The sequence below is a fragment of the Glycine soja genome, chromosome 4, assembly GCF_004193775.1.
Source record: "Glycine soja cultivar W05 chromosome 4, ASM419377v2, whole genome shotgun sequence".
NCBI lineage: Eukaryota > Viridiplantae > Streptophyta > Magnoliopsida > Fabales > Fabaceae > Glycine > Glycine soja.
The window spans coordinates 46,734,112-46,806,200 of record NC_041005.1 but is presented as its reverse complement, the minus strand read 5'-3'; the positions used below and the strand labels follow the sequence as shown (position 1 = coordinate 46,806,200).

At 32.0% G+C, this 72,089-nt stretch overlaps 6 protein-coding genes across 14 annotated transcripts; 3 read left to right on the top strand and 3 right to left on the bottom strand.

Annotated features, from left to right (window-relative positions):
- Positions 1–9,308: 9,308 nt before the first annotated feature.
- Positions 9,309–10,710, top strand: LOC114409975 (protein bicaudal C homolog 1-like). The gene is made up of 2 exons (XM_028373680.1): positions 9,309–10,386; positions 10,529–10,710. The coding sequence occupies exon 1, from the start codon at positions 9,531–9,533 to the stop codon at positions 10,299–10,301; it is 771 nt and encodes a 256-aa protein (XP_028229481.1). The 5' UTR covers positions 9,309–9,530; the 3' UTR covers positions 10,302–10,386; positions 10,529–10,710.
- Positions 10,711–26,599: 15,889 nt separating this feature from the next.
- On the top strand, positions 26,600–28,422 carry LOC114409974 (GDSL esterase/lipase At5g45910-like). Its single transcript, XM_028373679.1, has 5 exons — positions 26,600–26,877; positions 27,009–27,227; positions 27,319–27,464; positions 27,573–27,846; positions 27,951–28,422. Exons 1-5 carry the CDS (start codon positions 26,640–26,642, stop codon positions 28,190–28,192), a joined length of 1,119 nt encoding a protein of 372 aa, XP_028229480.1. The 5' UTR covers positions 26,600–26,639; the 3' UTR covers positions 28,193–28,422.
- Positions 28,423–30,971: 2,549 nt separating this feature from the next.
- Positions 30,972–33,359, top strand: LOC114409973. Its single transcript, XM_028373678.1, has one exon. The coding sequence runs from the start codon at positions 31,235–31,237 to the stop codon at positions 32,984–32,986; it is 1,752 nt and encodes a 583-aa protein (XP_028229479.1). The 5' UTR covers positions 30,972–31,234; the 3' UTR covers positions 32,987–33,359.
- A 12,887-nt stretch (positions 33,360–46,246) lies between these two features.
- On the bottom strand, positions 46,247–52,608 carry LOC114409971. Of its 9 annotated transcripts, none has more exons than XM_028373670.1 (7): positions 50,233–52,597; positions 49,879–50,130; positions 49,039–49,119; positions 47,810–47,999; positions 47,511–47,713; positions 46,601–46,704; positions 46,247–46,521 (listed from the first exon to the last, which is right to left on the bottom strand). In XM_028373670.1, exons 1-6 carry the CDS (start codon positions 51,445–51,447, stop codon positions 46,648–46,650), a joined length of 1,998 nt encoding a protein of 665 aa, XP_028229471.1. In that variant the 5' UTR covers positions 51,448–52,597; the 3' UTR covers positions 46,247–46,521; positions 46,601–46,647. The 9 variants fall into 9 exon arrangements, with proteins under 9 accessions (XP_028229471.1, XP_028229477.1, XP_028229470.1 ...); XM_028373676.1 differs by having other exon boundaries at positions 46,482–46,704; positions 49,879–49,994; positions 50,094–50,130; positions 50,233–52,600; XM_028373669.1 differs by having other exon boundaries at positions 46,482–46,704; positions 50,233–51,683; positions 51,876–52,597.
- A 1,401-nt stretch (positions 52,609–54,009) lies between these two features.
- LOC114409970 (probable serine/threonine-protein kinase At1g54610) lies at positions 54,010–58,705 on the bottom strand. Its single transcript, XM_028373667.1, has 7 exons — positions 57,953–58,705; positions 57,539–57,823; positions 56,402–56,719; positions 55,552–55,779; positions 55,374–55,474; positions 55,153–55,279; positions 54,010–54,623 (listed from the first exon to the last, which is right to left on the bottom strand). The coding sequence occupies exons 1-7, from the start codon at positions 58,247–58,249 to the stop codon at positions 54,300–54,302; spliced, it is 1,680 nt and encodes a 559-aa protein (XP_028229468.1). The 5' UTR covers positions 58,250–58,705; the 3' UTR covers positions 54,010–54,299.
- A 7,556-nt stretch (positions 58,706–66,261) lies between these two features.
- On the bottom strand, positions 66,262–69,668 carry LOC114409969 (ubiquitin-conjugating enzyme E2 27-like). The gene is made up of 6 exons (XM_028373666.1): positions 69,423–69,668; positions 69,109–69,293; positions 68,923–68,971; positions 67,457–67,616; positions 67,163–67,252; positions 66,262–66,621 (listed from the first exon to the last, which is right to left on the bottom strand). The coding sequence occupies exons 2-6, from the start codon at positions 69,284–69,286 to the stop codon at positions 66,520–66,522; spliced, it is 579 nt and encodes a 192-aa protein (XP_028229467.1). The 5' UTR covers positions 69,287–69,293; positions 69,423–69,668; the 3' UTR covers positions 66,262–66,519.
- Positions 69,669–72,089: the final 2,421 nt, after the last annotated feature.

Here is a 72,089-nt window from a genome sequence, read left to right as displayed (position 1 = left end):
GGTCATGCTTCTATAGTTTGCATTCATACTAAAAATTAAAATCAAAGGAACTTTCATCTTTTTATTTCATACAAGATTTTAATTATCATTAAACTCATCTTAAAACACTTGAATTGTCTTTTAATAGATGTCTTGACCTAGCTAAACTCTTCACCTAACAATATCTTTCTTCTAGATCAATTGGTCAAGGTTAGCTTTAGATTCAAAAAGAGGGACAACGCCTAGCATCTTATTAACAAAATAAGTAAAAGGCATAATTGTATGTTTTATCTTCAATTTTTTATTTTTTTTAACGAATTTGACCTCTAACATATTAATTTGGCATATTTTATTCTCAATTTTTAAGATTTTTGTGAATTTTATCCTTCATAAATTTACTCCTAACATAATTTTATTTTTTTACTCTAATTTTTTATTTTTATTTTACAAATTTTGCACTCAACTTTTTTATTTTTTAGTGAATTTTACTCCTAATTATTTATATTTTTTGAAAAACTTTATGTTCAACTTTTGTGTTTATTAATGAATAAATGATAGAAGATAAAATTCATAAATTTCTTAAAAATTAAAAATAATTTATGCTAAATTAATTTATTGAAGATAATATTTACAAAAAATAAACAATTAAGATAAAAAAAATGCAATTAAACCCAAGTAAAATAACGTTAAAAACTCAATTCATCTGAACTTCTTTTCACCATAGAAAATCAATAGTGCTGTCACAATCTGATGTCACGTAAATCTACATCTATTTGTTATTTGATTTAAGATAAAAATGACTTGAGTCTTGTGATAAGCTTGATGTATAAGCTTGTTTGTCCTAATGATTAAGCCGACAACTGTAAATGGGATACACTGATATATATATCTTTGCCTGATCTGGTCCAATCATAAAAGCATGATTAAAAAGTGTCAACACGAATTTTAGAGTGAATATGTAGTCTTATCATCGGCTATTAGAAAGCTTGAGAGTGTGATTAACATGAATGCAGGTCTAATCCTAAAACGTAAATCTACAAAACCCTTTAAAATGGTAATGCTAAGTTACCAAGTACACCCTTATGATCACGCATATAGACCAATTAATTAATCTTCCTAGATGCTAATGATGAGTTTGGGAGTGTGATTAATTCTTTTTCTGTTTGTAATATATAATATAGGCATCTTGCTTTCTAATCAGTCAAATAAATAATGCTTATTGGGAAGATATTGATCCAGCATTAAGGATCTAAAGCTATAACTAAATTGTCGGGATACAAGGTTACGTATATTGATTTGCTCAAGTTTGTATGTAGCTTTGACACTGACACCACAACTTTCCCCCAACCAATAAAAAACAGTGATTAAAACTTAACAGTGCTTAGGTTCATGATTAACATCAATTATACATTGTAAAGAGGGTGTGGCTGGCCGTAGAGGACATCAACCGCTCATTCAATTGCCAGAAACATGGCAAAGACGACAGAAAACATCTCAGGGATATGTGTCTCTGGCTGCTTCAACTTGGACTAAGATTAGCTAAAAAACAACAACATAGATGCGTTTGTAAACCCATTTAATGTAATATTCTTAGGTTCAGCGCACTTATAAGCCGATAATTAGTAACACCTCATTCACATACTAATAAATAATAAAAATTAATAACGTGTCAAAATTTTAATTTACTTGCACAACATATATTCGAACTCAGGTTGTCTAAGTTACACCAAGTAAAAATGGATTAAAAAGTCTCATCAAAACTTATTGCTGCAATTCTAATCAGTTTTATTGATTGTAGATATTACACCAATCAACTTTGATGAGATTGTTTAATATTATTTTTATTTGGTAGATAAGTTAAACAACTCTATTCAAATTAGAATAACAATTAATATTCACGCTATAAAAACTTTTTATACTATTATTTAATCATAATTTATTGTATATAATAAAGTTTTTTATTTTTATAATACGGCCTTCTTAAAATTAAATAATTCTGATTGATTAACGATCTAAAATTTTACTTAAACTTTTGAAATTAAGAACATCAATTTTTTTATAAGGATTACATGTATCATTTATCCAACATAATTATGTTTAAGTGAGATAATAGTACTAAGAGAGACAAAACTTTCCCTAGACTTCTCTTATTTAATAGGTGAACTTGAATTCAAAACTACTCTGATGGTCTCAAAAGAATTGTAGTTTTAGTCTTTTAAAAAAATCTAAGTTGATTAATGTTCTCACTTATCAATAAGATATTAAAATATCTATTTCAATTTTACCTTGTAATAATAATATTGTTTTGAAATATTTGATAATATATTTATTGAAAATAAGAGAGAAAATAAAGATATTTTAGCAAATTAAAATTGTTTCCTGATAAATATTAATATATTATGTTGGGATACTTATTTCTTGGTTTGAGTGGGAAAAAAAACCTAAAACATTAATCATTTGTGAACAGAAAGAGTTCTAATTAAACTTAAATATTCTGACAGTAAATGAAGTACATGAAATTTAGTATTGACACAAGAATTTCATTTTTTTTAGGGAGGAATCGTTTTTTGGAGAGAGAGAAAGGGGAAGTGGAAATATTATTATTATATTATTAAAATTGTTTGGTTGGTGTCTGTGTTGTTGGGGAATGGATAAGGACATTGGGATTATCCTATAGCTATTATATTAGGTTCTTTATGAGTCCCATACAGAGAAGAGAGTCTTAATTTGGAGGGGTGGAGGGCCACATTGGGCCCAGCAAGCAAGGGTGGAGCAAACCTGGCCTCATGGCATGGCCCCTTAGGTCATTGAATTGCCTTGTCCCTTTTGTCTTAGAGATATGAAATAGAAGGTGACATTATCCATACCTCTTTGCACCTTGGACATGGCCTGTCCCAACAATGCACTTGCAGGTTTAGGCCACTTATTGCTTTATGTTATATATCTCTTTTTCTTCTTCCTCTTAAACTCTCTTTGTCCCTGCTTTTTTATTTTTCTTTTATTTACCCACCACCGCCACCCATCTCTTCTCTATAAAATAATATAGAATAATTAATTAGATTGTTAGTATTATATTGTTTAAGAAAAAAAAATATTCTAAATTTTTTAAGTAAAAGTGATACTAGGTTTATTTATTTTTTAACTACTTAAATATATGGATCAACCATATTGAAATAATAGAGGAGAAAATATTATTTTTCAGCTTTTCATATATAAAAATAAATGCCAAAATAATAATAATAATAATAATAATGTTTTCATGACGGTGTTAAGAGGAAGACAGACTTTGTCCCATCATGGAAACTTTATGTCTTGCTTTATTTCTAGACTTGCTAGATATTGGCTTGGTCGACGTGTGTGGATTCACAGGAGAGAGAATTAAAATGAAATAAAACCAAATTATGGTGAATTTTTTATTATTTAAAAGAAGAAAAAATGAGGGAAAAAAGTTGAATGTATTTTATAGAATTTTATTTAAAACATTATTAATTTCTTTTTAAAATTAAGAGTATGAGATAACATTGTTATCTTCATGAAAAAATTTAAATACTAAAATTAATTTATTTTATTGAGGTAAAATATGTATTTAGTCTTTATTTATAATTGATTTAATTTAGTTTTGGATTTCTGGAAAAAAAAATTATTCGTTCTTTTTTTCGTAAATTTTATTTTTTTTAAATTTGACAATGTAGTATACATATAATTATTATTTCATACGTCACCTCGAAATAATGTGTTGTTAAAAATAAATAAATAAATTTAAGAACGAAAACTAAATAAAACTATATATTTATAGAAATTAAAAGCACATCTTAGACACATTGTTTTTTCTTTAAAAAAAACTCATTATTTTATTAGTATTTGATTATATCTAACATTGAGAGACCGGTACAAAATCCACAGTCACAGTCATATAAGGAATTTTAGTTAACTTTTTAATTTATTTATAAGTTAAAAAGTTTGCTTTATTATTTGATAAATAAGTTGTTTTTAGTAGTTTTTTTAATAGATTATAGTATTTTTTATAACTCTACTTGAAGTAGGATTTTTTAAAAGCTAACTTTTCATTTTTAGTTATATATATATATATATATATATATATATATATATATATATATTATCTTTAATATATTTATCAATTTTCTTTAATATCTTTTTTAAATAGTTTATTTTTTTAGAAACTAGCATTGAAACTAGTGCATTGCACATTTTTTATAAAAAAAAAACAAGAAAGAGTAACAAATAAGAAAAACTTGAAAACTGTTTAGACAACATATGACAACGGCTGGACAGTTTTAATAATACTATTGATGATACAAAGTAATGACAAACAAGTAAAACAAATTAAAATACTCAATCCTTCTTAAAATGAGTAATGTTTAAGATTTTTTCACACATTAAAAAAAAAGTTTTCCAATAAGATAGTACTTATTTATTAAGAGGAAATTTTACTAAAATATTTTTATTCTCTTTCTTAATTTCAATAAATGTGTTATTAAGTTTTTAAGACAACAATATTTATTAGAGAATGAAATTGAAATAGATATTTGAATAACTCACTAAAAAGTAAAAATATCAATTAATTTAGAAATTTTTTTCAAAGGTAAAAATTACAATCATGTTAGATAAAGCAAGGGAAGTAATTATTTAACTATAATTTAATTTTTTGAAGGGAAATATAATTTATTAATAAAAAAGTAAAACAGTTTTATGCAATGTATTAGGTATTGAAAATGAATAAATAAATGGAAGTTTTCTTGCAATCTAAAGAACTCAGTTTTTTAGTGATAATAACATGTGTTTTTAGGTTCAAAACTCGGTCCACAGTTTGTTTAACCAAGAAATGTAAGCAATCTACAAAGTCTGATTGGGCTGTATTCAATTACACATCTCGAACAATAAAAAAAGGTTTGGATCGCATCTATTCATAGAGAATTGGGCAGTTGCTATTTTCACCTCCTAGTTTCTAAGTACTCTCTTGTTTCCCCATTTTTATACTTTATCTTACACGTCCATTTTTGTTAGTCTTTAAGATCTCATTTTTATCCTATCTTTACTGTTCTTTAAATCCTAATTTTGAACCACATATTCACTTTTGATTAATTATATAATACGTTTTTCATCAATATTATATGTAATGTGCATTTTCCTTCATGTGATAGTATGTTTTAAGGAAAATTCACCACTAACTACATCTATTATATAATGTAAATCAAATTTCATTTTTTTACACAGTAAAATTAAGAGAAACTAATAACAAAACATACTTTACTTACAAAGCAAAGCTTTTGACAATGACTTTGACATTGTTTTGTCCATCTATAATTTTAAGTGTTTTCTAGCTCTTTACTACAGGTCTACAACATTTAAATAAGTGTGTGCACATCAACTATTGGTGCTACCCATGAAGCGTCACTCATTAAGGTACTGTTATGACTATTATAAATGTCTTTTGGGAACAACATATACCAATTTCATTAAGTAATTTCTAGAACCCTTTCATAGTTCTAGATATTACTTTTCATAATAGGTATATATTATTTTGGAAAGATACTTATGATACTATTTTTTTTATCAGTGTACTTAAAAAAATGGGGTTGTAAATAATAAGTGCTTATAAATTAACATCTCTAACTTTTAATTTAATTGAAATTCAAAATTTATTTCTAATTTGACTTAAATAATATCAAAAGTTTTAAACAAGATTAATCTATAACTATATATAAAAAGGGAATATAGAAAGGGAATGAGGTGTTTTGGTGCATATATTTATATACTTATTTTATCCCTATAATTACATTTGTAAGTTACTATTTTATCTTTATAACTATCATAAAAAATATCCAATAACTTCTATTATCTTTCTTTTCTTTTATTTTTAAAGAAACATGAAAAGGTAGTGCGGCATGAAGTACCTATTTTTTCCTAACAATATATATAAGGGATAATTTGTTGACTACTCACTATATCAAAGCAAAGATATTTACCAATGCATTCAATTGAGGCAGCAAAGCATTGACAGTCAACAAGTTAAGCCAAAGGGTCTAATGCCTAATTGAAATATATGCATTATAATTAGAATAATTAAGAAGACAATGAATTTTATTTGAGATTGAATCTATAATATTTTTTAATTTGTAGGAATATGTGAAAATATTTAAAAACTCACAATTAGAATCACTATTCACTAATCATAAGAGCTGCAGGAGATTGGAGGTGCTGTACAAATATTGGAACATTTACAACTTCAACATGAGGAGCGACTTGTGATGAAACTTCAACTGCAGCTGGTTCAATGACTGGTGCACTTTGAGAGCAAACAATTTTCTTATGTGGTGAATGAATAAAATTAATATAAATTAACAAATAACATCATTCTAAATAAATATAAGATATATTGAGTAATAATATATTATTGTCTCAGTTGTTGCTTGCATGTTTTAAATTCATGAAAGTGTCATGAACTATTTTGTCATTAAGTTATATCTATAGAAGTACAAAAGTGTAATTATGTAACAATCTATTAGCACACAATCAGGAAGAATAAACTTCTTCTCAAGATAATCGTTAGGTTCAAAATATAAAATCAACATTTTTAAAAAAAGTTTCACTAACATTTTAGTCAAAAACAATGTTGGCTGATGTGGAACGTCCCTTTACACATGTTACTTTGTGTAACGATCCTAAATATCATTACATGAAGTACTAAGGCTTTAACACAGAAAAATTCATTTTTAGTCCCTTTAAAACTCTTGAATCAATTTAATTAATGAAAATACATGTAACTTTTTTTGCATGAATACAAGCGTGTCATATAAACTTCATCCATAAAAGGTCCTCGAGTCGGTAAGACTTAAAGGTACATGTGCCCCAAGGTATTACATCATTAAACAACACAAACAAATCTCTAAACAAAACTCAAGGATCTCATTCAGGGAATAAATATAATATAGATCTGTGAAGATATGTAAACCCTAAGTTAGTTTCCACAAAGACAAAACATAAATAAATGATGAAGGGTTAGATTTTACCCCTAAGCCCACCACTAAGTCCACATCAACCACAAGTGACATGCTCCTCAGAGGCTACATCATAATCTGATCCCATATCAAATGTCATGATCATCATTGTTCAACAGAAAACACAAGGGTAAACTCATTTTAAAAGAAAACAACATATAAAAGAAATATAAAATCAAAATATTAAAAAGAGATATGGAAATCCTTCATTTTTTCCCTATAGTTGTGTACTAATACAACTCATAAAGTAACACATCATTTTTAAGTCACAATTATCAATGCACATGTCTAATTATCGTGTTATGTCATCTTGACTCTTTACTCTCGGAAGATTTCATCTTTTTAACGATTAACCCAAGTACATCCCTTAACATAGTCGCACTCTATGATCTGACCATTCAGGGATACTTGAATTAACCCTGTGGAAGAAGTGTGGTTTTATAAAAAAAATGGATGAGTATGGGTAGTTGCTTATCTCAGTAAGATTTGCAAAGACCTTAACCTATCTAGGGATTCACCTACCCATCTATTCTTTAGGCTCGTTTGGCATTAGCCACCATGACAACCTCCAGCACTAGGTTGAAGACTTCTTAGTATCCCCAACTTATATGTCTATTAACATGCAATATCATTCATCAAATGCATGTATGTTATGATCATTCAAATCAATATCATATGTCATCACAAATTCATTCACCAATCTCAACATCATAAGAGATTATAAAATCATGGAATCACCATTCATATGTCCATCACACTCATGAGCCCACATATAGTTCAATAAGTATAGTAAGACATTCTAACACCTTAAATTCTTGCAAACAACTCACCAAAAACTCATATGAATGTTAATCTCATTATTTTAATGTAAAGTCAACTCTAATAATAAAATAACATCATCTCAATTGCATATCATATCATCACAAATTCATTAAGATATCAATAATTAATTTATCCAAGGAAAAAAAACATTAGTCACATTCACATCAAAATATGTCATTGGACTCAAAACTGGTCATTAGATTCAAAATGATCACTGAACTTATAATTGATCACTAGACTTAACACTAATCATTGGATTTAAAATGGTCATTGGACTAAAACTGATTACTGGACTCAAAATTGTCACTGGACTCAAAATGATCACTGGATAGTGGAGTGAAAATGGTCACTAGACGTTGGACATGAAAATGGTCACTAAACGCGACACTGGACACAAAAATGATCACTGGATGTTAATTCTGCATAATTTCAGAATTTTTGTAGAATTGTCTCTGAAGGCTTCCAAATCATCTCAAAATAAACTCAAACTCTTTCCCATTAAATCCAAATATATAAACAACATCAAAACACTTCACAAATAGGAACTTTTAATCAATATTCATCAAATAAATAGCAACCAAAATTTTAAAACTCAAAACCTTAAATGCTCAAACTTTCATTTTTTTTAAAGAACATGGTTCATTTTTCAACAACCTTGAAACCAACTCACAATAACCTAAACATAGAAAAGGATAAAACTTCCCTTACCTGTCAAACCCAAGAAACTTGCTTTGAGATGAAAAAAATGAAGAAAGAAGGGAACTTTGGGTCTAAGGAGGAAACTTTGTTCAATTCCACTAGCAATTCAAACTACAAGGCATTATCCATACTCAAAACCAATTCAAAATCAAACCAAAAAACTAAGTCTTTTCCATTGAACCCCCATGGGTACCTTAGTGAAGAAAAACAAAATTGGAATATAAAAAAAGGAGGAGAGGTGTTTATCACACAAAGGGACAACTAATGGACACTAAATAAAGAAAAAAAAAATCTCTTTTAAGCAAGAAAACTAGGTTCTCAATTCTTCAAGGAATATATTTTCTTGAAGATAATGAAAAAAGTAGAATGAGAACTTTGTGTTTGTGTTTTAAATTTTTAAGAATTGAATTAGAGATTTTGACTCTTGTAATTTCTTTTTTTTTTTACACCTAAACCTTATTATAGACATCGACCATCTAACCATAAACTAAAATCCATCCTATTAAGCTCAAAACACTAAAATTCACTAGCCGCATACACATACAATCAAATCACCAAATTTATTAATTAATTTATTCAAATACTTAAATTAAATCACTTAAACAATGAATTAAAAACACACAACATTATACTTTATCACACCAACTTTCATGTGTGTCATGTAGCATTCAAGGTTAACTAATACAAAAATAAGTTAACATTTGAACTAAATTATCAATATATATTTATACATTTAAAGAATAAATTATTGGTTTCATAACACATGAATGCAATTATAACCGAATTAAAACTACAAAGAAGAAATTGGGCATTTACCATTAATTATTATCCATTCCCTTCTATTCTACACAAAACACATAAACACTGCGGAGTCCGATTGCTTCGGTGACTACCTCCACTCCACTCTCCTCCTTATTCTCTCTTAACCAGAATCCCCAATTAAATCCCTCTTCAAAAAAATTCCAAACCAAACAGACCCTAACAACAACCCTTCGCCGGAGTCGCAACAGAATGGCAGAGGTTCCGGCGCCGGAGGCACAGCTCAACGGCGGAGCCCCAACAACGGCGGCGAATTCCTCGGATCCCATCGGATCGAAGCGGCAGCGGCGGCCGAGCGTCCGATTGGGCGACATCGGCGACCAGCCCTACGACTCCCACCCCCGCCGCGCCGCAGCGAAAACGTGGCGCCTCGCCTTTGACCACCCCCGGAACTCCGCCGCCGCCAAGCCCTCCAAGACCCGCCCCCTCACGAACCTCACCCCCGCCGCTGCCGAGTTCGGCGAAACCCTAGAGAGCGACGGCAACGTGGACAGCGTTGTAATTGGAAGCTGGAAGGTTAAGGACTCCAAGAAGCGCGGCGGCTCGAAGCGAATCAGATCCAATTGGATTTCGCGAATCGACGGCGGCGAAGAGGATGACAAAGACGTCGACGTCGGCGTCGTCGACGGTTACCACCACCGAGACTTCTCCGCGGAACACTCCCAAAGCCCCTTGAGGGAGGAGCAGAGCCCTATTATGGAGAATTTGGGCGTGGATGAAGAAAGAGAGGTGCTGCATTACCACGAAAGGAATGGTAATTCTGGAAGAGGAGACGGTGTTAGGGTTTGGCTCAATGGGTTAGGGTTAGGTCGTTACGCTCCCGTCTTCGAAATTCACGAGGTTGATGACGAGGTTTTGCCCTTGCTAACCTTAGAGGATCTTAAGGATATGGGGATTAGTGCTGTTGGGTCGAGGAGGAAAATGTTTTGTGCGATTCAGAAGCTTGGGAAAGGGTTCTCCTGAGTTGAGTTGGGGCTTTTTGATACTAAATTTTCTCAGCCATTGCGAATTAAGATGCATGTCTGAATGAACTCTGATGAGTTGTAGAGTATGTTCACACATAACTTGTTAGGCTTTTTTCAATCGTTAGGTTCTTATTTTGGAATCATAAACGTCCTTTTTGTTTGTATAGCTCTGCTACTTTTGTTCGCTCTACTATAACTTTTTTGTGTTTTGTCGTGTAATTTTAGATGCAGAAAGACTAATCACGAGAAGGGGGAAAACGATAGAAAGGTTTTGGTTCTAATAAGGGAAAGTGCTGTTTTATTATGTTGGTAATTTCTGGCTCTCTTGGCCTTTTTGTATTTGTTGACATGCTCTGTTATTCTGATAGTAATCGTGACGGCCATTTTTTGTTTTTGTTTGTTTTGCATCATTTTTGTTACTGTTCTTTGGTTAAATTAATGGGTGTTGAATGGTATGAGGATAGATTGCATTGTGTTCAAGGTTTTGAGGATATATTGCACTGTTTTTCTCTTTCTTAAGCAGAGTGTACTTCTAGTGTTGGTCAGTGAATAATGTTGTTGAGCAGAGCAAAGATGATACCGAGCGTACAGTATTGCAATTGTTCTTGGTTGTCTTAGGTATATAAAATATAATGATGGACTTGGCTACTAAAGTGGCAGATTTGGTAGCTGTTAGTGAATTATTTTGGTTGGGTGAAAAAATAGTGTGTCATCAGGTGCGAGTGGCTTGCTGTTTCTTGATGCTCCTGAAGTTTGAGTGCATTTTTCTGTGTGCATGTTTGGATAAAGATTAACAGTCACAAAAGTTGAACTAATGTGGTGGATAAGTTAGATAATGGATGACTGAGGTATGAAACTTAAGCTGCTCAATTGACAGGATCATGCTTACTAAAGGAAAAAAGTGTCTTCCCTTTATACCATAATAATGCCAAGAAATACCTTTTCAGCCTTCCTTTTCTGCTAACTGCAATGTGCCGTGGCAGACCAAAGCATTTTCTGTTGCAGATTATTGCCATATCAATAACTGATTGATCAATGGTGAGGAAGGGATTTTAAGGCTTATAGTCTTGCCTAACTTATTAACTGATTGACTAACGAAGGAAGAATGCATTTTTAATGATTGCATCAATGATTATGAATAGTAGTAACTGCTAGGTAGATGGAACATTATGTACTAGTGTCTAGTTAAGTGTTTCTAGCGGAATAAGAGTCAGAAATTAATAATGGCATTCAATAAAACAGCCGGAGAGGCTTCCCAGGGCACACATATTATGATTTCGTTATGGTTGGTTATTGAGGTACGTATCGAATTGCCCCACCCCTCATTTTGTCTTTCTTATATTTCTCTCCATATTATGTACACCAATATTGCAACTTCTCAAATCAATGAAATTACTAGTTATTAACCATGGTAACTCTGTAACCTTTGGAGTTTTGACCATTTCATCCTGGATTTCAAGTTTTCATAAAGAGTATAGAATTTTTGGGGGGTATACGGGAAAAACTAAAAGGAACAAAAACAAAATGAAGTGGCACTAGGATATATAAATATAGTGGGTTGAATGGTTAAGGGAGAAGGGAAAGAGGGATAGGTTATCTCCTTTGCAAACAAGAAAGCAAACCTCTACGTGCGGTGCGGTCTCTTCCATTGGCAGGACACTTGAAGTGGTGTCAAACCAAACCTTAGCATGATGTCTTTTGCAAAAAGACAAAGCTTGAACGCGAGGTGTCACTCAGAATGGTACTTCTTCCTATATTCTACGTGACAAAAATCATTGATGAGAGGTATATAGTTTTCAAAAATACATATTTTGGTAAATTGTTTTACAAAAAAGTAAAGGTCCATTTCATAACTTCAAGGTTGTTGTGGAACCTGGAAGAAAGAAGACAAACGATATACAAGAAAGTCATTTTCAATGCAAATTTCCCTAATGTTTTTAACATGAAAGCCACTATGTTTTTTTTTCACTCTTATATTTGGTAGTTTTGCGTCAAAAGACCAACCCTTTCGTTAAAAATGTGAAAATCAGAAATTATATGAAATAACTTTTACTTGCATTTGAGAGGTAGAACCTGTGTATTATCTAAATTGACATGGATCCAATTCCAAAAAGGCTTTTAGTCCAGGACAAAACATTATGTACTGGAGGGGAGTGTTACGGCTTTTCAATTACAGCCTAACACCACAGCAAGGAGGATCGAGTTTTGGAGGGAAGTGGGTTTCCAGATGAACCTTTTCTAAAAGCAAAGTCTGCAGTTCACTGATCTTCTGCAAAGAACCCATTACTTGGTACTTAATGCTTTCGCACCATAGAAAAGGAATTTTGATTCTCTTTATTCATGCGACAATAAAAAAAATGAAAATAACATCAATGAATCCTAAATAAACTAATTCACGCATGAACACTCTATCTGTATCTACAACCAATCAAAAGTTTGGAATATTATTAAAATAACTTCAGCACATTTTGAAGTTTTTTATTTTATTTTAATACATTTTGATTTTTTTTGTTGTACTTAACAAATATTTTACTTAACACAATAATTACTCACGTAATTAATGGTATGTCTTGTTATAATTATTTTCATATTATTTTCTTATAACATGATACTAATTAGGGACCTAATTATAAAATAAATACAACTTTAGGGATTCAATTGAAAAAATAAATAAATTTAAGCACCTAATTAAAAATTATTAAATAGTTTAGAAACCTGCAAATCAATTTAATTTTTAATTTATGTAACCAAAAAAAATTAAGAACAAATTATACTCATCCTCCTTTTTATTACACTCAAACACACTTATTGTTTGAACCCTACACCCCCCTCCTTCATTGTTGCCCAGAGATCTCATGACTGTTTGCTCTGTTAACTCTAGGACATCATGTGTCAGGCACATGCAATTTTAATAAATTTTTGGGTCCAAAAAGCTCTTATCTTTATGGAGACACTTTGATTTTCATCAACAAGTTCAAGAACACCTTAAAGCAGGTTCAAAAACACAGTTTCAATGCACATAATAAATCCAACCCATATCATCAACTCCACAAGCAAAGGTTATGCTAAAGAGAATGAAGATCTTCATAATGTTGCTCTAAGATAAAAAAAAGCAAACTTGTAAGATGATGTGTGCATAGAAATTGGAATTATGTGTTTTATATTTTGTCACACCAACCACCATTTTGTTTTGTCATATATCTGTCATTTTAATTTTAACATAGTTATTACTATTATGATTCTTAAAAAAGTAAGTCATGAGTTGTAAGCTAAGATATTTCTTTAACCAAAACATGTCCTTAAATATGAGTTTGTTATTTCTCCACATTATTTTGTGTTATTTGTTTTGCCTTTTACTATAGTTATCATGCACATAGTTAAATCTCTATAATAAGATCTATAAATTGTAAACACAAGTGGTAAATGTTTCTATATGTGCAAAGATAAAGGTGTCTTCATCCCACAATACTAAATTACTATCGTAATTCTATTTTTAAATAAGGTTAGTACAATATTTATTTATGTATTATGGTTTTTCTTTAACTCGTATAATATCAACCAATAAATATTAGTTAATATGATAATCTCTAACTCGGGATATTACATGTTTCTTGATATGCTAAAATTGATATTTGTAAATGATAAACCACCTTTTGAGTGATATTTTGTGTAAGTTTTTGTGTCATTTGCATTCATTTTCTTGACAAAACTTATGTTTGGACACTAGTTTTGTTATACTGTAGGACTACAGCCACTCAATTGAGTGAAAGAGTTGAAAATTACATGAATTTATGAAGATATGAAGACTCTGTACTTGATCACGACTGTTGTACATTGGTCACGACCATGGTATTCAACACGACCATAATAAAGTGATAACAACTCTCCGTAATAGTGCCAAGATTCGACAACGGCCATGGTCAAATCATGAGGGTTGTGGTCAACTAATAAGGGTCATGGTCAATCCATAATGACCCAAGGTTTCAGCATCACTTCTGACCACGACCGTGGTGCACTTTTTCATGCAGATATTTCTAGGAAGCTATATATAGGTATCCGGGCTTTGTAAAATTCATTGAGTTTAATCTTTAGTTTTATTATTATATTTTTACGAATTTGAGAGGACATTGAGGGCTTTTGAGAGCTGAAGAGCATGGACAACACCGTTAGGACGGATTGTGATCATTGTTCTTGCCTATTGGTATGTCTATATTTACTTTTTATAAGATAATCAATTTTACTCTGATAATGAGTGGCTAGTCCCCTAGTCCGGGGGTTATGATGTAATTGTCCATTTGTACCATTCTCCTTGTTCTTAATAAAATTCTTCATTGTTTTATGTTAATTAATTTTTTCCTTATTTTACTGTTTATTTGGAATCAATCCTTTTAATACTCAATCAATTGCATTTGCATGTAATTAATAGATTTAGGTAGAGAATGTTTTGTACCAAATTATATTATCAAACTGTTTGGGTAATCTTTGATAGATTAGTTATTCTTTAATTAATCATCCCTGGAATTGATTTTATCCTTTGACTTAAATTGACAAATCTATTATTATTGGGTATTGATTTAAGGAAAAGAACATCATTTGACCTTGATCATAGACTTTAGTTGATTTTGAGAATCGATAACTACATGGAAAAAGAATTTCATTAGGACTAAGATTGAAAAAAAATTACTACTAGTAAATCATAACCTCTAATCACTCTTATTATAACTCAAAACCTCTCTTTATATTCATTTATTTGCTTTCTTATACAAATCAAAATCATAAAAATATTTAAATCATTTTTTAATCATATGTACTATCAGATTCATACTATTGTGTAAATTCATTGTTACGGCTGTGTAGGATACACTTGTCCTTATACATGTCTAACATATTTTATGCATCATTAAAATACATGAAATGTTCAATTTTTGTGTTATTAACCATTTACCTTTTTACCAGTAATAAAATTTAAAATGTTATTACCATTTAAGTTAATATATATTTCATTAAATAAAATATTATATTCTTCTCAGAAAAATACTAGCTAATGATACATTTAAAAGGGACTTTTAATCTTTTTATATTTTTTCTTAATAAGTTTCATAACCTAACTCATGAATAAACTTTCATATAATGTGATAATATCAATGTATGTGTAAGCAATTTATCTAAATGTGTTCTGAACTATTTATTTAGCGTTCTGAAACTTTAATTAACATTAATTTGACTCTTGAAAAATTAAATATATATTAATTAGTAATTAATTCTTTCAAACAGTATTCAAATATTTTGATATAAACTAAGTTTTCATAATTGCTTGCGAATTTCTCCCTGCAAATTTGTTTCAAAATCCTTTTATTTGGTTATTTTGAACCCCCAAAGCATTCAATTTTTTTTTAAGTGGTTAGCGGATTGGGACATGTGTAGCTTTTCTTCAAGTTTTTTTTTTTAATAAAATGAGCCCATAAAGTCATGAAAGAAAAAAGATCACAAGTTCACAATCCTCAGCTCCCTTCCTTTTGAAGTTATTTATTTATTTATTATTCTTATTAAAAAAGAAACAAGCCAATTGTTTGTACCTTTGATTGAGTTTACAAGGCTATGAAAATTATGTAGCATGTCTAATCAAATAAATTAAAATAATTAAACATATATCTTTCTGTAAACATGTTATAATTATTTCTTTTATTGAATTTCATATTTGTTAGTTATATATATATCCTATAATCAAAGAGATAATTACCCACAAAATATGGGTCTTATGTAGTCTCAACTTTCTAAGATATGAATACTAGCTGGTTTGAATCATAAAGAAGTAATGTTTGTGAAGAGATTATATATTGTAGAATCATCATATTTCCATCATGAAAAGGGAAATCTTATATTAAGCCAAAATAGGCCGAAATATAAAAGTATGTGGTTTTAATTATATAAAGAATTAGGCAGTCAGCTCTTTTTTTTTTTTTTATGTGTGTGCAGTGTGTTAGTCAGATATTTGATATTATGGTCAATTAGTATTAATTAAATGAATTTAAATTTAACTTGTTTTAGTACAATATTTAAACTAATAATTAAAAATATCCAATCATGTTGTTGTAGTAATTAAATCATTATATTTACAATTTTAAGCTTTTTTTTTAAAAAAAATTTACATATAATTTATCAGTCAATAAACTAAAATTAAATTAATATAATAGAATAACTATATATATCCCTTGTCAATAGCAAGGAAATTATTCGAGAATCGAAAATGTAAATTACAAGACAAAACGTAATAATCTGGCTGGGTATAAAGAATTGATATGAGATTCAAAGAGGATGAATGTTAAACGAACATATTCACTTGCAAGTTGGTGGTTTCATTAAAAATGGAAACTCTTATAATACCTGCAGTTGACTTAATTTGCCACCTCCCACGATAGCTTAGAAGAACGCGTACAGCACTTAGCACGTTATAACGTATTGATGGATATATAAATCGATGGTCCCTCTTAATATTTTAAGAACACATACTTTTTTTTTATTCTCTTTCCCTGGCAAATGTCACAGTTTTGGTATGACATAGTGAAGAAAGGAGAAGTAATAATGCATAAGAGTACCGATGACATTTATTTCGTGATAACGAAGAATATGTTATCATTAGGATCAAAATGAGTCGAGCCGGTTGTCAAAGAGCCTATGACTTTGCCTATTTAAGATTTGACTATTTAAAGCTCTACTTTTTTTATTATAAAGTTCAAATTCAAATTTTTTAAAAAATTTATTTTAAATAAAAAGGTCAAAGTCAAACTACAAAAAAAAAAGCTTGTTAAGCTTGACAAACCCAATTTATTCAAGTAATAATAATAATAATAACTATTGTTTATATTATTTTTATGATACTATGAATGACAAGATGAAATGACATAAAGTGCTTAGAGAATTTACATGTGAATAATTTTCAAAAAAAAAAAAGACTCAGGTTAAAAGGATAATACAACGAGATTAATACTTCCAAATAAAAGAATGTTTTGTAAAAATATTTTCAGACAATTTAAATATTATACTCTTTTTTTTCATTTTCTTTTTATATACTTTATGTTTTAATAATTTGAATTCAATATAATTTTATTTATCAATTATTTTTGAATTTGTATATTACTTATACGAAATTTTATAAATTTTTTTAGTTAATATTTCACTAAATTTTAAAATAATTAATTAATTAAAGACGTCATATATATATATATATATATATATATATATATATATATATATATATATATATATATATATATATATATATAACGATAAACTATTTTATTTTATGTAACATGGTGGCTATAAATATTAGAGGGTTCCGTCATTCGATGTTTGGCATCATAAAAGGTTGAGAGGTAAGTGAAAGAGAGATCTATATGTCAGGTAGCTTAACCAATTCTTGGGACTTCGTCTCCAACGAAAATGGAGCCCCTCAACTTGTAAGTTAAAAATGTTTAACCAGGACATTAAAACTTAAAACAATACTTTAGGACTTTAAAAATGTTTCTTAATCAAATATCTTTAAAATGCTCGTTAATACAACCATTCCTGAAATTAAGAACTCCACTCAATAGCTTCTTATAAAGGAACTGTAAAAGTGCCACTTTAGCTTATTCATCATATATGAATATGATATGGGAAAATGGTAGAAAGTTTGGCATGTATACGTAAGACGAGATAATCAACCAACTCTGAGCATGATTTGCAAAACCGTCAGCAAAAGGAGGTGTCTGCTTCTCTAAATATGTGATGCCAACAGACATGCATTGCCAATTAATTAATATTGGATCGGCTTGATGATTTATTTTAAAAAAATTCTTAGGCAACATTGTTTCTTATGAATGATTATTACCAACGTATCACGACATTGTTCCCAGAGTGAAAATCTAACTTTTCTGAACTATGAGGAAAGTTTTAATCATGTAAAAAGATCGACTATGATACTCTCATTAAATCTCAACCATGAAATTAAGCTATTATATAATTTTGCTTATAAATTACAAACACGTTTAAAAAATAATTATGAATAAAATATTTGTTTTATGTTTAAACAAATAGGATCATAAAACCAAATTAAGTATCATCATCAGACCATTTTTAATTATGGTTGTCAATGAAACAAAATATAAGCTGAAGTCAATAAAAGCATTAATTTTTTGTTGCAAACTACTTATTGGCACAACTTGGACTACAATCTTTTAATAAAATTATTTTGCTTAAAGAAAAAAAAAAAGTAATGTAAAGCACGTGGCATATTATCCTTTTGTCCCTGCCATGTCTTTGAACCTATACCTTCTCCGCCATGTCCACTTCCTTAATCACAGTCATCCTTTGTAGCAACTAATATACATGACCGACCGTCTTGTCCTTGTTAATTAATATTTCTTCTGTCTCAAAATCAAAATGACTGTGCTTTTAGTTTTTGAAAAAAAAAATATATTAGTTGATATTTTTAATTTTTAATAAGATATTTAAATATCTATTTCAATTTTGCTTCTTAATAAATATTGTTATCTTGAAAAACTTAATAATATATTTTTTGAAATTAAAAGGAGAACAAAAATATATTAGTAAAATTGTTTCCTAATAAATATTATTTCTCTTGAAATACTTATTTTCTTAATCTATATGTAAAAAATTTAAACATCATTCATTTGAGAATGGAGAAAATATTATTGAAGTTTAAAAATTATCAAAGGCCAAAGGATGACTTGATTTTCGTTCTAGCAAATGAATAAAGACGGTCAAATATGTAAAAGGAGGAGTTTTTTTTAATAGTCGGATTTTTATCAAAACAATTATATTTAATATTGTTTACAAGTTTAAGATAACATTAATTATTCTTTTATCAATTACTCTTAGTTTTTATTCGATCTTTAATTAATTTACACATGTATTTATTGTGAATAAAAATGAAAGAATAAAATAGGAAGTCTCACAACTACTACCTTGGTCTCATTTATAAAAAACAGAGAACTAAATCATCAAGAAAAAAAAAATAGTTAAATTAATTATTATATATATATATATATATATATATTAATATAAATTCAAATTTTATTCTAAAAATGTCCTTAAGATTAATTGGTTTAAGTGGTGATTAAATATAATTATCCCATTCATAATTCAAGAATACTTTTTAACCAATGAGAATGAGTTATATTATTAATAGCTCATAAAATACATTCATTTGATAGGAAATGAGTAATATCTCATTAATAAACTTTATAAAAAATTAATGATATAAAAATAAATTAATCATTAATACATTTAAATGTGGTAATATATATGTTTCTTATAATTATGAGTTATAATACTTTTTACACATATATACTATGATTTCCAATACATTTTTTAATATGAATTCCAATAAAAATATTCTAGAGTATTTTGAATTATTTAATCAATCTCCTAAAAATTTGGTTAACAACACACAAAATATTTATTATGGATATAAATCATGTGGAAATAATTTAATGCTTACATTTTAGATGTACTATTAAATGCTATTTTAATCCGCTGAAACATTTGTTAATAACATTTCTTGAAATTAAGAGCTTCATGCAATATCTTACCGTGTGCATATGCTAAGATAAAATCAAACGCATGATGATCACCTTCAATAGCTAGAGATGATATGATATGACTTATTAAATAACCACGTATAATAGTGTGGATATAACTTGTTTATGATCAATATTCATATGATATATGTGAAAAGTAAAAAGGTCTAACATGTAAGATAAAAGTCAGTCAACCAACCAAGGATGTCTGCCAATAAACCCATCTAAGGACTTCATGTTCACTTTAGACAAAGTCCTACGAATGGGAATAGTTAGGCAACCCATCCTTGGCTACCCGACATGACTCTTCATCTACGTACAAGACCCCTCTCTTACTCTTAACTTTCTTAACTATTGAATTTTAATGTCAAACTCTAAATAACTAAACCCCTATTTATAGCCACCATCATCTACATCACAATGTCACATAAAATAATAACATATTGGCATATTCCCCATATCTCGAATTAATTAAAATGTTATATTTGGCCTTATCATCACTTCTCCTTACTTCCTTATCGTACACCAAAACTAATTAGGACAGAAGGGGTAGCTAGAGAGAAAAAAAAATGTAAAAGAATATGTTCTTAAAATTAAGAGGGACCATATAGTTATACATTCTATCTATACAAATCTGCTAGGTGTTGCTCTTCTAGGCTATCATGGCAAGTGGAAAATGGGAAAATCAATTACTGATACGGCAAGAGTTTACGTTTTGATGAACCAACTTGTAAGTGAATTTGTTCGTTTTGACGTTCACTCTTTCTAAACCCCATCGATTATTATGTTGTGTCCAATACTATATGCATTTTCAATAGCTAAATCACTTCCTTGCTATCAACAAGGGATCCATCGTTATCATTTCTAAATTTTAATGAATTGGTTTTTTTAGTAGAATATGACAAGGTGTTGCATGACAGATTGTAAGTTGGAACCCCTACTTATTTTCTTGGAATGAACTAAATATAAATTTTCTATAAGTGTTCCTTTTGAATCCCACAAAATTTGTTATACCTTAGACTGAAATACAATTTCTTTATCCTAAAAAAAAAAAAAGAAGGATCCATCATTATCTCCAATTCCTTATTAAGTTTTATATTTTGTTTATTGACTAGTAATAAATTGAATGTATGTGTTTCTAAATACTACGATAATATGATCGTATATGTTTTTTATTCATAAATAATATACAATATATTTTAATTTTTTTTGCTCAGATATAGAATATTTTAAATAATATGATCGTATGTGTTTTTTTATTTATAAATAATATACAATATTTTAAATTGACAACAAATTAAATTTAAATTCATTAAATTAAAACCAATTCACCTTAATATCAAGATCGAACTAATTCTCTCTCTCTGAGACCAGGAGATATTTCTAATTGTTCCTGGCTATGAGATTAACTTCTTTTGTCAAAGATGTATGACGATTATTATGCAGTCTCTTCTTAAAATTATAACTTTACCATCTTTCGTGGGTAATTAACTCTATATTTATTTATTTTTAGAGAGAATTAACTCTTTATTTATAGGATAACTAGCATATATGAAACTAATTTAATGAAATGATGGTAAAATGTTTATAGAAAATATATTATAATTTTTGTTTGTATTAACTGTGCAACGTAATCTTAATAGGCTTCATTTCAACAAAGTCACGTGTCAAAGACAATACATTCGGTTTTTAGGAGGTAAAAAAATCTTTGCAAGAAAGGGGGAAACTGTGATCTTGTGGGCTCTTTTCTTTCGTGACTTTATGGGCTCATTATTCTAAAACTTAGAGAAAGGGTGCACGTATCCAGATCCACACACTGTACACCATTTAAACAAAATGTCAATGCTTTGGAGGTCCAAACTCTACAAAAAAAAAAAAAATCTGAATCAAAAAAGAGGAAATTGGTCAAAATATATTTTGTAATATATTTTGTGTCCAGCAAAAACAGGGTAGAAATCAGTCAAACTAACATATTGTGTGTCATACTATTTTGCAATATGTGAAGAAATTACGATCCCTAGTTAGACTTTTAATAGATTTTAAGATTAAAAATCAATTTATTTTCGATTACCCTAGCGCTCTAATTATACAAAAAAATAGTATACACATTTTTTATACAGAAGTTCAGAAAAAAAAAAGTCAATCAGTTTAGTGGAGTTGCTTCAAAATTGTGGTCACGCACATAATTTTCAACTATAGGATTGTGAAGCATAGAGCTCTCTGATTACGAACTACATGCACTATTCCAAACTTGCCCGTTAAGATAGTATATGTAAAGGATTGAGTGCTTTTCACGTGCATTTCCACTTTATATCTTTTCATCTAAAGAAGACACACACACACACACACATATATATATATATATATATATATGTATATTTGGTTTCAATGTTGTTTCTGTTCGAATGCTATAGGGTCAAGGAATATTGGATTGGATATGTCTATGGGGATGGGGTTCTTCCTCCTGCAGCTCATGAATGCCCTCTCACTTTTTCCTATAAATTTTGTTCTCACTCTCTAGGCATATTTTATGAAGTACAGTATGAAATATTTAATCTGTAATTGGCATTTTAATTTAAGTTTGGAATTATGTTTTTAGATTCTATTAATTACAAAATCCTAAGTATAAATTTAAGTAGTGGCTATATACAGTTTCTTGGAAAATGATAAGTATTTTTTTTTTAAAATGATGTGGTAACTTTAAAACTTTTTTTATAATTTTGAAATGTAAATAGAAGAATACATTAAAAGATATCAACATAATTAGTTCAAGTAGTGCACATGTTTAATTTTCTTTAAATACTATGTTTAAATTTTGTCTATGGAAAAAATTCTCCTTAGAATAATTAGCTTCACGTGCTGTATGTTCTAAGAACATGTATTATCATATTAAAAAACAGGGTAAAAAAATATCATTTTTTGCAAATGGAAAATTTACATCAAAGTTTTATATATGTCCATCTGTGATAAAAGAAGAAAAAAAATTAATTCAAAGCTGATATACAAGTTGATAACTAAAAATTGATGGCAAATAGATTAACAACTTGAGCTGGCAAATGGATTGGATGGGTGTGTTCTTCTGTTGGATCAGGTCAATCAAGTTGGACTGAAAAAATATTAGTTTAATTAGAATTGGTCCTATTTTCGCCGATTTAATGAGCTCGTCCAGTTGGACTAGAATTAAAAAATATAGGTTTAAATTCAATCGGACCTATTTTAACTTTATTTTATTTTTTCATTTGAATTTATATAAATTTAAATAAATAAAAATAAAAATAAAATGGATCAATATAGGTCAATTAGATGGACCATCGGGTTTGGTCGACTTCAAAAAATGAGATTCACGAAGAATATGGGTTGGTCCAACCATTTTTCATGCTTCCCTCGATAAACCAAGTGGAATCAAGTCATTCTTTTTGCCAACTCTAATATAGTAACTAAAAATTACTAACTTATTGAAGTACAAGTATGTGATAAGATTATCTATTGAGCTAATCGATAAATATCAAATGATATAAATGAACATTTTTATAATATTAGTTATAAATTTTAGTTTTATTTTATGCTAATTAGTATACTGATTAAAATATATTGAAGTATAATTAATATTAAAAACAATAGAATAAATAATGTAAAAAAGTGTAATTGTTATGATAAATAGTGTAATATAAAAATAAATATTCAAAAATAGAAAAATCAAATAAACTTATCATCTACATGGAAATATTTTTCAACTTTAATAAAGTATGCATGTAAAATAAATTAAGTATATATTGTACAATTTTAAAATATTCACATATAATTAATTTAAGAACTTATGAACATATATAAGAAAAAGCTTAACACCAACCACAAACACACAAAAAAGTAGTAAGTCAAGCTTCACTAAAAAAGTCCTAGCAAATAATATAGTTTTTAAGTTTTCGGATCGACTTGACTCATGTTTGTTGGACTCAGAATACGGAAATGAATTGAACTAAGTTGATTTAAATTTTTTAAGATACAAGTTTATTGGTTAGTCTAACCTTATGACTTGACTCATGCTTGTTGAGCTTAGAATGTGTGAAAAATGGATTGAACTAAGTCGATCTAGATTGCTTGAGATACAAATTCGTTGGTTAGTCTAATCTTATCTCATGCTAAATCAGACCTAATTAAGAATAAATAAAAAATTTTAACATACAAAATTTTAAGAAATATATAGAATTTATAAAAAAAAATTAAAATACTTATTAGGATAAATCAAATAAATAGGTTTAAAAGCTTTACCAAAAAAAACTTTACCCAAAAAAATAGGTTGAATTTTTGTTTGGGGCCTAAACTTTAGGAACCCAATCCAACCTTAATTACGGGATTATTTGAGTTGGGCTCAATTTGTCACTTATAAGTGAGGAACTACTCTTACCTGACAGACAAGATATGTTTCCATTACTTTTTTAGGTCTTTGTTTAATTTATTTTCTTCTTTTTGGTCATTGTTTAATGATTTGCTCAAACTTTGCGTTCAAAAATGGCCAAACTTGATTGAATTCGGTTTCTCCTCATGTCATCATAAGCCAGCCCAACTCAATTGAAGCAGGCCGTTTTGGTAGTTGTGAAGACAAGAATCGGTAATAATTTTTTTTCTAAAATGGAGAGGGTAAACTTTATTAGAAAATAAATATAATTATATTTTTAAATTAAACATTACCAGTTAATAATATGATAGTTTAAAAATCATTTGTATATTTGTATTTTATTGTAAAATTAATACTTATAACTACATTTTATCACCTAAAATACAATAGACTGAACAGGGGAGTCAAATCCAATTTTATAAACTCCAGGACAAATGGAGTCAAAGACTTGACATGGAAAATTTTTCCTATCTATCTATCACTCTTGCACCTCCCAGTTCCTATTTTTTTTTTTTTTTTTAACAGGGAAACTCTAGGACACATCTCAATTATACATCGCGATGAAACAGGGTAGAAGATACATCCTCTGGAACATCGTTTGAGATAAAAGTAGGATCAATATCATAAAATTTAAACTAGTAATTTAAAGACAAACCATAGTATGTTCAACTACTAGTATTTCACCTGCTAGATATTTATTTTATAATAAATAAATATTTTTAAATATAAACTATTTTATAATAATTTTTTTAAAATATATAAATTAAATTTTATATTTACAATACGTAATTTAAATTTGATATAAAATTACTTTTTTATTATTATATTATTGATATAAAATATTTACTGATTTTATCGATAACTAATATCTGTTAAAATTTAATCAATTGTCTTTGATCAATCTTTTTTAATCATATTTTTTTATTTAGAAGATTTAAATTTAAGACCTTATTTAAGGGAAATGAAATCATTTGAATTAGCAACTTGTTGGTGATATAAAGTTATTTTTAACAAAGTAAAAAAAATAAAAAAAAATTACTGAATTAAATAGAGAGGTAGAGATAAAAGAGATTAAAGGGAAAGAAATAGATGATTAAAAAGATCAAGTATATAAAAAAAAGATGAAGAAATGATATATAGTTTGAGATGCAATCATTAAAAGAGAATTATTTTTAACTAGTAGCAGGATAGTGTGTAAAATACATGTTTAAAAAAGAGAATAAAAAATATTAAAAATATCTAATTAAAAGATTAAGTAAAGTGAGGGTGTTTTTTTAGTTGTGTATTTTAATGTATAATAAAGAAAATATGAGAAAAAAAATAAGTTTTGTGAATTTTTAGTGTAATTTGTTTTGTATAAAAATTATTTTATATATAATTTTAAAGTAATTATTATAACAAATATTTTCTATAATAATACAATTACAATTAATTTTTTTTGAAAAAAAGCTTTGAACCCTAAAACATAATCTAATAGTGCCCCTCAACCACGTTCGTTTTATGATTTTATAAAGCATTTATTTTAAGTATTATTTTATTTATATAAAAATTTAGGATAATACTAAATTTTTTTATCATGCTTTTATTTACTTAGGTATTAGACACATAATTATCATATATTAAAAGAAAAATAATATTGTAAGTCATATTAAGAAATTAAATATAATTTTAATTTCAATCTTGGCCTAGGAAACATGGTGGTATTAGATTACTTAGTTGATGAATATTTTGCATTTTAGGTTTAATTGGATGATTCTTTTGTTATCACCATTGTTACTAGCCTTTAGTACTATTGCACTTGTCATTATCATCATTATTATTCTTACTATCACATTTATTATTTTTATTATCATTGTTGTTGTCATTACTATTACTATCACTATCATGATTGTCAATTTAGTGATATTGGTAGCGATGTCGATAATGAAGATGACAACAATGATATTTTAATATCAATATATTATTTTTAATCTCAATTCAATAGTTATTATTGTTTGTTCTCCTCTTTTTAATATAAGACATTTTTTATCGTTGCATATATAAAAATATTTTCAATCTATGGTTACAATGTGTAAATCTTATTATAGAGATTTAGCTCCATATAGAAAAAGTCAACACGAATAACATGGAGTAACAAACTCGTTTTAAGGGCATGTTTTGGATAAATAAAGAACTTAACTTACAACTCATGATTCACTTTTTTAAGAACCATAGTATTTATAGCCATGCTAAAATTAAGATGGCAGAGATCTGACAAAACAATTGGGTGGTTGGTGTGACACTATATAAAGCACTCAATTCCCATTTCTAAGCACACATCAAACACATAAGTTTGATTGTCCTAGCTTTGAGCAACATTATGAAGATCTCCATTCTCTTTATCACAATCTTTTCTTGTGGTTTTCTTGGAAATGTTGTTTCAAATGCTAGTCCTCTTCCATATGAAGCTATTTTTAACTTTGGTGACTCTATAAGTGATACTGGAAATGCTGCTCATAACCACCCACCTATGCCTGGCAATAGTCCTTATGGTTCAACATACTTTAAACATCCTTCTGGACGTATGTCAAATGGACGACTAATCATAGATTTTATAGGTATTTTTATTTTCTCTCCCTTCTTCTCCCTCTCTCTTCGGATATCTTAAATAAATTTTCCTTGATGCAATATTATATCTTAGAAACCACACATTGTTTATTGCACTTAGCTATTATCATTTTAATTGTAGCCGAGGCATATGGGATGCCAATGTTGCCAGCCTATTTGAATCTCACCAAAGGACAAGACATTAAGAAAGGAGTGAATTTTGCATACGCTGGTTCAACTGCACTTGATAAGGATTTTTTAGTACAAAAAAGAATCAATATAGAGGAAGCTACTTTTTCATTGAGTGTTCAATTTGATTGGTTTAAAGGACTAAAATCCTCCCTTTGTACAAGCAAAGAAGGTTTTACCAAAACCCCTTTAATAATATTTTTGTTGAATATTTGAATTTTTTTTCCAATATGACTAACAATTGTTATTCCTTTTTATGATAGAGTGCGATAATTACTTCAAAAACTCATTGTTTCTAGTAGGAGAGATTGGTGGGAATGACATCAATGCAATCATCCCATATAAAAATATTACAGAACTTCGAGAAATGGTTCCATCAATTGTTGAAACAATTGCCAATACCACCTCTGTATGTTGTATCAAATTTATGTCAACTTCAATTTTATTAGTTTTGTTAATTTTGATTTAAAATATAATTGATTATAAATTGAATTTTATATTTGTTTCTATTTGCTAGAAATTAATAGAAGAAGGAGCGGTAGAACTAGTGGTACCAGGGAACTTCCCAATTGGGTGTAATTCTGCTGTTTTGGCAATAGTGAATAGCGATAAGAAAGAAGACTATGATCAATTTGGGTGTTTGATAGCTTACAATACTTTCATTGAGTACTACAATGAGCAACTCAAAAAGGCTATAGAGACATTAAGAAAAAATAACGCACATGTTAAGATAACATATTTTGATTACTATGGTGCTACCAAACGTTTATTTCAAGCACCACAACAATATGGTGAGTTGTGTTTATAGTTTATTTTATTAGATGGATATTATATATGTGATTTCTAATTTTGCAACCATTTATTCTTAACATGTTCATTAATTTGTGAAATGAAGGCTTTTCTTCCGGTAAGACTGAAACTTTCAGAGCATGTTGTGGAAAGGGTGAACCTTACAATCTCAGTTTTCAAATATTATGTGGTAGTCCTGCTGCAATAGTTTGCTCAGATCCTTCAAAACAAATAAATTGGGATGGGCCTCATTTTACTGAAGCAGCGTATAGGCTAATAGCTAAGGGACTAGTTGAGGGCCCTTTCGCTAATCCATCTCTCAAATCCCCTCCTTTCAAGATAGCTTAGAATTTAAGCATGGATGAAAATGAACAAGAATAAGCTTTTCTCCATATGTTTCATGTGTATATTTGTAACATGGATGACATAAGCAAAGTGTTGCTAAAACAAACATCTTGTATTCCATGATGGACAATATATTATTAACTATTGTGTATTATAATTTGTATGTTTTGGAATAATATTGAGGATAATGGGACCAAAATGAAAATGAAGTGAAACAAAGGATTATTTTTCAAGATTTTCATCTTGAATCCATTGTATTGTTATGTTATAAACATGAACAATATATTGTTGCTTTGAAATGATAAGAAGTTTGATGGATTTCTTTATGTATCAATATATATTAATATTATTTTTGTGTGTGTTCTCCAGCCATTCTTAAGAAAACTAAATTGATTGATCTAACTACTTGAGGAAGAATTCATTGGTTTGTTAGCCATTTTAACTAATTAATAACCAATGACTTAAAATCCTCTCCATTTCTTTCTCTCTCGGTTTCTTCCATTACTAATACAAAGCTTATGTCACTAGGAATAAATAAATTGTTGGGTAATCAATGCTCTCACAAACAAAATTACCCACACCCAGAAAAGATAGTGAGCTTGAACACAACAAAAATTATACTGTAGAAAAAATACTAACAAACTCAAGAATTTAACGTAGTTCGACACCTCTTACCTACGCTCTGGAAACCGTTTCAAAAGTATTTCTCTATTACAAAAATGATTACAAGATTATAACATATCCTAAATAGTATATCACTCTACAAACTCGAGTACCTCACTCAATAGTTACAAGAAATGATAACACTCCTATACAAAAATACTTTTCTCTCAAGAATGTGACTTTGTTTCACAACCTCTCTTCTCACACACTCTCTCTTCATGTGTTATTTCTTCACTAATTCTCTTATCTATTTATAATGAAAATTGTCACTAACTATAATAAATAATTTATCTTAGAAGTTGAAACAAAAATAACTTTCAATGCATTCATTCAAATAATCTTCATCTAGTAAAATGTAATCTTCAACTTACATTTAAACCACCTAAACCTTAGTGGTAAAAATTCAATTTCCAATATGCATGCACCTTCTTTTGATTGGAGATAAACCTTAGTGGTAAATCACTGGATATTTTAAATTAATATCTACCACTTTTGATTTAATTGAAATTCAAAATTTATTTCCTAATTGGCTTGAATAATACCAATTTTTTTAGTAAATAGCTCCTTTATTTCCTTAACGTGGTAGGCATTATCAGCATAGTCTTGAAACTAAAAGTATGTTAAATAAGTCTTTGAGATGTTAGTTAAGGCACTAAACTTAACTAATTAGTATCATTTTAAGACCTAAATATATTAGTAATTTCACTCAACGGGTATATATTAGTATGAGTTATGAGTATACATGTTTATCAACCATATGAGCTTATAAAAAACGTGGGCGTGTATGGCGGGTAGGTGGATGGGAGTTGAGTTTAGAATGGAGGAGGTTGTTTGAGTGGGAGAAGTCTCAAGTTGTGGAACTTCATCAAGGCTTAGCAATCGTTACAGTTAACGGTGATCGTGAGGATCAATGGAGGTGGGAGTTGGATTCCACGGGTAGCTTCAATGTTAAGGTGGCATATCAAGCTTTGCATATGGATACAGTGGGATCACAACCTAATGAACCTACGGATGTGTGGAAGAATTTGTGGGGGGTGAAGGCACAACCAAAGGCGTTATTCTTAGTGTGGAGGAATGTGATGGAGAGAGATGCATTTTTTGTAGAGGCGGTGAAGAATCCATATCTCATCATTGCTTCTTTTCTTGTGGCCAAATCATGGATATATGGAAAACATGCTATTCATGGATTCATGTGTCAACGGTTCTAGCAAATTCACCGGAAGAACATTATTGGCAACACATTCATCTACTCAAAGCAAAATCGGAGCAAGATTTATGGAGGGTGGCTTGGATAGCAATTGTTTGGAACATTTGGAAACTTAGAAATGAATGCATTTTTCAACAGGGAGTGTTTGATTTACAGTTACTGCTGCAGAGAATTTTGTTCACAACTTGAGCTTGGCTAAATGAGAAGAGTAAAAGTTGCGTATTTTCTTTCAACCAGTGGGCAATTACACCGAGTGAATGCATCTTAAGGTTGTGGTGCATAGATTTATTTTTAATTTTCAATTAAATCCTCTAATATTAAGTGATTTAATTGAATCTTTTAATTATTTAAAATAATTTAATTGAATTATTTCCATTAATTAAATATAAACATGAGATGTATTAAAAAAACAACAAATCACTTGTCATGTGGTTAACTTGGTTATAGCTTATACCCTTTATTATCATTTGTCATGTGGTTAACTTGGTTATAGCTTATACCCTTTATTATCATTCATATATTATTATCTGTGCCGATAAAAAAAAAAAAAAAAAAGCATGAGTATGCTTATACCTACCCTGCCTCGTACGTAGATAGGAAAATAAATATCTATTTGCTTCAGACGCTAGTACCCATGTAAAAATTCGAATCTAACTCGTAAAGCGTTTTATCTGATGAATACATGCAACTTTAATAGTATAATTTTCAATTCTAATTCTTTGTGTAATCCAAATACGGAAGTTGAAATTGTAAACCAATTCGAATTGCGTGTACCAAATTGACTAGAACTGTTAAGTCCGCTCCTATTTTTTCTGGTTTGAAAACAGAGAAAAACATTAACAAAGTTTTAAAACTAAGTTGTGTTATTTAATTCTTTAAAAAAATGCAATCAAACACAGCTCACGATGCATATTTCACTTCTGAATATATTTGATTAGCCAAACAAAAACAAACCTTCTTTCTACCAATTACTTGTTTGTGAATGAAAAGCAAAACTAAAGTACCAACTAGCATGGAAGAGCTGTACAACATAAAACCGCGGGCACAGTGTAAAGTGAGGACTAACTATAAACAAAGAGAAGCGTGGCGGGAATGAAAGCCACCCCAAATGCCCCAACTCGCGAGTGTAGTCCACGCTCCCAATCCTTGACATTACTCTTCTCTCCAAAGTGATTATGAACAAAAGACTCTCTTTTCTCTCCCACAACGAAAAATCAAAGATGAAAGATTCAACAGAAACAGATGCTATCAGCGATTCCCTTGAGCTTCTGAGTACCTTTCTGGACTCGGAGCTCCCAAGCGTGAGAAACTTCAAAGGGAAATGGTCACTCGCCCGAGTCAAACTCACCCAACTCCAAACCCACCTCACCGATTTCTCCGCCGAGTTCCCCAACGCCTCCACCACAAACCCCCTCTCCCTCCACCTCCTCCACTCAATCTTCAAAACCCTAAACGACGCCGTTTCGCTCTCCCGCTCATGCCAACCCCAAACCCTCCCAAACGGAAAACTCAAAACCCAAAGCGACCTCGACTCCCTCCTCGCCACCCTCGACCGCCACGTCAGCGACTGCGACATTCTCTTCCGCAGCGGCCTCCTCCTCGAAAACGACGCCGTTTCCGTTTCCGTTTCCGTTTCATCGAAACGCGAAGCCATCCGCTCCGAATCACGTAACCTAATAACCCGTCTTCAAATCGGGTCGCCCGAGTCCAAAGCCTCCGCCATGGACTCCTTACTGGGCCTTCTCCAAGAGGACGACAAAAACGTGACCATCGCGGTGGCCCAGGGAGTCGTTCCCGTGCTCGTGCGCCTACTCGATTCCCCCCCCTCCGACACAAAAGAGAAAACCGTCGCTGCCATCTCAAAAGTCTCCACCGTGGAAAGCGCGAAGAGCGTGCTTCTCGCGGAGGGCTTGCTCCTTCTCAACCACTTGCTTAGGGTTTTAGATTCCGGAAGCGGGTTCGCTATTGAGAAAGCATGCATCGCGCTTCGGGCGCTGAGTTTGACGAAGGAGAACGCTAGGGCGATTGGCTCTCGCGGCGGAATCTCGTCGCTTTTGGAGATTTGCCAGGCTGGCACCCCTGGTGCACAGGCTTCTGCCGCCGCCGTGCTGCGCAACCTCGCCGCGTTTGAGGAAATTAGAGATAATTTTGTTGAGGAGAACGCGGTGGTGGTTCTGATTGCGTTGGCCTCCTCCGGAACCGCGGTGGCGCGTGAAAACGCGGTCGGGTGTTTGTCTAATTTGATTAATTCGGATTCTTCGTCGGAGGAGACCGAGGGTTTGTCGAATTTGAGGATTACGGTGGTGAAAGAAGGTGGTGTTGAGTGTTTGAAGAATTACTGGGATTCAGGGACTCAAATTCAGAGTCTTGAAGTTGCGGTTGTAATGTTGAGACATTTGGCTGAAAGTGGTCCAATTGGTGAAGTTCTTGTTGGTGAAGGTTTTGTTCAGAGGCTTGTTGGGGTGCTGAATCGTGAGGTTTTGGCGGTTCGGATTGCGGCGGCGAGGGCGGTTTACGCGTTGGGATTGAACAGTGGGAGGGCGAGGAAGGAGATGGGGGAATTGGGGTGCGTTTTAGGTTTGATTAAAATGTTAGATGGGAAGGGTGTGGAGGAAAAAGAAGCTTCTGCAATGGCATTGTCGGTGCTGCTGATGCACCCGGCGAATCGGAGGGTTTTCCGCAAGGACGAAAGAGGGGTTGTGAGTGCAGTTCATCTCTTGAACCCTTCGTTGCAGGGGTTGGATAAGAAGTACCCTGTTTCGTTGCTCGCTTTGCTTGTTCATTCCAAGAGTTGCAGGAAGCAAATGGTGGCTGCTGGAGCCTGTGTATATACGCAGAAGCTTGTTGAGATGGATGTTCCCGGGTCGAAGAAATTCTTGGAGAGCCTCGGGCGTGGTAAGATTTGGGGTGTTTTTGCTAGGCCCTAGAGGTGATCTTGAATTTCTGTAACATGAAAGCCATGATTATTCATTACATTGATCTGTATGCATGATAGGCGTGTTCAGGTTTCTTTTTCCCTTGTAATTATTTATTAATAATTGATGCTTGTATGTAGAGAGGTAGTACGTTTTTTTCCTAATGATTTTATCTGAGGACTTGTGTTTATGTTTAGGAACAATGACATAAAAGTACATGATTTTGCGATCAGTGGTAGAGTACAACCTATCCACTTAGCTAAGTTTGGTTGCATATAGCATAGGGATAGTACATAGTTGATTGCTGAAATACTACTTTGCATACAATGCTTTTTACTTGTAATCAATGAGGTTGAGTATGTTCAGATTGAAATGTGATTTTCAAGTATCATTGTTATTTGTATATATTTTATGATGAAAAAGATTGAAGTTTTTTCCTTTCCTTTTTCTGACAAGTGAAATGATAAATTGATTAATTGACTCAATTTCATATTACTAAATAACTCATTTTTGCGGCTCATTTGGTAATACATACTGAATTTGTGGGGAGAGATTTTGTTTTTCTGCAAAATACGTCCATAACAAGGGGTGAGAAATTTTATGTATAATTAATCTTGGATTGAATATTAGTTCCATAACCTGTCAAAAGTTTGTGAGAATATATGGATTCTACCATGAAGTCAAAAGTTTTAATTACAATAATCTCCAATTACTACATTAAAGAAAAGAAAATCAGAGGTATTAAATGAAATAAGATAATAGTTTCATTGAGAAATAGTATATTTCTATTTTTTTTTTTTACCTTTCATCTTTTACCACTAATCCAAACATAGAATTGGTGAAGATTTGATCTTGTTATCGATCGTAGGATTGATTCTGTAATATGCTGTCGGCAGCAGCTGTGACTTTTGCACATTAATAATGCTTTCCGGAGCAACACCAATGTGAATCATCCAACACCTGATTTTATATGAACAAGATGAGTTGGCAAAACTTGGCTAATTTATTTATTTACCTTTCCACATATCATAAATGATTTCACACGGGCGTGTAACATGTTCATGGAAATCCCAGGACTCGGATCATCATTGATATAAGGTGCCCTTTGTACTTTTACGTGTGCGACAGATCCTTTATCCTTATAAATTTCGTATTTTGGCTATCTTGGACGTTGCTTTCTCGGGCTACTTCATCATTATTTACTTTCCATAGATGTCTAAATCATACCTGTTCATTATTTTGGCTATCTTTGCCCGAATAGTGTTTGATTAGATTATTGGTGAGGGTTGGATACTGTGGGAATTTCCACAATGTCTTTTTGGTGGACGGTGACATGATGGTCTGTGAAACCCATGTGCACTTGTTGTTGACCATGTGCATATGGTCTATGGGATTGCCCTAAACAGCAGTCTTGTTGTCTATTTTGTTAACAAATTAGGACCCTACCTTAATCTCTTCCCTCAGCCTCTACACTCTTGGGCTTGTCCTTAGTCTTTAATCAATTGTCTGTGGAAGACCCCTGCTAGTGAGAATCAACGAACTGCATTTTCCTTGCTGCATTGTCATTTTCATAACAAATCCAATTTGGTATAAAATACGAGTATATGGTGACAGCTATATGTGGGGGAATCTTCAAATTCCGTGGACACTTCTTAATATACTATACTATAAAAGTTGCATCCTAGCTGAAAATGTACACTTCCCTAGAATTACAGTTTCCATGCGTGCCAACTGTATGACCCAGATGAAATAATAAAAAACCTTGATCTCAGTATCGGTACAGCCCAAGTTTTGCTTTGTCTATGCCCGGTGTTCACAATGCATTCACCTTCAACTTGAAGAAAGAAGTGATGAATAAAGGGGTTGGGTCATTCTCATAGGTGAGGAAAGTCCGAAATTGCTGCCACGTCACCAAAGCGACCAGAAAACTTGGAACACTTTTAAAATTTAGACTTGCAGCAATAAGTGAGTTCGACTTTTTAAAACATTAAAATTTTGTTTGGTGGATAATCATTTTTTAAAGAGATCCTTTAGTGTTTAGAGATTAGTTAAGTAACTATAATCTGATAAAATTGATTTAAGCTTATACATTGTGCGTGTTTAAATTAACCGTTGATAAAATTGATTTGATTTTGGAAACTTGATTTTTAAATTATGTGAACATTTGAATATTTTTATCATAAAATTAAGTTAGAGTAAAATTAATTACAAAATTTTAAATCTAATACAGAAGTTACTTAAAACTGTTTTAACCTTAAACTCTTTTTTAACATAAAATTAAACATATAAAATATATCTAAAATTAATTCTCCAAATATAAAATGAAACAAGCATTATAGTGACTCAACTAAGTGAGTCTCGATATGTGATTAACTCCATGTGGGATAGTATTGACATATCCTGGTTTCTACCAATATAATTCAGAGTTTCATAAATTGATCTCTTTAAAAGGTGTAAGCAAGGGAGATCTCATAAAAGGTAGATTCAACTTTCCAGGCTGCAAAAACAAGTACTACTACTAAAATCATGTGGGAAGCAAATAATGATTGCTCTCTTATTTGCCCTCGGTTGAAAGAGACATGTCTGCTAGCTTAGTTTGGTAAGTTCACAGGATTACAGTTAATACCGCACAGCAACCAATAGAAGCAAATAGATAGTGCCTCACTGCTCCCTTCAATTCTCGTTACTCGCGCAGTTAGGTGACGTTACTGACTTTGTGTGCAATGTGCATGCATTGATTACAATTTGAGGCTGTAAAATGAATTTTTCCTCCTTTTTGTTTTTTGTTGGATTGAAATTTGAGGCAGAGGAGATGACCTCAGTCTAAGAAAGAATATAGGTAAGAAAGACATTTTAATTCTTAAGATTTTAAAAATCCTCCGTAAATATTTGATTTTGTAAAATGCCATTCATTTTAGTGTAACATGGAGATAAAAAAAATAAAGTAAAAATAAACAACGTTTTACAAAATTAAGGATTAATAAAAGGGTTTTTAAAATAAATAAATGTTGAAAAAAATAAGGATTTAAGGAGTATCATGTAATTATAAGTTGTCATATATGACAAGTTGATTAATCATTACTCATTAATCTATATTTTAATCACCTTAAAAATTTATTCCCGCAATAATTTTTAGGCTTAAATTCAATTTGGTCTCCTCTTTTTTTTTTTCAAATTTGTAATTTTAGTCTTCTCATTTTAAAATAGAAATATTGAGTTCTTTTATTTTATCTTTTTTTTAAAAAAAAATACAACTTTAGTTCAATTCTCAATTTTGCCAACATTTATTTATTTTATTTCTTACATTTTAATTAATTAAATCATTTATTGATGATACTTTAAATAAATATGTTAAATCTAAAGTTCAATTGAATGTAGGCAAATTGAGGATTATACTAAAATTAAATATATTTTTTGTTGGAAAAATCCAAGAAAGGTAATGAAACACATCGATTAAATAAAAAGGAAAGAGAAAAGAAAAAGTAATAATATAATATAACAAAACTCATTCTCTTGCAGTTTTTTTTAAACTCCCGAGAGTTCCCCCATTTCCGAAAACTTCTTTTCTTTTTCTTCTTGCAGCAGCCACACCTCTCTAACCCTATCCCTTCTTCCCCAAAGATTTAATCCTTCAACCTTTCGCTCATCTCCTCCCATGGTTTTGAAAATTTCAAGCTTTTTACATCTTTGGGTTTTTCCAAGCACGAGGAGGTGACAGGAAAAAGGGGAAAATGCTACGCGTTTCCTAGGTTTTTCCTATTTGATCTCTTTAAGGTTCTGTGGAAAATACAATGGTTGACCTTCCTAACAACGGTAGAAGTCAGTGATTGTGTTATTTAGGTGAGTAGCTAATATACTTAGCGATTTTCTTAAAGTTCATCTATGGAGAAACAAGTATACTTTCGAACATATATGTTTTTGGTAAGCTTTGAAATTTATTTTGAGATCTTGATAATGTATAAGGATGAATGTTGAACTGTTTGTTTAATTTTATTTATGTTGAGTTCATGAATGATATATGTCGTTTGCTATAACGAAGAAATAATGTAGCCTATGAGATAAATTCTCATAGTATAATGATATATGTCGTTTGCTACAACGAAGAGATAATGTAGCTTATGAGTTGAATTCTCATAATATAATGATATATGTCGTTTGCTACAACGAAGAGATAATGTAGCCTATGAGTTGAATTCTCATAGTATAATGATATATGCCGTTTGCTACAACGAAGAGATAATGTAGCCTATGAGTTGAATTCTCGTAGTATAATGATATATGCCGTTTGCTACAACGAAGAGATAATGTAGCCTATGAGTTGAATTCTCATAGTACAATGATATTTCCGTTTGCTACAACGAAGAGATAATGTAGTCTATGAGTTGAATTCTCATAGTATATTTATATGTTCTGTTTGCTGCAACGAAGAGATAATGAAACCTACGAGCTAAATGTCGTAGTTATATAATTACCGTTCACCACAACGAAGAGATAATGTGGTCTATGTGCACATAGTAGAATAAATGCTTGATTTTTAAAGTAATTATTTTGAATACCAGATTATGAGAAATTCTGAAATGTATATTATTTGCGTACATGGATTTCTAAAAGCAAGTGTATCTTTCGTTCATTATTTATTGAAATGTCATTTTAATATCTTTTGAAATGGAAGGATTCATGTTAAATGGTACTCTCTTTCATGTTTGCTTAGTATATTATGCTCTCACTAAGTCCTTGTGACTTACCACCTTTATGTTATTTTTTTTCTCAGATATCCAGTAGTGGAGTAACCGATTTCCTGGGATTTGCTGACACACCCAGGAACTTGATTATCTTTTTGGTAGGTCCCCATTGTGTCTGATGGATATTTTGGTTGTAACTCCAGTATAATGCAGCTATAGGGGTTAGGGTAGTAAGAGATTTAGAGAGAATTCTTGTATTTTGAGATGTAAATGATTCTCTCTTGTTGCTATGATGATGTTTTGAGACACTTGGTGATTAGTAATTATAATCCACTTTGTTATTAAATGGATGAGATGAGATACCAGCATATGGATTTGTCTAGATATATATATATATATATGGTGTGTCTTTACAGGTTATGTTGTATAGGATAGACTGACCAGACTAAGGAATTTATAGTCTGTGCGCCGGTCATGTCCCAAGAGTGGGTCGTGACAGGTAAATACTAGGGAGATCTATATCAACTAGTCATAAATTATATAAGTAAACTCGACATCCTACCTTAACCCAAAAACTTAAAGTTCAGATGTAAAACAAACGAGGGTTAACACCTGAGAGTCATGAGCAAATTACATAAGTGAACTCAATATTATACCTTAACCCAAAATCTTAAGGCTTATTTTTATGGGTCTTTCCTTCACTTATATGATGCTCATTTTTTTCATTCTTATTCGATGTGAGACTTTACCTCACACTTGTACTTCAACTTGTTTTTAAAATAATGGGACTAGTATATGATCTCTAGCTCCAAGTAATTATTATTAGTCGAAAACTATATGCATTTTGGGGGGATAAGATAAGCATTTTTGAAGAAGAAAACTTTGCCATTTATAATAAGTTGATATAAAAATTTAAGTTGAACTTCAATTTAAATTTTCAACCCACTTGAATAGCTAATTTTTTCATGTTGTAGAATCCTCACTCAGCTCATTATCTTGGGGGAATGGGAACTTCTGAAGTCAGATTCTTTTATACTATTCAATTTATTGGTTTGGATGAGAAGACAAAGAAGAAAAAGAATTTTTTGTAATACAACAACAATAACAATATCTTATCCCACTAGGTGAGGTCGGCTACATCGATCACATGACACCATTCAGTTAAAAACTAAATTAAAGTTTCAAAAATATTATTAAGTCTAAGATTTAATTTAATAATTTCCTTAGTGTCTTTTTCGTCCCCTTCTTCTTATTTTCCTCAACAAAAAATATTTTGTAATAAAGAAATAAAATAAGAAATTGAAGATACATTTTTCTCTTTATTTTGTTTAAATAAAGATAATAAATCAAGAAAAAAAGAATTGATTTTTTTTCTTTAATTGTATAAAAAGGTAAGGTGAAGTAAAATAAATTATATAAAATGACATATACATTTGTTCATTTCATAATATAATTATCAAATGATGAATTAGTTTATTAAATAATAAATAAAATAGGATAATTATTAAAATAACAAATAGGATAAAATAAGTAAACTGGATAAGTTTATTCAGTCCTATTGACTTGGCAAAACAATAAAGTAAAATAAGATAACTTGTCCTATCTCACCTTTCTTATTTTGACTACCAAATAAATATTAGAGTTGAACTAAGTTTGAAAACAATAGAAGTGGTTCATTCATTTGCCCTAACATATTGCTCTAAAAACCTCCATTCCCTGTGTTTAGCCTATATTGTACTCTGTATGCCCTAATACCTATACTTGTCTTACTTTTCAAGCTCAATGCAGCTTAGAGAAGAATGTATGAGTGGGCTCTCTATGATGAAGTCGCTAACAAGGTTACAAGTAGTTCCTCTTTCTCACATGGGGGTTTCTACTCTAGCACTCTTTTGCCTTTGGATTAATTTGACAAAACCATACGTCTTCATGCTTATATTGAATAGAGAGGGGTTTGGAACAGAGAAGGTAAATGAAAAGAAATGCCGTGAGGAGAAAATTAACCAGCCCTACGCTGTTCAAAATAGTTGTTTCAATGAATAAACTGTTAGAATTTATGTCTCATGTGAGAGGCATATGACTTATGTAGGGACTAATAAGTAAATAATTAACGATTAAGGACTAAATTGTAATTGGGCTTAATAGGAGAAGTTTCTAGGGTTGACTGCTACTTGATGGGAGTAGTGGTTATAAAAGGGGCTTAATACCCACTAACGTGAAACAAGGTCCCCTTCCTGACCAGAAAAGTGTTCTCTCTCACTCATAGCCATCACTAACGGAGAGAGGTAGAAAAGAAAGGTCAAAGGAAGTGAAATCTTATTTCTCTCATCTTTCAAGGAAATCAAAGTGCACCGGAGAGAAGTTCCTACGGAGAAAGGTACAAGTCTTCCTATGGAGAAAGGTACACATCATTATCTATTGTTGTTTATTGATTGTTTGTGAGAACCATAGGTTTCAAGATCCTGTTGTTTCCTATCATTGATAGTCTAGGAAACCCCTTAAGAATTTTTACATGTGGTATCAGAGCATGTGTTATGAAATTTATGATTCTCCAAGAATGATTTAATTTCTCTCAATTATGTATGAACCCTAATTATGAAATTTAGGGATAATTTAATTTCTCTCAATTATGTATGAACCCTAATTATGAAATTTAGGGATAATTTAATTTCTTCCAATTATGCATAAATCCTAATTATGAAATTTAGGAATTTTATTTTCCGCTGCATGTATTATTTTATTGGCAATATTTTGTTATTGTTGAATACCAATTTTTGGACAAAGATTATTTGAAAACTTATGATTATCGGAGAGAAAGCTACACGACATGTATATATTAAATTTGGAAAAAGTTTTTACTTCTAATGGTGAAAGAAAGGAAGCGTGTCATTAACGTAAAGATTCAATTCCAATTTTGAAAAGTTGCGCAGGTACGTTTGTTGTAGGGAAGAATATGAAATTTTGAAAATTGCTATTTGCAACCTTATGTTTGCTATTTCCAATCCCACTTGATCCTTTTTTTTTAAAAAAAAAATTATTGTTGAAGGTGATTAAAGGATTGAAAGTTTATATTCTGTAATTAAATTAATGTGAATGTTTTGCAATTATTGGTAGCAGTAAATATATGTATATGCTACATATTTGCTTGAACGTGTTTGAATGTAAAAACACAAATAAATGCAAATATTATTTTATGGCCTGGAATGAAATTAATAGAATGGCTATGAATTGTTAATAGCAATAAGTATGTGCAGACCATACATATTTGATTGGAATTAAATGTATATTGAATTTGTTAGTCACCAAAGTGGCAAAATTTGTAAGGTTATTTAATTCCAAATTAATGATTATTTCAATTATACTTGGTTGAAATTAAATGTATGTTGAATTTGTTAGTCACCAAAGTGACCAAATTTGTAAGGTTATTTAATTCCAACTTAATGATTATTCCAATTACTCATAGAATAATGGATGCTAAATTATATGATTATTGGTTTATGGGTAATTGAAATTCATTGTTATAAGGCATTTATGGATCGTCCAAAGGTTGATTAGTTGTTCTTATAATTAATGAATATAATTGTAGGCAATTTGTGTGTATCATTAGTTTTATTTATATGCCCAAAGGAAATAAATATTACTAATTGGTGCATATTTAATTGTCAAATAATGTTAAAATTTTATTAGCATCATTATGTTTGTATGTTGTGTGTTGGTGTATCACCCAAAGGAGAACATCAATATACATTAACCGTTATCTGAATGAATCATATGTATGACATGTATTTTATGTCTCAAAACACTTATGTGAACTTTATTATGTAATACATGTTTTGAATTCATTGGATTCTTATGTATCATCTGAGCCAATTTTAATGGGCTTAACTTCTCTGACTGAAATGAGCAAGTCCAATTTCACCTTAGTGTTTTGGATCATGATCTTGCTATGTTGGAAGAGAAGTTTGTTACTTTTATTTATGCTAGTAGCAATGAAGAGAAAGTCCATTATAAAACTTGGGAAAGATCTAACAGACTCAGCCTAATGTTGATGAGAATGACTGTTGCAAACAGTATTAAGACAACTCTCCCTAAAATCGAAAGTGCTAAAAAGTTTATGTGATTAGTGGGAGAGTGCTCTCAAACAGCTGATAAGTCTGTTGCTGGGACATTAATGAGTACATTGACCACCATGAAGTTTGATGGTTCACGTACTATGTATGAACATGTCATTGAGATGACAAACATTGCAGCAAGACTTAAGACCTTGGGAATATAATGGCTGTGAATGAGAACTTTCTTGTTCAGTTTGTTCTAAACTCATTACCGTCTGAGTTTGGCCCGTTCTAAATGAACTATAATACCATGAAAGATAAATGGAATGTGCATGGATTGCACAGTATGTTAGTTCAGGAAAAAATTAAGGCTTAAGAATCAAGGAAGTCACTCAGTTCATTATGTAAGCCACCAAGGAAATCAAGGAGCTTGAAAAGAAATTTATGAAGAAGCATGATAAAGGCAAATGGTCATTAAAGAACAATAACGACTCTTTGCAAATCCAAAGGAAGGTATCAAAGGGAAATAATTGTTAATTTTGTAGGAAATCCGAACATTTCCAGAAGGATTACCTAAAGTGCAAGTCTTGGTTCGAAAAGAAAAGTGAGCTTAATGCTCGTGTATGTTTTGAATCAAACTTAACTAAAGTTTTCCATGATACATGATGGGTTAATTCTGGATGTATGACTCATGTTTCTAACATTATGCAGAGATTCCTTACAATCCAAACCATAAGCTCAAATGAGAAGTTCATTTTCATGGGGAATAAAGTGAAACTCCAGTGTAAGCAGTTGATACTTATTGCGTAAAACTCGACACTGGACATCATTTAGATTTACTGGAAACTCTTTATGTACCTAGTTTATCTAGTAATTTAGTTTCATTATCTAAACTTGATGTTATTGGATACTCTTTTAATTTGGTAATGAATGTTTCAATTTATTTAAGCATAATCATCTCATTGGTACTGGTATTCTTGTGATGGTTTATATAAATTGGAAATAAACAGTTTGTATGCTGAAACTGTTTTAACTCTGCATCATAATGTTGGCACTAAACATAGTTTAGTGAATGAACAATCTGCTTTCTTGTGGCATAAACGTTTAGGTCACATTTCTAGAGAAAGGATGGAAAGATTAATAAAAAATGAAATTCTTCCTTATCTAGATTTTACGGATCTAAATATTTGTGTGGGTTGTATTAAAGGAAAACAAACAAAACATACAAAGAAAGGAGCTGCAAGAAGCACTCAACTTCTTAAAATTGTGCATACTGATATTTGTGGACCTTTTGATGTTAGTTCTTTCGGAAAGGAATGATACTTTATCACCATTTTTGATGATGATTCACGTTACAGTTATGTCTACTTACTGCCCGAGATTTCTTAGGCAATGGATGCCTTAGAAATTTACTACAATGAAGTAAAATGGCAATTAGACATAAGTGTGAAAATTATTAGATATGATAGAGGTGATGAGTATTACGGAAGATATGATGAAATTGGGCAACACCCAGGTCCATTTGCTAAGCTTGTTCAGAAACGTGCATTTGTGTGCAATACACAATTCCCGGTACACCACAACAAAATGGTGTATCAGAAAGGCGGAATAGAACTTTAATGGATATGGTTAGGAGTATGTTAATCAATTAGACTTTATCCGTATCCTTGTGGATGTATACCTTGAAAACTGCCATGTAGTTGTTGAACAGGGTTCCTAGTGAGGTAGTTCCAAAGACACCTTTTGAACTGTGGACAAATAGGATACCTAGTATAAGGCATCTGCATGTTTAGGGTTGCCAGGCAGAAATAAGGATTTATAATCCGCAAGAAAGAAAATTGGATGCAAGAACAATCAGTGAATATTTCATTGGTTATCCAGAAAAGTTAAAAGGGTATATGTTTTATTGTTCTAATCATAGTATGAGAATTATCAAATCTGGAAATGCAAGGTTCATTAGAAATGATGAAATCAGTGGGAGTACAGTTCCACGAGAAATGGAAATTAAAGAAGTTAGAGTGTAAGTCCTTTTAGCTTATGCCTCTAACAGTAAGGTGATTGCTCCTTCAGTTATTGCTACAAAATTAATGAAGAGGAGCAACACAATAATGAACCCATGATGCATAATGAACCTATTATGGAGAAACCACAAGAAGTAGCATTAAGAAGGTCTCAAAGAGAAAAGGAAACCAACTATTTCGAATGATTATGTGGTATACCTACATGAAACAGAAACAAACTTAAGCATTAATGATAATGATCCAGTTTTGTTTTCACAAGTTGTAAGTTGTGATAGTTCTGAGAAGTGGTTAAATGCCATGAAAGAAAAGATAGATTCCATGGAACATAATGGTGTTTAGGACCTTGTAAAATTATCAAAGGGTTGTAAGAGAGTTGGTTGTATGTGGGTCTTCAAGACTAAACGTGACTCTCATGGCAACCTTGAATGTTACAAGGCTAGACTTGTTGCTAAGGAATTTACTCAGAAAGATGACATTGATTATAAACAGACATTTTACTGGTCTCACGAAAGGATTCTTTCAGGATTATCATGGCATTAGTAGCTCATTATGACTTGGAGTTACATCATATGGATGTGAAAACTGCCTTTCTTAATGGAGATTTAGAGAAGAATGTTTGTATGGACCAACCAATGGGGTTCTCAGTTGAAGGAAATGAACACATGGTGTGCATACTAAAGAAATCAATATACAATCTTAAAGCAAGCTTCCCGCCAATGGTATTTGAGGTTTAATGATACCATTATTTCCTTTAGATTTAAGGAAAATATTGTTTATCGGTGTATGTATCTGAAGGTCAGTGGGAGTAAGGTTATTTTCTAATTCTGTATATTGATGATATCTTGCTTGCAACTAACGATCTTGGTCTTCTTCATGAGACTAAGAAATTTCTCTCTAGAAACTTTGAAGTGAAAGATATGGATGAGGTAAGCTATGTGATAAGGATAGAAATATTCCATAATAGATCACAAGGATTGTCAAACTTATCTCAGAAAGTATATATATCGATAAAGTACTAGAGAGATTCAAGATGGAAAGGTATTTAACATCACCTATTCTAATTTAGAAGGAAGACTAATTTAGTCTCGCAGAATGTCCTAGAAATGATATGGAACGAAAATAAATGAAAGCTATTTTGTATGCATCAGTTGTTGTTGCATCTGAAAGCTGAATTTGTAGTATATTTTGAGGCTACAGTTCAGATTAATTGGTTGCGGAACTTTATTTCAGGGCTTGGAATTGTCGACAGTATTGCTAGGCCGCTGAAAATGTATTGTGATAACTCCGCAACAATATTTTTTTGTAAGAACGACAAGTACTCTAAGGGTGCTAAGCATATAAAATTGAGGCACTTTGTCGTGAAGGAAGGAGTTCAGAAACAAAGAGTGTCAATAGAACATATTAGCACAAACCTTATGATAGTTGACCCTTTGAATAAGGGATTATTGCCCAAGACATTATAGAACATGTTGAAAGTATGGGCATTATTGTTATTGATGATCATTAAGTGTAATTTACCTTATGTAATTTTGCTGACACTCTGAGCTCTATTATGATATGTTTCTGATTACCTGTTCTCTATGTTTGCATGCATGTTTGTGTTAGAGTAATGTTAACAGGTTTTGTCTTGAAAGAAGACATTATGTTGGACCAATTATGTACTCCTAACTAATGGTCACATTAAGGAGAAGACTAATTTGTAGTACATGGAAGGGACTATGTCGATTAGATGATGTACAACCGTCATGACTCAAATTGGTTCCTATTCTTAATCATGAAATTATGATGTACCCAATGTATAGAACAATTTAGTCAATTTTAATGCGCATTATGTTAGTTAATCTATTTATTTATTTAGTCCATAATGTTTATTAATGTCACATGAGCCAAGTGGGAGAATGTTAGAATTTATGTCTCATGTGAGAGGCATATGACTTATGTAGGGACTAATAAATAAATAATTAACGATTAAGGACTAAATTGTAATTGGGCTTAATAGGAGAAGTTTCTAGGGTTGACTGCTACTTGATGGGAGTAGTGGTTATAAAAGGGGCTTAATACCCACTAACGTGAAACAAGGTCCCCTTCCTGACTAGAAAAGTGTTCTCTCTCACTCATAGCCATCACTAACGGAGAGAGGCAGAAAAGAAAGGTCAAAGGAAGTGAAATCTTATTTCTCTCATCTTTCAAGGAAATCAAAGTGCACCGGAGAGAAGTTCCTACGGAGAAAGGTACAAGTCTTCCTATGGAGAAAGGTACACATCATTATCTATTGCTGTTTATTGATTGTTTGTGAGAACCATAGGTTTCAAGATTCTGTTGTTTCCTATCATTGATAGTCTAGGAAACCCCTTAAGAATTTTTACATAAACAACCACCTTAGTCCTTAGTCCCTAAAAGTATTATTTCTGAAACTAATAAAACATTAAATATGTCCCTAGGATATTAAATAAATCCCTAAATTTAATTATTTACTGCTATTTTAATCCATAAATATGTTAATATTAACCCTTAGTCACACGATTTTTTTAATTTTGGATTTATGTGATTGTCGATTTATCCTTTCAAGGATTTTTTTTTTAATTTCCTTGAATTCATAGATTAATGTGATTATTTACTCTTTTTCCATATTAGCTCTTCTCATTTGTCACACTCTTCCGGTATAAGCATAATGGTATTTCTGTTTTGGCCACGGCACCTCAGGCCTCTTTTGTGCCATCTGATGGACAGTAGTAGGAGAGCATAAGCACACTCGTAAAGGGTCAAAGCAAGTGCTATGAATCAAATATGAACATCTACAATCCAAATTTACAAATTATTAGTTACATGGAGGCAAATCACCCCAGAATTGAAAGAAATGAATTGTATACGTACAACATTTACAACTATATATACAAAAATCACTGAGAGACAGCGGCATTTCAGCAGCTGATGTCGAAGTATTTTGGATTTGAAGGGAAATGATATTCCACATGTAACTGCGACATGATAAAATAATCATTAGAAAAGATAAGAACATGAGAAATAGGGAACCAGAAAGTGGCAAATTTTCCATAAGTGATGCTTCTAGAACTAGATTTGAAATCATATTAAAGTAAAAGTGCAATGTTCTTCAAGAAGATTAACATCATTTATTTAGCTCAAGACAGACTGTTAACTGAACATTCATTAGTGAAGATACCTAACTATCAGTGCTTTGTGTAGTCCTGATAGACAGAAACACAAAGCAAAATAACTTGCAAGATTGAAGCAAGTATTTAACCACTCGTTCAGATTGGTACAGTCTCATTATTAGAGTTGTAAAACACCATCCAACCATCGACTCAGTCAAGCTATTAAGCTACTCATTCAATGAATGAATCACTACTTGAACCACACACATATAGAGATTTAAAAGATCAGAGGTTCAATTACTAGTTGAATCACTTTTTTTTATGTCATTTAATTATTTTCCTTATCTTTTAGGTTTTAGGCAAATGATGTCATTTCAAGTTCTTCTTATTAATAGGAATATGACCAGATAGAATTTTTTTTCAAGTCAACTTGTCCACAATAATCACCAGTATATGGTGAAACCCAGCTGAGTCAAGCCAAGTCACCCTCCGTTTTATTAATATCACAGTTTGAATTGATGGGTTCAGTCCGGTCTGCATTTAGTAACTATGCTCATGGTTACCCAAGAATGATTTCTAAGGACATGAAATATACCATGAGCCACATATTTCCTAAGCTATTAGTGCAAGAATGCATTAAAACCACTTCACATATATATATATTTACATACCTTGCCCTCATCAGAATCTGAATGACGTTGAGGAAACACTACCCTCATATCATCATACAAGTAGAAGCTTCTTTCTTGTTCAATGTCCACAATATTTCTCATATCAGCAGAGACAGGGCCAGATTTGCACTTATGAACAGACCTTGAACGTCTCTTAGGCAAGGGGCACATAAAGCGAAGGTGAAGAGCATAAAGCAAAATGCCTGTGTTAATAGCGTTGTCAATGATCTTGGAAGAACCATGTAAAAATTTGTCTTGATTAATGAGGCATGCTATTGAACTAAAGTTTTCTTCCTTACCAGCTTTTGAACATGTAAAACTATCAAACTCTCCACATTTTGAGGTGAGAAGATCTTTATCTCTGTGACTGGTGACTGAGATCAACGAAGACTTGGCATCAGCTCTGGTGTCAGAATCTGTTTGGCTTTCCTTACCCATCATAGACTTTGATCTAGACGCAGTTAAAGTGACCTTTTGCCGCAAGAATGTCTACTTTAGAGGAATACAAGAAAAGCTCATTAAACATGGAATTGGTAAAAAAAATTGGTATAAAACACTAAAACAGTGTATAGCAAGGGGAAGAAATAACAAGTGAAGATTATTCATATTTAAATAAAACATACAGTTTCAGATTAATTTAACAAAAGCAGGTTTCAGTGCTTAGCCCAAAAGGTTTTGCAGACTGACCATTCAAGGCATGGTAAGGCCAGGTACAATTTAATTTACCAAATCTTATAGTTGATATAAGAACTTGCTCATCTCTATTCAACATAGGCAGATGCACTAACAAAAATTTATGCAATTATATTCTATTATATATCAAAGAAATCCTTAACTAACAGCTGTTCGAACACAGATCACACCAGTCTTGGCCTTTAATATTGAGGCCAAGGTATATTGTAGTCTAGTTACACCAAGTTGCTCCAATTGGCCATTGTACTCCCTTAAACTCGGATTGTACCCTAATTTGCTCTGTTTTCATTATGAATAGGTTCACTATTACCTAATTTGCTCCAATAGTATATTATATCATTTACATCTCTGTTTCCATATAAAAGTATTTTTATGATGTGAACGATATATGAAGACAAGATTACACATTTGGTATCTTACATCTATATTCAAAGCTAAATATATAATGCAACTTTTTTAATATGTTCAGCTTAAAATTTTCAATTAACACTGTAATGAACCAACTCTCCCAAAAGCTTAACATAATCTCTTACATGAGTGATTCGGGCTTAAAGCATGCACAACTGTCTTATCTAGTGCTGAAGTTCAATTTTTATCAGAAGAATGGGGGAGGAAAGGATTGAACTATAGACCATTTGGTCATAGAGACTTGCATACCATGTCATGAAACAACTCTCCTAAAAGCTTGAGCCGTTGAGTGAGAGTGCATGAATGATTTTCATTATTATTTCTCTAACTAATATGAAAGAAAAAAAGCAAGATGAGGATTATGACATGCAAATCCATGGTTGCATGCTAATAGAACTTTGAATGTGATATATTCACCCAATCCTACCTTGGTACCAGTTGGCATGTCACTCAAATCATAATTGCAAAAAAAGGTATGGATAGGTGTCCTCTCTGGATTGCTGAGAACCTGCATTTAAGTCAGTCAATTTGTCACACACAAATTGGTAAAACTACGTAGAATTCCACACATGAACGCAGAATATAATTGAGAAACTAGACAGCCAGTTGTTTCCACACAGCACCATAACTCATGATAAACAAAGACTGTGAACTATTGATCAACCATCATAACTTTCATCACCCTTCCTCAGACAACTGTCATCCTAGCAATACTAGCGATCACGAGTAAGTTACAGTATAAACCCAGATTGCTGACGGTAAGAAGTTAGTTTCACTATTAGTATTTATGCAGTGAATCAAAATGCCCAGATGGATAATGAACACTTGGTAACTAATCATGCATCCAGAACCAGACCAAGCTGGTGCCGGTAAAGTCAGTTTCATTCTGAAATTATTGATGATAATGTACACCTGAATTTTTGGAATTACAAGCTAATTGTTTGGAACAAAGTTTTCAGATATATCATGAATCAGATGTGAATATAGTTTAACATTTTTTCAAGATTTGTGGTGCACTAGTGATAAATCAGGAACTAATTTAGCACCCTGTCCTTTACACACCATGTGTCAATTAGTCACTTCACTTCTTTCCAAATTCAAATCAAAGTTGGCAGTTGTATAATGCTACCTTGTCGAGTTTTATGCATCAAGTCTGCAACACTTTGCATAACCATTTTCTTCTTACATATACATATAAATGCATTTATAGTTAGAAGGGGGGAAATTATGTTCTCAATTTAACTTTAATGGTCTTATAGTGAATTACCAGTTGAATACGTCCTTTCATAGGTATACGTATACGAGGCTTTTCAGATCGTGATTCATCCATGCTAAGGGTTCTCTGAAATTTAGCAACTCTAGACTTGCCTGATAATAGCTTTCCTGAAAGATTAATTGATGAATAATAAAGTAAGTACTTGTCTCCATCCACGCTGGTTACTGCAAATGGTATTTTTTGTGATTGAGGTGAGAAATTGCCACCAGTTACATTCAGCAATGCAAGAAAGCCTTCAATTTTCTGCAAATAGAAGCCACAACAATTACAAGAGTAAAATAACTGAAAGGTCATTAGGAAACTAATGCATAAAGTAGGAAGCCTGTATATGAGAATAATACCAACCTGACTAACTTTCCCAGATAGTAGGCGACCAGATAACAAAGATTCCTCAAATGAACCAACCAAGGACCTTCTAATTGGCAGTCTACTCATAGTTCCACATAACTTGGCATCCCGAGGAGGAAAGCTACCAGAATGAGTCCAGTATTCTTTCATATCAATCATGTTGTCAGGAGTAAACAGGTCAGACTTTTGCTGCATATTGTTCAAATTGAGCTGTGATTTACCTGGTATCTCCTGAGCTGATAAAATGCCTTGACAAGTTCTATCAAGTGACTGTTCCACACTATTAAAAGTAAAATTGCCATCATCCAAGATAACATCAATATTTCTGCATTCTCCCAAATTTTCATTTTTAGAAGATTTTTTACCCAGAGGAGACAAAGGGAAGGGAGGTGATGACACATTTTTTTGTGGTATAGACAATGCAGCTGTTTGGGACCTTGTTTTAGTTGTTTCTTCAGAAACATTACGTACTGGAGATGATTTAAAATGCTTATAAGACCATGGCTCTGCACGTTGGTGATGACTAGATACAATATGGTTTATAGTAGAGTCATTACAGAATGAATTTGTAAATTCCTGGAAACAAGATGTAGACCAGATCATTGAGTGAATCTGATTGTTGTTTCCAATATGATCCTTCTTATACTCATGTAAAGCATTAGAATTATCATCACCAGCCTTTGAACGACTTTGATAAATACCAGCACCTATGTCTAGTGGATCACCTTTAAAATGATCTGCAAGCAGCATCCCATTCAAAGGTGACAATAACTGCTTTCTAAGTTGTGACTCAGAAGCCTCAGTTGCATCACTGATGACATTAAACACAGGTGATGAATATCCATTTCCTCCGAAACCATTAACACGAGGAGTTGATGCTCTAATTTGAAAACCTACAGTCCTAGAAACAGGTGTCTGCCTAGTTTTCTCTGAATTGACAGACAACTTGCTAATTTGTTCCATGGGGTCATTCTTCAACTTACTATCACTACACATACTTGAAATATGTGTTTCTTTTGAAAGCTCTAGAACATTTTTTTTTTCAGATTTAAGCACATCAATGTGCATGCAATTACCTAGGTCTTCTCCAGCCAACAAGTTCACCTCATAGCTGCCTATGCTGGCCATTCTAGGTGCAGTTTGCACAAATGTGCCTAGTGATGCTGCCACTTCCTCGGCAGTGCAGCCTGAAGCCACCTGTGGCAACCCCATTTTTATTTTTCAGGCAGGGCTCTTCCAAATTTCCCAAAAAGAATCACTTCTTCAATTACTATCTTCCATCATCACCATCTTTTAAGTGTATTCATGCATCAACATCGATAATTCATGTTTCAACTGTACTCCCAAAACCAAACAGCCCAGAATATATAAATAAACTGATTCCTCCAATGAAAAGTAAAAAACCTATTAATCAGACTTTACGGCATCATCGGACTAGAGGCACTCTCCTGTAGAAACAAAGAAATTATTGATAAGTTCCCTCAGATAATACAATGCAAACACATAACTATATTAATTACATAGAAAATCTGTAGCCTTCAACAGTTAGTCCACACCTTATCACATATCTTACAATTATTTTCAGTCTTAAATTGCGAGGTTGAGCCATAAATTAAAGAAGGAACATTAATTCAACGCACCCTCTAAGAAAGCCCCAACAACTCCCCGTTTGCCTTTAAGCCCAGACAACCAATCCAATAGCAAGGGGGAAAAATCACTAGTCCACAAGTGTTATTTACATAATCTAGAATAAAAAATAATGTGAAGCACATCATTGTATTCATCCTTAAAATCACACAAGCAAAACATGGAATACCCAAATGCAACACCCTCATATGTTTCTCTAATCCATACTCAGACAAAGAGCTTAAAGTACCAAAACACAGAGTCATGGGGTATGATATGATGAAAACACGCACCACCACGACAATCAGACAATCCATACGAATTCTCAAAATTCAATCTTTTTTCCACAATTCACCAACAGAACCAATCAAAGGAACAAACTTTTGCAAACCCCACAACGTTAAAGGCCTCATATGTCCAAGAAATTCCTTATTCTTCTTCTTCCTCCTCCTTGGCGAGTGCTGTGTTGTTGTTGCTCAAAACTACCATGTCTCACATAAAACACGGTTTGGGGGGGGGTGGTTAGGCATTGGTGGATGATGATACGATATGGATATTCACAAGAAGCGAAGAATTTTGTGGGGTCATGGCTTAGCCAGAATTTTTCTGGCTGTACTTTTGAAAACCACAACTTGCAAAAGGGAAACCACAAGTCGTGTGTTGAAGTCAAGTTGCGGTTCTCTTTTCTTTCTTTCTCTTCACGTGACATGTGTCAAACCATGTCAACAAATGCAAGAGCATCTCTATATTTTTGGGATCATACAACGTACCTTCTTACCAACCCACATCATTCCATAAAGTACTGTTTCTCATTATCAACTGGCGTTACGTATTTCGGTTGGAAACGAACATTATCCATTTGCTTATTATAACTAACTTGTTCATTTTGGTTGGAAACAAACTTTATCCATTTGCTTAATTATTATATGATGTTCGTTTCGATTATTTGAATTGTATACCATTGGAATTTGGTTGTCCCTTTCATTTTCTTGTCACGCTTCAATTGCTATTGATTTTCCTCGAAGCTATTGACCTGCACGTAAATAAATTTGATAAAAGGTAAAAGGTATACATTCCTAATTTCCTGTGTTCAAAGAATTTTGAGAAATTTATTTGTTGCTTTTTATAAAGTACATGCCATGATCATTCCAACAAGATTAAAATGAAATGGGATGGAAATTGTTTCTCTTTTATTATATTTTTTATTTAATTTTATAAAAAGTTATGCTCCCTCGTGTGTGTTTTTCATAAGAATTAATTTAAAATGTTTCTTGCATTATTTTTCTTAGTTAAATAAATTATAAATAGAATACATTAATGTCTTAGTTTCTTTTGAGAGTTTAACTTTATCTTGTGTAAAGAATATTTTAAAAACTTTACTTTGACTATTCACATGTATAGCTAATAAAAGTGAAAACAATAATATATTAATGATGAGAAAGATTAAAATAACTAAAACTAATGAAAATATTTGAAAAATATATAAACTTGGACTAATTTAATACTAGTAATTTCATTAATATCGGTGAATGAGTAAGTTAAGTCTTATAAAAAATATTGATGGAGGTAATATAAAAAATAATAATAATTTTATGTTAAGAAAAATCATTAGAATAAAAAAATTATTTTTAAGTATTATAAAAATATTTTTCTTATAATTATTATTTTTTATTTTGAAAAGGACTACAATTATTTATGAGATCTTACTAATCAATGTCCTTATGACATTACTTAGAGAACTAAAAAAATATTTATTATGTAAATCATAAAATAGTATAAAAAAGATCATAAGTAACATAATTTTCTATTTTCTAATAAAAATATTTTTCCTTTAAATTTCTTAATCAATATCCCTTATAGCACTAGTGAACCTTTTCCTTTTTTTATTTCGATTGACTTTTTTTATCACTTATCTAAACAAGTAGAGAGAATTTTTTCCATTTCTTTCCTCTATTTGTTTGAATACAAGAAAACATTTTTTTCGTTTTATTTCTTTTTCCTTTCTATCATTCATATTTATTTCCTTTTTTTCTTTATTTCACTCGTAATCCAAACAAAACACGTAATAAACCAACTTTGTTCATGTAAATTAGTTAAAAAGTTTTTATATTTGGAGACGGAGATAGTATATTACAACATTAGACGTGACAGTACTTTTTTTAAAACTCATTTACTAGCTAAATTGAAACATTTCCAAGGTCCTCAAGAACTAAGTCCTCCCAGAAACTGTACAGCAGAGAATTTATTCCTCTAAATATACAAATGTAAGGATCCCCGTTGTAGATTATACAACAACTTTATGCCAAATGAAATACAAAAAATTAGGAGCGACACAAAAAAAATGAAAACCATTGCGAAATGCAAAAAAAGATGTATCAAGGCCTAAATCATCACTACCCTCATATTCTAGGAAGCCAAAATCAAAAGAAACTGATTGATCATTTGCTCCTAAATAATAAATCCATGGAAAGTCCAGCTGTTGATGGTTTGAATGGACGCATGAATTTCCATGATGATGCCATCTGGGACTCATCTTTCTTAGTTTTCCTCCCTCTGTGAAGCCCTGCAGCAGCATGATTCCTAACATGTCCAGAAGGTTTTGAATTAAATATCCCTGAAGAGAAGGAAGTGTCAGGGGCGCCAAATGAAACAGGTCCTTTATTTGATGCATCTTGCGGGTATCCAACAGCTCCATCTTGATGAGGAGGTGGAAATTTCTCACTCTTGCTTTTTGCATTTGCATGGGTCACAACTCTCCACCTCTGAAATTCAGTGAGTAACACATGTAATAATGTTGCTCAAGGCAACATATAAGACACTAAATGAAAAGCTCAATTCACCATGAGATCATCAGATCAAACAAAAGTTTCACAAAGTTCTATGTCCCCAAGGAATAAAAAATATTATCATGAAAACCATATTTTAAATTTCAAGGTAGACATGATCAAAGAATCCAAAGTAAAAAATTGCTAAAGAATCTAGGACTCTCAAGTTCCAGACATCATTACAATTTATAAATATAGCTAATTGCGCAAATGACAAGGTTTCATGAAAAATTTATGCCAGCTTGAGTATGTAGAATAAAAAAATAAAGGAAACTCGGACCTAAAATAGTCATGAAAAGTGTATGTTAGTCCCAAGAGTATAGAGAACCTAAGATATTCATTATTCATGGAAGTGTATGACATAAGCACGAACTTGGGATTTGAAGGAATAAGAAATTAAAACAAATAGAAAAACCAAGGGAGGCAAAAAGGATGACAGACACAAACAACTACGTGTATGACTTACATCTAAGTTTGTTTGGATCTCTGCATTGGCTTCAGGGGCTGGAACAGCCCGACCACGTTCACGCTCACGTACTCTGACTTTTTTTGCACCATCAACTGCACTAGCTTTCCCATTTAGAGCCTTTTGCCTGAGGTTGAAATGAAAACCATCAATGAGAAACTGGACAAAAAGCAAAATCAGTCCAGAAGTTATTCTCAAACATGAGAAGAGAAGAAGAGGACCTTCTTGCTTCTTCATCTCTCAGTTTTACATCCAATTCTTTGCTGGGAGGATACTTTGGCAAACTTGATGGTTCACAAGCATAAGGCTCTGTGGTAAAGAACTGCAGACAGAATACAGATATGAAATATGTTATATATTATATCCCAAATACAAGGTTAATACACAGTGATCACTCACTTCACTATTTAGTGTTGCTGAGGCAGTGCCACGATCCTCAGGATCTATTGCGAGAAGGGTTTCAATTAGAGGTAGTGAAGATGGAGGAAAGTCCTTGTATGTTTCTAAGATGCAACGTTTATATGGCTGCTGGGGCTTAAAGATAGTAGCATTTGGCAATCTATACTTCCTCCAGTATTCCTCAGATGGAGAGCCGCACAACTTAAATATTTTGTGCAGTTGTTCAACCTGGCCCCATGCAACCCGAAAGTTAGTCATGTATCATCCTGAAAATAATACTAATTTTAAAAGGAAGAAAAAGGGGGATATTGGAATGCAGATAAAGATACATATAGTGAATGTGAAAAAGGTTCAATTAACTGCAAAACAGAAGGTACTGTAACGTAAATGCCACAAAGGGTACAGTTTTCACACAGAAAGGATACCTAAACTAATTCCTCTGCACTCTCAGATGATAAAATAAATGATTCTCATTTTCTGTTGTTTCTTTTTCATCTTTGTTTGTCTTTAATATGGTTTTTGTATTCTAGTTGATAATCTATATATGGTCCATCAAGATGATAGGTTAGTGTCATCAACAAACTAAAATTTGATGACACTGTCCAACACAAGCCCCTATTTACCTAACTTGGTTGGTGTCTAAGAGAACTTCCCAAAGAAAATGGCCGGCAAAAAGATGCTGCCTATGCACAGAGCCTTAAAAGTGACTCTGGGTAAGGAGCAAGATGAATTAAAAGCAAACTGCTAACAGGTGCTTAAAATATTTGTGAACAGATTAGAAGCATCACAACGAGTATCCAAAAATCTAAGTTTAGACAACAGCACCAATAAACAAGATGAAGAGCAATACCTCTGTTCGGCCAGGCATTATTGGCTTTCCAGCAAGCAGCTCTGCCAAGATGCAACCAGCACTCCAAAGGTCAATACCAACACCATAAACAGTAGCCCCAAGAAGCAGCTCAGGAGGGCGATACCAAAGGGTCACAACTCTGCTTGTCATTGCCTGTTTTATCTTAGGATCATAAAAAGTTGCCAGTCCAAAATCTGCAATTTTAAGGATCCCTTCATTGTCAATAAGCAGATTGGAACCCTTGATATCACGGTGCAACACCCCTCGACTGTGGCAATGCTCAAGACCAGATAGTAATTGCTTCATAAAGCATTTAACCTGTCATAAAGAATATACTGAGAGACAAATCAGCCTTTCAGTATGAGTTTTCCTTTTACTCTGTAATACGAATAAGTCTATCTTCCTCCTAATCTGTCAATAATTCAGAAAGTATCACTGCTACATACAACTCCATCAAACACCAAGTGTGAAAACCCCCATGAATCAAGAAATAAGCGTTTTATGATTTAGCATTCACATACAACTATATGCAATTGTAAACTGTAAATTACCTACCATGTAAACGCAAACTCTGTTTTCCATTTAAACTAGGAATAGACTATAAATAAAAATTATAATGTCTTCATAATAACCAAATAATCTCTCATCATGCTAGAAATATTAATATTTATCGAAAAATAAAAGTAGACTTATTCCCTAGAAGTAAGATTTCTTTCCATCAAAAAGGAAAGCAAAAGTATTCCTCATTAAGCAATAACCTTACTTACTAGAGAGACACGATAAAGGAATTTTCAAAACACCATACGAGAAGCTGAGGGCATCAAAGAATGGTGGAATAAACACGAAACTAAACATGCTTAAAGTTGTGCATGGGACCCAACATCTCCTAGAAAGCTCTATGAGCAAAGATCAAAGACATACACTCTATGAAGAAACAACTTTTACTTTCAACCGTAGCAAGGCAAAAAAAAAAAAAATACCATGTCCTGAAACAAAACCCAAATCAGAATCCACAACACCGAAGGTTGCAAAACCCAATTAAATCTCTTTCATGCCCAAATTTCATCATAGCAAAAGCACATGCAAAAAGCAAAACACATATAACCAGTAGCACACACCAGCTTAAAATTGTGGTACCTGAGGTTCAGTGAACTTAACACCTTGACCAGCAGCAAGCCCTGCAAGATCATGCTCCATATACTCAAAAACCAAATAAAGACTGCACGACATTCTAGAAGTAACCAAACCCTCAAGCTTCACAACATTGGGGTGATCAAGCCTCCTCAAAACAAGTATTTCTCTTGCCATGAACTTCACACTCTCTGGCTCCAAATTATCAAATCTCACTTTCTTCAATGCCACAATCTTCCCCGTCACCAGGTCCCTCGCCTTATACACATTACTATACGTTCCTTGCCCAATCTGAACAACAACAACAACAACAACACATAACATAACAAACTGTTACTAAAATATATCCATTTTCATTTTTTTTTTTAAATTTTACAATAAAACGAGAATAAATAATTAAAATTAGTTTTTTTAAAGAACCTTAGCGAGCTTCTCGAAAGTGTTGGCGCGACGAGGAGTCCAATCGCCGATGGCTTCGCCGGCTACGGCCATCAGCCACGACGGCCATCCCTGCTGCGTGACGGCACACGGATCGAGTCTAGGCTTCCGGCGCCCCGGCGCCGGAAGAGTCCCCGGAAAATCGCCGGTATGCCGGTTTCTCTCCTTCTCTCGAAGCCCAACTGCATTATTGCCTTCGTCGACTGCACCGTTGCGCTTCTCGCTCCGGCGAAGGCGCTGATCTCCGGCACCGGCCGGCGTCCCGAGCACGCAACCCATCCGTCACGTGAAGCGGCTTACGGCGGCGGCAGAGCACGGAAAACACATGGAATCGAGAAAAACAGAAACTAAGCTGAGAAAATCGCCGTCGTGATCGGCGGCGAGCGACGGTGGTTTCTGGGAAGAACGAAAAAGAAGGAAACAGAGAAGAAGAAAATGAGTAAAGTAAACGACAGAAGGCGTTGAGTTGAGTTGTGAGAGTGTGATTAATGAATGAATAAAGGAGTAGTGAATAGGGTGCAGGGGGAGGGTTTGATTGCGTGCAACGCATGCAAGGTTGAATAAACGACACAGCGCGTGGATGAAAATAACGGAAATGCCACTGCGTCTGAAAGTCTGAGCTGGTGTTGTCAGTTAAATGGTGGCTGCTGTGTGGAAGGAAGAAAGAAGCAGAAAGTCCAAAACGACACAGCGTCTGATGACGTCACAGATTTTCGGGACCGAATTGGTCAAGAGGTGTGTGGTATGGTGCCATAAAAGTAAAAGGGGAAGAAAGTTTTTGCCTTTCACTTTCGTGGAAAAGAAGTTGCTCTTTTTGTTTATTGCAAATACTAAGTAGATATATTAAATGAAGGTAAAATAATTTTTTTTATTAAAAGATAAAAAAATTATTTTTTATATGAATATGTGTTTTTATTTTTAATTAATATTTTAAGGATACTAATTAATAAGATCTTTTATTTATTACAAGAAAAAAAATATCTTAAAATAAATATTATTTTAGTTTTTTAATATAATACTAATTACATTTTTTATTTATATTTCTTATAATATTAATGATAGATAAAAAATTTATAAATAAATGAATAATTATATAAGATTAATTTTATAAAATTATTATTATTTATAGTTCGTGTAAAATTACATGGGATTACTATTATCTTGGGATGGAAAGAGCAGTAATTTCTTCTTTTTTTTTAATTCTCATTATTTGACTTTATGGTTGGGACCAAGTTATTGCCATGTTTGAATTCATCTAAATTCTAGAATTTAGGTGCAATGATTTAATGGTCTACAACCAATGGACGAGTTAATGGTTTCAATTCAATTCTCAAATTGAAAACTAAAAAAATTGTCAAATATTCTGACAAATGAAGTTACTTCCACCCACCATGCCGAACATAATGAATTGTGTCTTGGCATTCATTGCAAGAAACAGAGAGAGAGAGAGAAAGAGAGGAAGGACATCATTCAAAACTTTTACTACTACCATTTTCGTCATTGCAATGCTTGACATCTGGTCATGTTAAATATATAAAATTGCTTTGCCGTCATGGTCGGAAATCTAATTTTATCAATGAATTATTCGAAGATTTTTATAATGTTTTTTTTAAACAACTTTCTTCATTTTCAAATAGAGAGAATATTAAATACTATTGTTTCAGTAAAAAAAATTATAAAATAATAAATGAATTATTAATGAACTTTTAAAAGGATTGCCTTGGATTGACATTTTTGGAGGGACACTTTTAATTTGCAGAACACCAGCCTCCTAAGACATATAATAAGTCCTTGCATATCACTTTTTGGGTAAACTAATCAATATGCACTTTTTTTTATTTTTGCTACTTTTTATTTTTAGAATAAAAATCTTAAGGCGAGACGCGGACTAGTGATGAAATAATTAATTGAAGCATAACTAATATATTAATGGTTAAAGGGGCTTGAGAAAAAAAAATATTAATGAATGAAGGAGGTTGTTAATAAATGTATTAAGTATTTAATCAAAAGATACTAATTAATATGTCTAATTAAATATTAGACATTATTATTTGTTTTGTTTTTGTTTCCTTTTTGTAACAAAAAAAATTATTATTTGTTTGAAGAAGTAAGCATTTAAGGCTTTTTCATACTTCTAATATTAATATTTTCCTTTTACTTTCTTCATTATTATCCTAGTATGTTTATTAGAAATTTCCTTAAATTTAATTTGATTGATTTTGGAAAAGTGTTGAAGTGTATAAAATATACTTCCTTCTTCCTAAAATAAATATCGTCCTAAGATATTTTATATATATCAATAAAAATTAATAAATAGATGGAAAAATAGTACTAATTTTATAAAACTAACCTTATTAAATAGATGAAAGAGAATAATATTAATATTAAATTCAAAATTTAAATTGACATATATTATAAATATTGATGAAAAAAATAATTAATGTTATATTAAAAAGTCAAATGTAACATTTATTTTGAAACAAATTTTTTTCTAAAATGTGACATTTATTTTGAGATGGAATTGTAGTAATGTAATTTTTTTCTATTGTAAGAACAACAAAATGAAGTATAATTTCCTTTAAAAGGGTTCTAAGAGCATTGCTACAATTAGAGGCTTATTTTTGTTGGGTTTTTTGGGCTCCCTTCTTATGTGGAGTAAATACTCAAATGAGAAGGCTCGTATGTCTCACTTATTTAAGTGAAGAGAGTCAGATTAGAGAGTGAGATACAGTGAAAGAGACTCTCGACTCTCATCTGAAAGAGAAAAACAGTTACAAATCATAGAGAGAGAAAATCATTGTGATTTTCACATATCCATTAAAGAGCATTTTCAAATTACAATTGCAGATTCGTTCACCGTTAGATCGAGCTAATTTTTGGACAGCAGGTTCTATGCGTGTGATACTTCAAATTGTCTGGTTGAATCGGGAAAAAGATATCTGAAGAGAGAGATAAGTGTTTCGCATTATCTGTTCCATATTTTGGAATTTTATCTTCTTGTCTCTATTGTACCAATTAGGATTTGTTTTGATTTGACTGTTTGTAGCACGTTTTAGTACACTTGTTGGATGTTCTCTTATATCTTTATTTATTATAGTGGAGTTATTTCTTTGGTCTAGACAACCTGTGATTTTTACCCTTGCATTGAGAGGTTTTTTACGTTAAACAAATTATATCTTTGTTTTCTTTAATTTCTATTTTGCTCTTTATACTTTATTGGTGCTCCTCACAAGTTCTTATTTTGTTATAGAGTTTGTTATTGTGTTGGCCTATTTCCCTCATCAGAGTGGTATCAACAACTAATATCTGGGTCGATGGTTCGACTTGGTGACCGGCTCAAACAAGTAAGATGGCGCAGATGGATCCTTAGCCTTGGGGATCTCTTGTATTGAAAATCTTCCGGACGATGGGTCCAGGCAGCGTGTTTCGCAGATGGAGCAGCGGTGCAAGTATCGCAAGTAGATAGAGCATGTGTGCTCTAATGGCTATACTCGTGAATGATAATGACCTCCGCTCGAGGGGGAGACTATCATGTGGAAGAGACTCACACTTGAGGAGGATATTGTTAGAGTACAAGTGTGAGGTAAAGTCCCACATAAAGTAGAAGTGGAAAAGTTGAACACCATATAAATGAGGAGAAAATCCATAAACATGAGCCTTAAAGTTTTGAATTAAAATGTAGTATTAAGTTTCCTTATGTGATTGCTCATGACTCATTTGTGTAAATCTCCCGGTGTTTACTCCACTCGAATTCCCCAACAACTTTGATGTATGACATTAGTTGCCCTGGGATGGTATACAAGTACATCACTGCAAATAGCTTCTTCTATTAAAATATGTGCTTTGGTTATCGGTTAGAAATGCTTTAGGTAGAATAATTTAATGATGAAAGCTTAAATATATTTTTAATTTGTATAAATATTACTGCAGGATTATTTTTGTTAATTTTATATTTCCAATGACCCATTTTTTAAAATATGTTTTATTTTAGCCCTTATCCTTACTTGGTCTTTATAGTAAAATGTTTATAAATATTAAGTGTTGATGCGGATAATAAAATGTCATACTATCAATTCTGTGTCAATATCTATTAAGGTGTAGTCTGTGCAACCAATCACGAAATAAAGTTAGGTCTTAGGTTGAAATTTTATGATAAAAAAATATAACTGAAAAAAGGAGATATCTTATTGAAAAAATTTCTAACAAATATTAATTATTCATAAAATTAATGAATACTTTATATCAATAATATATTTACTTAAAAAAAATCTCTTACAAAACAATTAAACTAAATATCAAAGATGATATTGGGTCAAAACTACATTAAACATAAGAGAGATAAACTTTTATTTGTAACAATGTAGTTCATTGTTAGTGTCAAAATGCATGTCCATAGTGTGTGGTATTGTTTGCGCATAGTTATTATGATTTTGGTGTAAAGATATGTGTTGTTCATCTTTATTTAAATGTTTGGGATAATGCAGCCATTTTTATCGCGATCAAAATAGAAGATAACTTTGTTTGCATTAGGATAAATACACCATTCTTCTACTTGTAATGGATGTTTTTAAATGTTGTTGTTGAGTTGTTTTTGTTTTATTGTTTTGGTAATTTTGACCATTAGTTTCTTAATCTACATTCATCACAGGGGTGCTTTGTGAGGGATCCAAAATTGAAATACAAAGGTGGAGATATACATGTATTTGTTTTTAATCATTGGTATCCAAATGTTTTTAATCCATTTTATTGGAAAACTAGAGCAATTCATGTGATATGCGCAAATGGAAGAAAAAAAAACTTAAAATAGTGGAGTATGGACTCAGCGAGAGAACGAAAAGTATAAAACTATAAAATATTCTAAAGAATCGATATGCCAACTGCAGTAAACAATTTGGAGGCCGGACGGTTTTTACAAATCTATTGATAATAGATTTTACATGAGTGACAAATGAATTCATTTATTCATCATCTATCTAGTTTATTTACAAAAAATTCATCCAATCCATCTATTACAAAAAAAAAAAAAAAAACAAATGAATGGATCTATTTAATTTTATGGATGGTTAATGATCTATTCATTATTTTTTCAAAATCAATGAATCCTTTAATCAATATTTAATGGATTAAAATTGATCTAACTTACTAATAAAAAAATTGTGAGTAATTTTTTTACCAATGTTGACCATGATTTTTTTTTGTCGTCATCAATCAAGACTATTTTTTTGATAGACATCCACTCGAGTATCTTGGTTGATGTTGTTTGGTAATTTTTTTTTGTCCAACGTCGACTATAATTTTTTTTTTGTTCGACATTGGCTAATGATGTTTTTTAGACAAAATAGGTTGATGCTACTTTTTTAACGATGTCGGCTAGGGTTTTCCTAAGTTTTTTCCACCAACTTAGATTGATGATGTTTTTCAACCAACATTAGTCAATTTTATTTTTCAAACAATGTTGACTAAGGTTTTTTTTATCAACCTTGGTTAAGGTTATTTTTTTTGCTAATGTTGTCCAGAGATTTTTTTTGGCCTATGTGAGTTGATAATGTTTTTCAACCAACGTTGTCCAATGTTATTTTTTAGACGATGTTGGCTATGATTTTTTTAACTGAATTTGGTTAGGACTATTTTTCGCCGATTCCATTTAGAAATAATTTGAATAAATATTCATGAGCTCAAACTAAAAAGTAAGGCTTCGAGGATGCCTATTATTATAGTGAAAAGAATAAATCAATGGCTTGGGCGGAGAAAAAAAGAAATGGCTAAATTGTTTGTAGGATAAATCTCCCATCATAAAATAAAATTTGTAGGACCAACTAGTTGTTGGGTCAAGTTCGATGATGAGCTTTAGGAGGCAGGTACAGGCCCAGAAAACTCGCCATTGAATCTTTGCCGACAAATTTTAATTTAGAACGGATGACGTTTGACTGTATACAAGTTTCCTAACAAAATAAAAAAGGTGTATATAAGCAATATACTTAAATGCTATTTCTCGAGTAATTAACATGTTAATTTTCATATCTCCATGCTTTATTTAAGAATGGTCCTTGATATCTCTGAAAGAATGCTTGTAACTTGTAGAAATAACTATTGGTGTTTGGAATTAAAATTAGAATTGTGTGCTGCAAGTAGGATTTTCTTTTATTGAGCTTTGCTTTTGGTTTATAGGAACAGTAAAGTGTGTGGTTGTCTTTTCGTCAACACCCTCCAAATGGATGATTCAAAGAGAAGTAACAATTTGTTGCTTATCACAAAGCGGTGTTTTGGAACATGGCCAAAGTTGTTTGCTTTTCAGATTGTGCATTCTTTACATAAGATGGAATCCATGGTAGAAGGGTGAAAATGATTTGTTATAGTTCCTATTAATTTATAAGGTTTCATGGGAAGACTTGGGTCATGACTCATGGTGATAGGAAAATGTGGAGGTGATGAAACATGGTCCGTTTGTTGGGTGACCATACTCTTGTTAGACTTGACTCAAGAATCAACTCGTGATAGGAAATTAAGTTCCATGTGTTAGGTTACCGTACTAGTGAGAGTCCAAGGGCAACAAACACGGGCATAACAACAACTCAGTCACTTAAATTCCACCTAGTACTTAATGAACGTGCATGGCTCAAATACTCGAGATGATATATTCCTTTCAAATTTCAAGTTTATTTGTTGTTCTATACCTAATAGAAACCCATCAAGTTTTTAAAGTGGTTGGATATCCGTAACTTGTGAAATATTTGGACCTATCTATCGTTACGTATAAAAGATTAAAAAGTAATGTTTAAAAAATGACTTACCCAAAATAGCAGGTAGTATTTGTGACTTGTGAGACCATGCGTGATGATCAAGGTAATACCAAATCCATGCTTCATTTTGTCAAAGGATTTGATAGAAGAAACTTCAATTCGAGTTGAAAACATTAACTACGTTCGCCATTGGTTGTAGTCCATTAAAATCATCGCACCTAAATTCCTGAAAGAATTTATTTCCTCGCCACCTCTTTTACGGATCCTAGTAACATTGGTAAATTAGCAAAGTTTGTTTCTATATTTTGCTAATAATTTTTTCCCCAAAACCTCTTGTATATATTTGCATTTATTATTATAACTATGATAGCTTTGTTATCTATCTTTTTTTTTAGTCAAAGGCTTGGTTATCTATCTAATTTTGCTGGATTCGCAAGAAGATCAAGAAACAACAGAGGTTGGCATTAAGCAGACTCATGGTAAGCATGAAGCTGGTTCAACAATGACAGTAGCGAAACAAACAAAAATTATTGCAGGTTTATTTCCTTTTGTAGATTTAATGATCTAATATTGACTATTAGTGCTCATTGTTTTATTTTTATTGTTTTACTTTTGTACGTAAAAGTATTTTTTTTCCATATTGTTGTGTTTTTTTTGGGGTATAATAAAGAAGTACTACTGTTGAATCATGTTCTTGATCTTTGCTAGCATTAAGGTTAATTCACATAAATGAATCATGTTTTGACCGTTTAACGATACTTAGTGAATAAAAGTGACATAAATGATGCCACTTTCGTAGCCATTAAGTGGAAAAATACGCAAATAGTGGGCATGTGCTTGTTTTTAATCGATTTGAAGTATTACAAGAATGTATTTTTGAACAGTATAAATGATTTGATGAAAACATGCAAAAACAATTATAGAAAGAAGCTCATAGTGCTGCAGATTGGACGGCAAACTTTGCACACTCTAGTCCTCTTGATGTTCAAGTTCAACTTGTTTTTGGACTGTCCCAACAATGTGTCCTTCTCCTTTTGCGAGAGGTAATGGGTTTTCCCCATCCCCGTAGTGTTTAGTGCTTTTGTTCTTGGGCCTTAAGCCCTCAATTAAGAAAAGGAATTTAATTGTCAAATCCAAGTACCGAAAAACAAATTGTCAAATCCCAATGATATGAACCAACTCTAGCTACAATTCTAAATCATAGTTAAGAAACCTTCTAATGTCATTCATGGCTTCAAAGACATAACTAATTATAACATATCAGGGAATTGCATTTTTGTTTTGAATTTGGGTGTCGGCATAATTTAATTCATAATTTATTGCAAGTAGTGGGTTAATGTGAAAATGCAACATTAGGATTCATTTATGTATTTCAACTTACAAGCTCTTGGTTTAAATGGGCATAATTGCATTTCGCCTCACATTCAGAATAACATCTTGTTAAATTATGTAAGACAAACTTACAACTAAATCATCAATGTATTTTGCCTTTCATCCTCAACAAACACTTCGATCCACTTGAGTCTCGTAAACCTGCTTAATACACCGATCAACGCAGTAACTAAATAATTCATCCATGAAGCAGAATTGCAGAAACCTTGGCAATAAGGTATTTAATTTCATAACGGATATAATCACTAGGAAATAGTCGAGTACCGTAGTATCCAAGGAGAAAAAGAAGGCAGAGTAAAACAAAAGGACTATACGATGTGCCAAGTAGATTTATATGACTCTATATTCAATTTAAACTTTTTGTCTATATGGTTCCATCATATTATGGAGACATGTCATCCTAAACTTGACCATGATCTACAGCAACCTTTCAAGAGCCAAGTTTTCATCACCACCAACAGCTTCCAAAATGCTCCTTACTTGAGCTTCTGGAAATCCCATCTCAACGAGTTTCTGTACCTGTACCAAAAATAAAAGAAACTGCAAGCGTTAGAAAATTATCATATATACTATGGTCATATTTGACTCATTAGCAATGGATATTAAATTTCATAATTATGCACTTTTCAAATCAAAAGTATGTCAATATTCTTAAACAGGTTATAGGCAGCAATGCAAATCATTCTTCAAATACAAAACACAATTTTGGTATAAAATTAATACATAAAATGATTGATTGTAAATAGAAGTTTTGGGTTTATCATTTTCTTATAAAGTTATCATAAAAGCACTGTCTAATACTAACTAGATCAGCAGGATATTGTTAAAATCTCCTTAGTAAATAAAGTATTTGACAACAAAATACATAAAAATAGATGCTTGTGTAAAGCAATAAAACTTAACCGCCAATTTATGCAAAACAAATCCATGTAAGAAAGTAATAAAGAATGCCCTGCGTGAATGTTATGACAATGTCACATGTTGGTCAGGCCAATTTAAATACGCTCAATAATGTGCATCCATAATAGTACTCCAATAATAAAGAAAACAAGCTTAGCACCTTGTCTTCAATCCCGCGAGACGATTCCTTGGCAAAACTTTCTGTCCAGTAGCGAGCAGTGTTAACAAATGTCTGATAGTCTTTCAGATACTGCATTATCCATAGATAGACAAGGATTATAATGATAGAAGGACTTAAAAAGAATAAGCAATATTAACAGATGTTGATCTAGCAAAACCTACACAGGAATATAATCTTCAATATACTGTGCTTTGGCAGTTCCATAAGCAAAGGATATAAGAAGAAACTTTTCCTAAGAGTAGAGACACAACTACACAACAGAAAGAGTCAGACCTGCTGTGCCACCACGGCATCTTGAGGATCATCAGGCTGTGGAGCAGAGAGAAGTGCTTGCACAGAAAGAAGTGCAGTCTTCAGAGTGAGTGCTGGGCTCCACTGGTCCTTCAAGATATCCAGGCAAATAGCTCCACTTTGGCTGCTGATATTAGGATGCCTTCAATGTTTAACATACACACAAAAATCCATACATTAATCAACCAAACAGACTATTTTCCCATAGTAATGCATTAATTGCTATATTTGCAATGCATAAGAAATTGTTCATTTTATAGAGGTTGAGATAGAAAATAAAATCAAACATGAAAAGCTTATCCAGAAGCCAGAACTCCTAACACAGAGCAATTGAAACCTCATGTTTGCCACAGAACTAGTGGCAAACTCACTATTCTCCAATTGATAGAACATCAAAACAAGCATGAGATATATATTATGTCAGTTTACCAATCAATGAGAGAACTCTGCCCAGGTAAAGGAGGAGGGTTGTGTTAAACCCTCGGTAACCAACATAAAACTCATCAATATACCTAGCATGAACCACTCAGAACAGAAACTGAACTGAATATTGTTGTGTTATTCAAGTAGGCAACCACACATAGTGGAATAAGGCTTTCTGTTGTTGTAATAATCAATGAAAGACAGTGAAAGGAGGGGATATTCCCCAATTTGGTAGAACCTCGAAACAAGCACAAGATATATATTTTGCCAGTTTATTTAATAATTAATGAGAGAACTCCATCTATGGTATGATAACTGCTCCCAAGCCCAGGTAACGGAAAGGCGTTATGTTAGGTCCTCAACAGTCAATGTAAAACTGTCAATATACCCGACATGGATCACTCACAGTAGAAATTGAGTCAAATGCCGTTAGGTGATCCATGTGGCTGATGTCACTTAGTGGGATAAGTAAGATTTTTGTTGTTGAAATAATCAATGAGACAGTGAAAGGGGACACAAGATGAAATACAGAACCCGCAATTATCAACAGATTTCCAGTCAAAAAGTGCCACACTACCATATTCTATATCCTATGAAGAGAATTAGCATATTAAGCTTCTCTAGTAGGTTAAAATGAACCTGAAGCGGCATCAATGACAAAATCGAAACAGATGGAACCCTAGCACAAGACCTCACGTCAATTTTCCACGTCATCAACAAATAAACGAAAACTTATAGGTTAGGAAAAGCTAATTTTCCCCCATCCAAACCCTAACTACATCCTTGAATCACATTATAAATTATCAATCTCCCAAACAACAAAGCTGTTTCCACACTAAACAAAAACCACACACTTTCTCCCCTTTTCCATATCCAATAGAGAGTCGCACAGAAATAAAAAACCAAAATTTTCACGAGATCAACTTCTTCAAGGACTCCATGCCCCCACACCCCCACATCAAATTCAAGCCATTTTTTTCAACAAAAAAAAAAACAGAATAGTTAATAACAATTCTTTTTCGTACCAAACTTTGGTTTTAAACTTCATCTTGGGGGGTTCAAACGGGTACCCATCTGCAAAAAAAAAAGAAAAAAGAAAGGGAAGCTAATCAAGAGCCTAAATTGAGCGGAATTGCAAAATGAAAACCTAGGGTGATTAAAAAAAACGACAATTTAGGGAAATCGAGAAAGAAAACAACAGATTATGGTACCTGGCAATGTGATATCAATCTGGAAAATGCCCCCTTCATAAGGAGTTCCGACAGGGCCAGGAATGGTGCCGATCAAGAGAACAAGGTTGTCGCTTTTGGGGCAGACTTTGATGCCCGATCCCTCCGCGTCCTTGCTGCATTCCACGAGCTCCTTCTGCACGCGCGCAAGGTCTATCATCTTCAATCTGTCACCGATTAACCAAACCCTAGGCAGTGAGTCACAGACGGGGAGAACAACAAATCGTGAAAACTGAAAAACAAATGTGAACGATACGAAGAAGAAGAAGGCGTTCCTTGTTCAGTCACTAACTCACCTTGGGTGCTGTACAGAAGAAGCGAAGAAAAAAGAATAAAGCTTATGTTGTGTTGTGTCGCTTTTCACACACTAGTGACTGATGTATGTTGGTTTTCTTTTTCTTATTTTATTTGTACTTTTTTGTGGCAGTTATCGAAACGCCGTTTTAATTTTCTTTCGGCCCTTGCCGGACATGTGCGGTGAATGAGTGCAATGAAATGATGCGACGCTTCTCTTGCAATCTGGATTTCTTTCTGTTTTTACATTTTCACTATATTTTTGTTGAGACCCGAGCGAAGTGTTTGATTTTAATTTAATCCACCGTGTATATTTTAATGTAATTTCCAATTTTCCGTAAGAAGGCTTCACAACTTTTTTTTTATGGAGCGTAAACAAAAGGAATAAAACCCTTATCCCCTTATATAAAAAAGCTACCCTAGCTATCACTACGCATTATTTATATATAAGAATTAGATATATTTTTTTATGTCCACTTAATATTTTTTTCTTGTAATATGTAATATATAGATAATTTTTTTAGGGACTATTTAAATGAGCCAAATAATATAGAGACTAAAACTAAAAAATAAATATATTACATGGACAAAATAAAATAACAAGAAACAAAAAGAAAAAAACAATTACAATGACCAATTTGAAGAAAAAATATACAAAAAAAACATATTTAAACAAAACAAAAATTATACAAGAAATAAAAAGGTCAATAAAGAAATTGGGGAAACATAAATAAAAGAGTCAAGATTAAATTAAGATTAGAGTAATTGTATATACCTTTCGCCTCTACAGTTTAATGTGATGATTCTCAAATTACACTTGAAGAGAAAATTTGGTGACTTTATTAATTTTTTGTATGAAATCGTGCCTAATGGTTCATATTTCTATTCTGACCTTTGAACTCCTTATGAAGAGGAATTTTTTAGATTGATATCGCATTGCTAGGTATGCTAAGTTGTTATTCCTTCTTGCCAGTTTCTCAATTAGGTTATAATCAAACTAAAGACTTGGACTTTTTTTATACCTTTTCCCTGGTTTCTAAGATTTCCATTCCCCATTGCTTTAGCATGTATCTAATAAAACGAAACCAAATAACAGAAAGTTGGCAAAATGTAAAACAGCAAAACGATCAAACCAGCTTAGCTTTATTGATGGAGAGAAGTTATTTATACAATGATGAAAACATAAGCGCAGGAAAAGCAGTTGAGCAGTAACAGAAAATGGTTGAGCAATAACAGAAAATGGTTACAATGAAAAGCTGAATTAGTTACAATATTAGTTACAATGGATAGCGCTAAGAGCCCCCCTCAAGCTGGGAATGGATATTCAACATTCCCAGCTTGGAAACCAGAAGCTGAAACATAGTCGGAGGTAAAGATTTAGTAAAAATGTCAGCCAGTTGCATCGAAGATGAGATAGGAAGAAGCTTAAGGAGACCACTTTGAACTTTTTCACGAACAATATGAAAATCTAAGTCAATGTGTTTAGTACGCTCGTGAAAAACTTGGTTAGAGGCGATCTGGATAGCAGATTGATTGTCACAGTAAAGATTGGCGGGTTGAACAAACAAAACACGTAAATCTTGAAGGAGATATGTAAGCCATTGGAGCTCACAAGTAGTGGAGGCCAAGGCTCGATACTCAGCTTCGGAGGAGCTGCGAGACACCGTGGGCTGTTTCTTTGAGCGCCAAGAAATAATGGAATTGCCGAGATAGACGGAGAAGTCGGTGATGGAACGTCGAGTGTCACGACAACCGGCCCAATCAGAATCACTGAATGCTTTGAACTGGAGAGAACCAGTGGCGAAAATTCCAGAACCTGGAGTACCCTTAAGGTAACGAAGAACACGAGAGGCAGCTTGAGAGTGAGCAGTAGTTGGATGAGCCATGTATTGGCTCAATTGCTGAACAACATGAGCTATGTCGGGGCGTGTGTTCATGAGGTAAATAAGGCGACCAACCAGATGATGATAAGAAGAGGAAGCTTCAGCAGATAATGGATCACCCATTGTGGCCTGTAATTGAGTAGAATAGTCCATAGGAGTGGTGATAGGGTGAGAACCAAGCATACCCGAATCTGAGAGAATATCCAAAGTGTACTTTCGTTGCAAAAAAGGAGTGGGGATGCAGTTTATTAAATATGCAGCATGAATTAAAGCAAAGCACCAAAAGCTATGAGGAAGATTAGCCTGAAAAAGGAGAGCTCGAGTTACATTTAAAAGGTGTTGGTGTTTGCGTTCAACAATGCCATTTTGTTCAGGAGTTTCAACACAAGATGTTTGATGAATAATTCCTTTAAGTGCGTAAAAATCATGCATGGAAAACTCAAAACCATTGTCAGTTCGTATAGTTTTAATTTTGCTGCTAAACTGAGTTTCAACATATGCAGTAAAATCTATAATGTTTTTACGTGCTTCAACTTTTGTATGCATGAGAAAAATCCAAGTAAATCGAGAATGATAATCTACTATGGTGAGAAAATAGCGATGACCATGCATAGAAAGCTTTGAACATGGCCCCCATATGTCTATGTGTAAAAGATCAAAACAGCATGATGCATAAGAATTGCTAGAGGGAAAGGGCAACTTTTTATGCTTTGCATAATGACATGTATTACATACAAAGTTTTTATTGTGTTTCAAGAGGATAAGATGACTGCATGTGTTGTAAGC

Excerpts from the sequence above, each read along its gene's own strand:
- LOC114409975 (XM_028373680.1), top strand. The coding sequence starts at position 9,531 with ATGGCAGAGGTTCCGGCGCCGGAGGCACAGCTCAACGGCGGAGCCCCA.
- LOC114409974 (XM_028373679.1), top strand. The coding sequence starts at position 26,640 with ATGAAGATCTCCATTCTCTTTATCACAATCTTTTCTTGTGGTTTTCTT. Across the intron at positions 26,878-27,008 it reads ACTAATCATAGATTTTATAG|CCGAGGCATATGGGATGCCA; the intron begins GTATTTTTATTT and ends TTTTAATTGTAG. Across the intron at positions 27,847-27,950 it reads TCAAGCACCACAACAATATG|GCTTTTCTTCCGGTAAGACT; the intron begins GTGAGTTGTGTT and ends TGTGAAATGAAG.
- LOC114409973 (XM_028373678.1), top strand. The coding sequence starts at position 31,235 with ATGAACAAAAGACTCTCTTTTCTCTCCCACAACGAAAAATCAAAGATG.
- LOC114409971 (XM_028373670.1), bottom strand. The coding sequence starts at position 51,447 with ATGGGGTTGCCACAGGTGGCTTCAGGCTGCACTGCCGAGGAAGTGGCA. Across the intron at positions 49,120-49,878 it reads TGAAAGGACGTATTCAACTG|GTTCTCAGCAATCCAGAGAG; the intron begins GTAATTCACTAT and ends ACTTAAATGCAG. Across the intron at positions 48,000-49,038 it reads ACATGCCAACTGGTACCAAG|ACATTCTTGCGGCAAAAGGT; the intron begins GTAGGATTGGGT and ends CCTCTAAAGTAG.
- LOC114409970 (XM_028373667.1), bottom strand. The coding sequence starts at position 58,249 with ATGGGTTGCGTGCTCGGGACGCCGGCCGGTGCCGGAGATCAGCGCCTT. Across the intron at positions 55,780-56,401 it reads TAATGCCTGGCCGAACAGAG|GTTGAACAACTGCACAAAAT; the intron begins GTATTGCTCTTC and ends GCATGGGGCCAG. Across the intron at positions 55,475-55,551 it reads CAGCAACACTAAATAGTGAA|TTCTTTACCACAGAGCCTTA; the intron begins GTGAGTGATCAC and ends TTCTGTCTGCAG.
- LOC114409969 (XM_028373666.1), bottom strand. The coding sequence starts at position 69,286 with ATGATAGACCTTGCGCGCGTGCAGAAGGAGCTCGTGGAATGCAGCAAG. Across the intron at positions 67,617-68,922 it reads AAGTTTAAAACCAAAGTTTG|GCATCCTAATATCAGCAGCC; the intron begins GTACGAAAAAGA and ends TAAACATTGAAG. Across the intron at positions 67,253-67,456 it reads ATGCCGTGGTGGCACAGCAG|TATCTGAAAGACTATCAGAC; the intron begins GTCTGACTCTTT and ends TGGATAATGCAG.